Here is a 72,089-nt window from a genome sequence, read left to right as displayed (position 1 = left end):
GTCAGCTAGCAATGAGAGAAGACGTACCTTCATGGAGGCTCTCCTGTAAAGTTCACTTTAGGAGCCCAAAAATATGTTCTGAGTCTGACAAAATTGTTATTTTTGGACATGCGAGTACCCTAGGATGAAGGTAACAAGAATTCAGCGTTATCGGAGTCAGTTCCCAGTCTGAGATTGTGCAAATTGGAGACCAATGTACAGTGACTACAGCCTTTTTTCTTAGGGGCGCAAAAAATACCTTGTGCTATTACATAACGCCGGGAGGCTAGTGATGGGCATCGCATCTCTGGATGCAATCCATAGTGGCTATATCGGATGGAAGACTATCTGTGTTCCTGACAGGGCAGTAAAAGTGAGTTCCTGAGTGTGCAGAGGGGGGAGCCTGAGGCCATAATCACAGCGCTGCCATAAAAGACCAATAGCGCAGCTCCTATCTTACATATAACAAGTGCACTACGAAAGAAAATCTGCAGCAGTTATAAATAACTGTAAGGAGGGAATGCTTATTATGAGGACTTCCTTACGGGTTGCAAGCTGGTTTATTCCATATTTAAATGCCTTGTGATACTGTGGAGTATGCTTCTGTTTGCCTGAGGAGACTTTGTGCGATATTGATTTGCTGCCCCGCTATTCTTACTTCTTATATGTGGCATTTTGTGCATTGCAATAATCCTTCACTGCATTATATCTAAGCAAATATATTTTATTATGCTAACAGCCTAACAACTACCATACTGCATTTTGAAGCTGTTTGCGAAGCACAAGGATGGCTTTACAGGATATGAATGACTTCCTCTTGGAATTCGCTGCTATCTTGGAAGATCATAGACACCGATTTTTACTAGAGATTGAGGAGGCATTTGATACCCCCTCTCTTACATATCGTAATAAGTCGGTGGAGATTGCAAGAAGCATCAAAATTTTGTCAGTGACAATTGACTGTGTGACTGTGGGGACTAGAAGTGAAATAGTTACACAACATTCAGATCCCATAACTGGTCCACACGCTAGTAAATCAGAAAGATCAGTTAGGTCTCCCTCCTCACACACAGACCCTTATCTAGTAATGAGCCAAGTTCACTCTTCAGGTACTATGTTGCCCACTCACACAGAGAGCTGAACTCCCTGGACTTCTGTCTGATACTAACACAGGTGATCCCCAACTCTGGTGGGATCACTGCTTCTCTGGAGACATTGCTCACTATTTTGCCATGCATCCTATCTTACATAAAAGTGGATCGGTTTTGTATGAGAGATCATCACCCCAACCACCCAAGAACCCGTGTGATGTGGTTTTATTGAATTTGTGTTGGGACCCTGAAGGCAAAAATTGACAATTCCGCGGAGGTCGTCTCTCTGGCTAACTACCTACTAAGTTTTGGTCCCTTTGGCAATCCACACGTGGATCAACCATCATAGACTCTATGACAGAGAAGGAATTGGACAGAGACACAGAGCACTAGTCGGACTTCAGACATTAATAGTCTAAACTTATTTGATGAGCCACTCTGCGAGATTGCTTATTGCTTTTGCCTTTTAAATAGAGCAAATATTCTTTACTACTGTTCATTGGCAGGTTTGTTAGAGTTGAAACTACATTGAAATGATCAATACTGTTTTGCACTTAGACAATACACTGTCTGTATCCTTTAACAGCCCGTTACATAACTATAAGCTACCCTAAGGTATAAGCTAGCTCTCCCTTGGAACTAAGTGTTCAGCATAGATGCGTATTATGTTGTCACCTTGGGTCCAGCTAAACTGCCTATCAATTTATTTTTACTTTTTGGCATGTGCTTGTCTGTTATGCATATATATTTCAGATGATCTCCTCACATGGTGTTCCCTACTATACTGAATGTTACTAGGGGCTTGGATGGCCGCGGCCGAGATGTCTAAGCCTTCCCACTCTTAGAGTGCACGCAGATTGGGGACCCCATAGCCAGCTAGGAATACTACTATTCACTACTAGATATGTAATTATGCCTTTGCAGATAGTTCCAGATATCTTTTTACTATTAAAACTTAATGGGACCCAATAGATGTTTTGGGAGCATAGTAGCAGACCAGATAACATACATACATACCTACATATATATGCTGGATTCTCTATTCTTTCAATTTGGGACATTGTGTGCTGAACTCCTAACCTATACCTACAGCCATTCCTATACTATGACGTGCTGCGCTTCATTTAAGTATTTAACATGTTTTTTAGCGTGGGCTGGACCTGTGCTATTGCCATTAGGGAAAACCTCCCTCCTTAGAATATCATAATTGAGCTACATACTTTGCGCTAAATTTATTAATTTACATCTAGATTACGAGTCTTGCGTTAGCCTTAAAAGCAGCGTTGAGGGGTCCCAACGCTGCTTTTTAACGCCCGCTGGTATTACGAGTCAGACAGGAGAGGGTCTACCGCTCACTTTTTTTTCCGCGATTTTAGCTTACCGCAAATCCCCTTACGTCAATTGGGAATCCTATCTTTTTAATGGGATTTGCCTAACGCCGGTATTACGATCGCCTGAAAAAGTGAGCGGTAGACCCTCTCCTGGCAAGACTCCTACCGCATATAAAAGTCAGTAGTTAAGAGTTTTATGTGCTAACGCCGTAACATAAAACTCTTGACTAAAGTGCTAAAAAGTACACTAACACCCATAAACTACCTATTAACCCGTAAACCGAGGCCCCCCCACATCGGAAACACTTAACTAAAATGTTTAACCCCTAATCTACCGACCGGACATTGCCACCACTTTAATAAATGTATTAACTCCTAAACCGCTGCACTCCCACCTCGCAAACACTAGTTAAATTTTATTAACCCCTAATCTGCCGTCCCTAACATCGCCGACACCTACCTACATTTATTAACCCCTAATCTGCCAACCCCAACGTCGCTGCGACTATATTACATTTATTAACCCCTAAATCTAAATCTAGCCCTAACCCTAACCCCCCTAACTTAACTATAATTTAAATAAAACGAAATAAAATTGCTGCAATTAAATAAATTAATCCTATTTAAAACTAAATACTTACCTATAAAATAAACCATTAGATAGCTACAATATAATTAATATTTTTTTTAAACTAATTACACCTAATCTAATCCCCCTAATAAAATAAAAAAGCCCCCCAAAATAATAAAATTCCCTACCCTATACTAAATTACAAATAGCCCTTAAAAGGACCTTTTGCGGGGCATTGCCCCAAAGTACTCAGCTCTTTCACCTGTAAAAAAAATACAATACCCCCCCAACATTAAAACCCACCACCCACACACCCAACCCTACTCTAAAACCCACCCAATCCCCCCTTAAAAAACCTAACACTACCCCCTTGAAGATCACCCTACCTTGAGACGTCTTCACCCAGCCGGGCACAAGTGGTCCTCCAGAGGGTCCGAAATCTTCATCCTATCCCGCCAGAAGAGGACATTCAGACTGGTAGAAGGCTTCATCCAGGCGGCATCTTCTATCTTCATCCTTCCGGAGCGGAGAGGGTCCATCTTGAAGACATCCGACGCGGATAATCCTCTTCATCCGACGGCCGATGACTGAATGACTGGTCCTTTAAGTGACTTCATCCAAGATGGCGTCCATTGAATTCCGATTGGCTGATAGAATCCTATCAGCCAATCGGAATTAAGGTAGGAAAAATCCTATTGGCTGATGCAATCAGCCAATTGGATTGAAGTTTTCTGAGGCTAACGCCGGCTTGAAGAAAACTTGTAATACCAGCGTTGGCTTAAGTGAGCGGTAAGAAAAAAAGGCTTGTTAGCCCCGCACAGCCTTACCGACAAAAACTTGTAATCTAGGCGTTAGAGTTTTAGACTCTACTTACTAGGTATAACATTGATCCAACATGCAATTAGCTCATTTCTATATACTCACTATTAACCCATGTGCTCATGAGACTTTCCCCATAGATATGATACTTTGGTTTCTTTTGCTTACCATACTCAAAATACCACCTCCCGTCCCTCCCCCACATAATAAACCTCCTAAACTAGGAGGGCTAGCTACGCATTTTTTCTTGTTTATACCACACCCTAACTACTTTCTTTATAGGCAAATCTTGCAGTACATCATAATATTGATCTTATTTTCCCTTTCTAGCTTAGCAAGACAGCCTAACACCTTTTCTCTTCACATGTCAAATCTCACGCCACTCATACATAGGACATCGTTGGTCTGCATTTTTTATCAGTGTGATCTTCTCCACAGGAGTAGATCACACTGATAAATAATGCATACGAACGATCCTTGCTAAACGAACACTAAGCTGTCAGCCCTTAGTGATTCACATTAGCAGGATCAATGGTCATGAAAGGCAGAAATCATCTGCACAAACTTCACTCCGTTCCGTTATAGTTTCCCCCTCCCTCTCCCCCCTCCTGGAGCATGATGTCAGTAATTGACAATAACAGTGCCTGAACGCTCTGCTTAGAGCAGAAAACTTGTGAAGTTTGAAAAAGTAAAACTGTGGGGGGAAGTTAAAAAAAATAGGTAATGCACTTAGCATTTGCTGCATAATGTGTATTATATACAATAGACTGGCAAATGAAATCTATTTACACCCTAACTGAGAAATAAATGTGTCTCACTGCAGCTCACATGCTGCAGGCAAATGTTATATTCCTCTAAGTACTGTAACAGCCAATATGCTGTGTCATGTGACTAATGAGCCCTGTAACGCACGCTACAATATGGCAGCTTACATAGGAAATTTGGCACTGGCTCAACACTGTATTTCAAAACAATCCATTTGAAAAGTTTGGGGTAAGAGGAATAGATAAAATAAACTGCAGTGATTATTTTATTTTTATTTATAAGAAAAAGTAGGTTTTGGGGATTATTAGAAGACAAGTGTTAAGGGTCCCGAATGAACCATATGTGGCATTGAAGGACACTAAACTGGTTTAAAAGAGGTTCTCACCTTAATATGTACTATAACATTTCTTCTGTTCTAAAAGTTCTTTTTTATTGTTATAATATTCTCACATTGTAATAATTGACAATATGTCACTCCTAATACTTGATGTACATGAATATATTATTGTACTTGCTGAAAACCTCAATAAAAATATTGAAACATTAAAAAACAATATATTTCACATACCTTAGTCACTATTTTCTCAGTTTTTTTGCTTTCCTCCACCCTTTTCTTGCAGCTTTAGCATTTGGCTTATCTGACAATGCATTGAACAGCTAGAGCTCTGGCTGGTGAGGCAAACTGACTGATTAGTTACAGTTAAATCTTAGGGGTAGTTTTATTAAGCAGCGGATGCTGCTTTCTACCCGCAAAGTTTCAGGTCCGCCTGAAACTTAAGCTAAGAAGCAGCGGTCGTAAATCATCCTGAACCGATACGACACCCCCTGCTAGTGGGCAATGTGCAGGAGGCAGCATTGCACAAGCATTTCACAGGAAATGCTTGTGCAATGTTAAATGCCTACAGCGTATGCTGTTCAAATCAGCCAACAGGATTTAAGCAGCTCTCATCCTATTGACTGATTTGAACATTTCAGCCAATAGGAATGCAAGGTACCCCAATATAAAATGGGTGCCTTGCATTCAAACCTTTGTGTGGCGTATGATAGCATGAAAAGGAGGCTCCACGTCGGATGACCACACCGCTGCCGAAGACCACTCAAGGCATCGGAAGACCGATCCACGCATCGGAAGACTGCTCTGCACCTCCGGGAAGAAGATAGATGTCGTCCCCGCGCTGGTGAAAATGTCGCCGTCTGGATGAAGACTTGTCACTGCCTGGATAAAGATGGATGTCCGGACTTCAAGAACGGTGAGTACATTTTTTGGGGTTAGTGTTAGGTTTTTTATTTTATTTTTTAGGGTGGGATTTTTTTTAGATTAGGGATTTTTTTAATGGGCAGCAAAAGAGCTGATCTCCCTTTTAAGGGCAATGCCTATACAAATGCCCCTTTAGGGGCAAAGGGTATCTTAGGGTTTTTTAGACTTAGGTTTTTTTATTTTGGGGGGTTGGTTGGGTGGGGAGTTTTACTTTAGGGGTAATTTGTAAAAATTTTTTAGGTAAAAGAGCTGATTGTCTTAGGGCAATGCCCTACAAATGGCCCTTTTAAGGGCTATTGGTAGTTTAGTATTAGATTAGGGGGTGTTTTTATTTTGGGGTGGCTTTTTTGTTTTAATAGGGGAATTAGATTAGGTTTAAATTTTATCATTTTTGATAATTTTTTTTTTTTTTTTATGTAATCTTTTTTTATGTAATCTTAGATTTTTTTTATTTTTTGTGATTTTTAGATTTTTTTATTTTATGTTATTTAAGCTTTTGTATTGAAATTAAATCGTTGGTTTTATTTTTTACGTAATGTTAGGATTTTTGATTACAATTTTAGATTAGGATTTTTAATTTTGGTAGTTTAATTAATTTATTAGTTTAATACTCTTTTTATTTTATGTAATGGGGGTTAATTTGTGGGGTGTTTGGTTAGGGGGCTTAGTGATTAGATTAATACTTTGCGTAGTGGGGGGGTGTCAGTTTAGGAGTTAATAGGTTAAATAGGTATTGGTATTTTGCGTTGTTGGGGGATGACAGTTTAGGGGTTAATAGTTTAAATAGGTACTTTGTGTTGTGCGGGGATGGCGGTTTAGAGGTTAATAACTTTTATTGTTGAAAGGTATAAGGAACACACAGCGCCCACCGATTCAAGGTGGTATAAAAACAATTTTAATATCAGCGCAATTAAGCATACATTGCACTTACAAAATAAAAGTTGTCAACAGGCATATCACTCAGATAATGAAGACCTTCGTAGCTGACCAGACTAGGTGCTTGTTCTGTGTGGAGTGTAAGTTTCCAGCATTCTTAGTAAAGAGTCCCGTGCAATCTCCTGTCATATTCCTTGGAGTTGCAACACTGTTTAGAATCTTTTTAATCTCTCACTCAAGCGCCGTTACCCCACAGAAAAAGTTCCATATAGATCTGGATACATATCCAGATATATGCTAAACAACAACAAAAAATACCACTGAAGAAGTTTGCTCGTTGTGCAAACGAAACGCGTAGGGTGAATCCATTAGCAGATTTTTGCAAGTGTAACTGTATCCAGATCTATATGGAACTTTTTCTGTGGGGTAACGCCGCTTGAGTGAGAGATTAAAAAGATTCTAAACAGTGTTGCAACTCCAAGGAATACGGCAGGAGATTGCACGGGACTCTTTACTAAGAACGCTGGAAACGTACACTCCACACAGAACAAGCATCTAGTCTGGTCAGCTACGGAGGTCTTCATTATCTGAGTGATATGCCTGTTGACAACTTTTATCTTGTAAGTGCAATGTATGTTTAATTGCGCTGATATTAAAATTGTTTTTTATACTACCTTAATTGGTGGGCGCTGTGTGTTCCTTATATCTTTCAGCTGCTACTCTCTGTCGGGACCAGGATACACGGATTTCACACTAAGCTGCAACTGACGAAAAAGGGAAACACATTTTTTATGAACTCTTTACTAAGTATTTGTGTAAGCACAATTGGTGTGTATATATATTCTGCTAATATTTTGGGGGAAAATAACTCTCCAATATCTGTCGTTTATCTACTAAGATAATATATGAAAGTATTACTAAAATCAATTGAAAAAGGGCAGTATATGTTAAGAGATTCCAGGTCTTATTTATTTTTATTTTTTTATTTTTTTATCTGATTGATAGTTATTTAGCAGATATTGATTATCTACAGCCTATTAATTGCACATCTTGTACAACTGAGTATATGATTTGTATATTTTTTTTTTTTAATTACTTTTGTATTGATATTTGACTCTGACCAAGTGTGCGCTGATATTTCATTCTTCAAATATCTAACTTTTATTGTTAGTTGCGATATTGGGGGTTGGCGGTTTAGTGGTTAATACACTTATTATAAGTTGCAATGTGGGGGGATGGCGGTTTAGTGGTTAATACATTTATTATAAGTTGCAATGTGGGGGATGGCGGTTTAGAGGTTAATAATTTCTATTATTATTATTAGTTGCGATGAGGGGGGATTGCGGATAGAGGGGTTAAAGGGACAATAAATATGTTGAGATTTTTATATAAAATGTTTAGGCATAAGGAAACAACTTTAGTCAGGCCGGGAGGTCATGGAGCAGATAAGAGGACTGTGGGGGCAAATAAGTGGCCCCTTAGAAGAATTACATTGGCAAGGTAAGGGGGTGGAGGCTGGACTGGTAACGGGGTGGAGGCTAGTTCCGGGGCCAGTCTTATTTCCCAGTCAAGTCCTGTTTGCAGTATATTTTTCACTGTTTATTTTGCCCCCTTTTCATGTAACTCATAAATTGAAATGCATCTGCTGACTTTTCAAGGCCAACTTTGCTAGATAACTATTAACAACTGCAAATAAAGGCATTTTATTGTAACTTTATGGCTGTTGCTAGCCTTGTTGTCTGCTGACTAAAGCTGGGATTGGCTCCTCCAAATAAGGCAAAGGGGGGGAGGGGGGGGGTGGAGTTTGTCTATTGAAAAATAATTGCAGAAAAAGAAAGTTAATTTGTTTTAAAAGCACAACAGAAATGTCTTGTAATTGCGAAGTGTAGTTAAAAAAAAATTACATGCTCTAATCTGTTAGATGTTAGAGCATGTTATTTTAAGACTATTGACCTAGACTACTGTGTGCTTAACCCCCACACAGGAATACTGTTCAGGACTTGCAGAGCACTGCTGGTCCCAAGCCTTAAATGCAGCTGATCCAATTAGTAGAGCTAGTTCCACATTTGAGTCTAGTGACTAGTTTTCCGCTTGGGACGAGCAGTGCTCTGCAAGTCCTGAACTTTATTTCTACTGTGTGTTTAATCCCTTTGCGGGGGTTAAACACACAGAGCCAGATTACAAGTGGAGTGCTACATAACGCTCTCGCTAGAGCGTTAACTGTTCTCGCTCAAACCGTGCGCGATAACCTATTCCCTCATAGAAATAAATGGAGCAAAAAAATTGTGGAAAAAAGACCCTACTCGTTCGCAAATCTCAACATGAAAATATAAATATTTCACATTCCAGTGTTCTTTACATAGAAGAATATGTTATATTTATTCATAAATACACAATATATATATACATACACACATACACACACACACAGTCATGGCCAAAAATGTTGGTACCCCTGAATTTCTGTCAAATAATGCACCACTTTGCCCAGAAAATTGTTGCAATAACAAATGTTTAGGCATTCTCATATTTATTTCTTTTGTTTGTATTGGTATGACACAAAAAAGTGGAGAAAAAAAAGCCAAATCTGACACATTCCACGCAAAACTCCAAAAATGGACTGGACAAAATTATTCGCACCCTCAATTTAATATTTGGTAGCACACCCCTTGGAAAACATAACTGAAATCAATCGCTTCCTGTAACCATCAATGAGTTTCTTACTTCTATACTGGAATTTTGTACCACTCTTCTTTCACCAACTGCTTCAGGTCTCTCAGATTGGAAGGGTTCCTTTTCCCAACTGCTGTTTTTAGATCTCTCCACAGTCGCTCTATGTGATTGAGATCTGGACTCATTGCTGGCCAGTTCAGTACTCTCCAGCGCTTTGCCTTAAACCATTTCTGGGTGTTTTTTGACGTGTGCTTTGGGTCATTGTCCTGCTGTAAGACCCATGACCTCTGACGGAGACCCAACTTTCTGACACTAGGCCTTACATTGCACCTTTAAAGGGACAGTAAGCACCTCATAATTACAAGACATTTCTGTTGTGTTACTAAAGAATAACATATCAGCCAAGTCTTAATGTTTTTTAAAAAAATTAAAGGGATACTAAACCCAAATTTTTTTCCTTTCATGATTCAGACAGAGCATGCAATTTTAAGCAACATTCTAATTTACTCCTATTATCAATTTTTATTTGTTCTCACTTCTCTTGCTATCTTTATTTTTTGGCTTAGGACCTGGACAGCACTTGTTTATTGGTGGGTGCATTTAGTCACTGGTCATACATCAGCTCTTCTCTTAACAAGTTTAGAACACAAAACAAGCAAGCAAAAGCTTCCAGAGATTGTGGTTGCTCTGAGGAGCCCAAAACCACTAAGAAACAACAGGGGTGAGGTTGTAGGGGTTTAACCCTTGCAGCCCGGTATCCGTGACAACTCCCCCCTTCCAGTTTGGCAGACCCGGCTAGATCCTTAACAGGTCAGCCTGGGGCTGTCCGATGGTGGCCCTCCACTTCTCGAATGATGGAGAAGGTTATCCCATCTCCCCTGTGCTTGAGGCACCCTGGGGGGTTTCTGCTGGCATTTATCCCCTGCGCTCTGGGCGCAGGGATAGTCACACGATGCAAAGTAACAAACAAGTTTGCCAAGGCCGGCTCCCAAACAGTTGCTCTCCCACAAGTTCCAGTGTCTTTAAGTTCCATGGCCATATTGCCTCCCTCTGTGACAGTACCGGCTGACACACCCACAAACAAAGCCAGTGCCGGTTTCTCAGCTGTATTCCCACCCCAGACTGGAGGGTGAGGTTGCTCCTTGGTGAGGCAGGCAAAGCTCGGGTGCCCAAACATGTGGCACCAACTGCATAAGCTTTTATCCTCCTTGCCCAATGCAACGCCTGCCCCCGGTGAGAAATCCTCCTGGGCGCAAAAAGGGTAGAGATCATGCCCAGCTACTGGGGAGAGAGATGGGCTGTCTCTCCTCCTGGGAAGGGGATCTGCTGCTGGGGAGGGAGGCCAACTACCTCCACTCACTGAGAAACTGTGCTGCCACTGGGTAGGGAGACTGGCTGTCTCTGCTCCCTGTACAGGGTTCTGCTGATCGGGATCCAGCAGCCTTGGTTCCCCTTTTCTTTGTTGCCACTCCTCCACGGTCGATCTCCATGAATCCCAGAGGGCTGCACCCCAGATCTGTATACCCTTGGCACGCTGCTTAACGAGATCTAGCAGCCTCTTGTATTCCTTGACCAGCGCCTCTTCCCAGTCAATTATAAAATCCAGATCGTCTAGTAGCCAGGATTCCTCCAAGAGATCCAGCAGTTCCTCTTGAAGCCCAGAGATATCCTCCAGACCCTGGTCCATCTCGCTCCCAAACTGTGGGTCCTCTGTCCTTTTTGTAAATAGCAATCCAGGGCCGCCAAAGCCAAAGCTCTCTGTGGGGGAGCCATCCTCCATCCATGGCTGCGCTTGCATAGTGAGCCATTGGAGGGCCCGATAGTCGTCCTCCACAAACATCTCCTGCTGGACCAGTCTATGTAGAACAGATAGCCATTCCTTCTTTGGCTGTTTTCCCAGGAAAGGCACTCTCATGGTCCGCCGAACCCGGAACCTTGTGTCATTCGTGGGGAGGACCTTTCCATTGTCCCGCTCCTGTTGAAGAGCCTCCCACCAGAGGTCCCTCTGTTCCAGCACGTCCTGTTGGTAAATAGGACCATCCAGCTGGGCCAGCACCTCCTGTACTCTCCTTAGAAATTCGACTTCCATAGTTACCGGCTACTGTGGCCCTTCTCCTCTGTCAGCAGGAATCATGTGGAAGAAGCAGATCCCAGCACTGCCACCAATGTGATGGAAACCCCGGCTACCCAAAATGGGTAGCTCCACCAAACGGGTCCTGCTTCCTCCCTGTCAACTGCAGCTATGTAGCTGGCAAGTGACCACAGCCTGTAGCCACCCCTGATGCCTGACAGCACCAGTACTCAGGGTCCCACCCTGTGGCAGACTCTGGCTACCTAGACTAGGTAGCTCTGCAAGAGGATCCTTCCTCTGGCTAGAACAGGCTGCTATGCAGCCCAGGAAAGTGATTTTAGCAGGAGCCCACCCAAATAACTAGACATACTAGCATTCAGGTGAAACAGGAACTAATTTTATTGAAAACACACACTCCTTTTATACACAAAGCTCATCTTGATAAGATACTGGACAATCCCACAATTTTCCCGCCATTCCTGCCCCTCCAGACAGACCGGCACCTCCATAGCAGCCACAGTCCCACAGAATCCCAGGACACAAGGGTTTTGGTGGCACTTCCTGGGTGTCATTTTAAAGCTCTCTGTCCCCAGATGCCACAGTCCAAAAATCAGCATGATTTGTCACAGGGGACCAGAGATGCAGCCCGTTGAAGTTATGGGGGTAGGGGTGTCAAACACCCCCCGTTCCCAAAGGAGCTCCCCTTGTCCTCCGTAGGGGTTACTAATCCCCAAAAGAGTGGAGCTCTGGGGCACATGGCTGCTGGAGCAACCAGGGGTAAAGTTAGCGGGTGTCCTGCTGTTCTGTGGCCGACCGGGAGTTCCAGGAGCCCACCAGCCTGAGAGGGGTTAAGCGAGTGTCCATTGTGAGGTGGCCGAATGGGAGTTTCAGGAACCTGGCCAGCCTAGGAGGGTTTTCCCGGTCATACATTAGCTCTTCTCTTAACAAGTTTAGAACACAAAACAAGCAAACAAAAGCTTCCAGAGATTGTGGTTGCTCTGAGGAGCCCAAAACCACTGAGAAACAACAGGGGTGAGGTTGTAGGGGGGGTAGGGGTTTAACCCTTGCAGCCCGGTATCCGTGACAGTCAACAATCAGCAAGCACAACCCAGGTTGTGAACCAAAAATGGGTCGGCTTCTAAACTTACATTCTTGCTTTTCAAATAAAGGTAGCAAGAGAATGAAGAAAAATTGATAATAGGAGTGAATTATAAAGTTGCCTAAAATTGCATACTCTATCTGAATCATGAACAAAATTTGGGTTTAGTATCCCTTTAATTTGATTTAAAAACATTAAGACTTGGCTGATATGTTATTCTTTAGAAGCACAACAGAAATTACGAGGTGTTTACTGTCCCTTCAAAGGGCCATTGTAGTTTTAAAAAAACATGCTCTAGCTTTAACGGATTAGAGCATGTCATTTTTTTGACTATTAACCTAGTCTACTGTGTGCTTATATATATATACACACATATGTAACACCCTTTCCTGACCTTCCCTGAGGTAGGTGATAGTGTAATGCTGTCTACCTGTTTCGTGTAGGAGAACTAAGCCTCTGCAGAGTGGGAGTAGGAAGGGGGTTGAAATCAGGTATATAAGGGATGCCTGTATGACGCAGTGCCTCCACCTATAGGGGACACCCTAGAATAATAGGGTGTGGGGTCCTATAAGATTTTAGTACAACAAGATAACAAGTAATAACCACACTAGAAATCTTCAAATAAAATATTGCTTTGATTATTATAAAGTGTTTAACCAATAACATACAGTGCAACAAATACAAATAATAATATTAATCACAATATCTTCTTATGACATCAGTATACCTTGTTTTTAACTCAGAAGTCCTTCATGAGCTCATGAAATAATAAACATAACTGTTGTTGTAAAATACTTTGAGGTGGTGCTGTACAATGCAATTTCATATACTTAATATCATTTAGTTGAGGTAATTATCCCTTGCTGCTTGTGAACGAAGCTAGAGAGCGCTGCTTGTGATCGATGCAGTACTCAAAAAAACTTCTCCTCAGAAATACTGAATAACATAAGTCTCTACCTTATTACTGAATTTCTGCAATCCACTTGCTTTATACTGCAAAGTCAGTCACTCTTTTACTACAAACAGCTGCAGAAAAACTCACAGTTATGCCCTTAAGTAATGTAGCTTTATACATCCAGTCAGTGTATTTGTGCAAACTGTTCAGGCAGAATAAGTTCTAGAATATTCTCTGGGTTGTCTCTTTAATATACATCACACTCAGTTACTTCCTTATGTAATGCAGCTGTGCAATCCATTTAGTGTATTTATGCAAACTGTTCAGGCAGAATAACTTCTAGAATATTCTCTGGGTTATCTCTTTAATATACAACAAACTCTGCAGCATATCACACTCAGTTACTTCCTTATGTAATGCTGCTGTGCAATCCATTTAGTGTATTTATGCAAACTGTTCAGGGAGAATAACTTCTAAAATATTCTATGGGTTATCTCTAATATACAACAACTCTGCAGCACATCAGGTATGACTAATATATCTTTTCTCTTGCATTTAGTTAACATGAAGTTATGGAGATCTTAAAACAGCAGATAATGGCTGACACACTCACTGTACAAATAAAAGGTTCCAACTTCTGTCTGCAGCAGCCACATGTAGCAATGTCTGAACTGTCTCTGGAATCCATGCATTAGTCTGAATAACTTCTTTCAGCTTGGAAACAGCAACTTTCTTTCCCCATCTCCAAGTCTGTGCAAAACTCCACACTTCTCTTAACACCTCAGAAATCTCCTAAGAACTAACAACTCCTCCCCCTTCCCAGATGGCATTTCTCTTCCTCAATACAACTATTACAGCAGCCATCTGGGGTAAGGGCAAGGTCCTTACATATATATATATATATATATATATATATACACATATATACACATATATACAGTATATATATATATATATATATATATATATATATATATATATATATATATATATATATATATATATATATATATATATATATATATATACACTCACTGGCCACTTTATTAGGTATACCTTGCTAGTAACAATAACCAGAGATTTTGGTCCATATTGACATGATAGCATCACGCAGTTGCTTCCGATTTGTAGGCTGCATATCCATGATGCGAATCTCCTGTTCCACCCCAAAGGTGCTCTATTAGATTGAGATATGGTGACTGTGGGGGCCATTGGAGTACAGTGAACTCATTGTCAACAATACTCAGGTAGGCCGTGGAGTTTAAACGATGCTCAATTGGTACTAAGGGGCCCAAAGTGTGCCAAGAAATTATCCCCCACACCATTAAACCACCACCACCAGCCTGAACCATAGATACAAGGCAGGATGGATCCATGCTTTCCTGGTGTTTATGCCAAATCCTGACCCTACCATCTGAATGTCGCAGCTGAAATTGAGACACATTAGACCAGGCAATGTTTTTCCAATCTTCTGTTGTCCAATTTTGGTGAGCCTGTGCAAATTGTAGCCTCAGTTTCCTGTTCTTAGCTGACAGTAGTGGCGCCCGGTGTGGTCTTCTGCTGCTGTAGCACATCTGCATCAAGGTTCGATGTGTTGTGCGTTCAGAGATGGTATACTGTATACCTTGGTTGTAACAAGTTATTTGAGCTACTGTTGCCTTTCTATCCTCTCAAACCAGTCTGCCCATTCTCCTCTGACCTCTGACATCAACAAGGCATTTTCGTCCACACTACTGCCGCTCACTGGATATTTTCTCTTTTTCTGACCATTCTCTGTAAACCCTAGAGATGGTTGTGTGTGAAAATCCCAGTAGATCAGCAGTTTTTTAAATACTCAGAACAGCTCTTTTGGCACCAACAACCATGCCACGTTCAAAGTCACTTAAATCCCCTTTCCTCCCCATTCTGATGCTCAGTTTGAACTTCAGCAAGTCGTCTTCACCATGTCTAGATGCCTACATGCATTAAATTGCTGCCATGTGATTGTGATTAGCAATTTGTGTTACCTAGCAATTGAACAGGTGTACCAAATAAAGTGGCAGGTGAGTATGTATATATATATATATATATATATATATATATATATATATATATATATATATATATATATATATATATAAAAGAGAAAGAGAACAGCACTCCTGAGATAGAACATATAAGCTAGAATAACTTCCATGCCTGTTCATTTATATTTGCAACTCAGGGTGCAAGTTCTTTTAGCACACTATGCCCCTTCACAGAGAAAAAATATCCTGTAGCATATCAGTCTGATCCTGCCCAATGACAGTCCAGCGCCGAAATACCAGGCAATTCTTCTCTGAACAAGAGAAACAACCCCAGACGATCGTTTCAGCCTTCTGTGGGCCTCGTCAGTGAGGTTCAGTTGTATCTCTCTAAGGACATGTGTGCACGGGGTCCACGTCTGGATTACCCATTACTCTTAGGGAGACCCAAGAGTAATTTACATAAATGTGAAAAAAGAAAAAGAGAACAGCACTCCTGAGATAGAACAAAAACTAGAATAACTTCCATGCCTGTTCATTTATATTGCAACTCAGGGTGCGCGTTCTTTTAGCACACTATAGATTATTATATATACGTATAGATATATACAAATATATATAGGAATATCTATTTAAAAATACTTAGAACATATTCCATAAGTGCAGAAAATTGGAATTGGAAATATTTACAGTAAATACATAGGCCTAGATTTGGAGTTTGGCGTTAGCCGTGAAAACCAGCGTTAGAGGCTCCTAACGCTGGTTTTAGGCTACCTCCGGTATTTGGAGTCACTCAAAATAGGGTCTAACGCTCACTTTTCAGCCGCCACTTTTCCATACCGCAGATCCCCTTACGTAAATTGCGTATCCTATCTTTTCAATGGGATCTTTCTAACTCCGGTATTTAGAGTTGTGTCTGAAGTGAGCGTTAGACATCTAACGACAAAACTCCAGCCGCAGGAAAAAAGTCAGTAGTTAAGAGCTTTCTGGGCTAACGCCGGTTTATAAAGCTCTTAACTACTGTGCTCTTAAGTACACTAACACCCATAAACTACCTATGTACCCCTAAACCGAGGTCCCCCCACATCGCCGCCACTCGATTAAATTTTTTTTAACCCCTAATCTGCCGACCGCCACCTACGTTATACTTATGTACCCCTAATCTGCTGCCCCTAACACCGCCGACCCCTGTATTATATTTATTAACCCCTAACCTGCCCCCCACAACGTCGCAGCCAGCTACCTACAATAATTAACCCCTAATCTGCCGACCGCAAAGCGCCGCCACCTACGTTATCCTTATGTACCCCTAATCTGCTGCCCCTACACCGCCGACCCCTATATTATATTTATTAACCCCTAATCTGCCCCCCACAACGTCGCAGCCAGCTACCTACAATAATTAACCCCTAATCTGCCGACCGCAAAGCGCCGCCACCTACGTTATCCTTATGTACCCCTAATCTGCTGCCACTAACACCGCCGACCCCTATATTATATTTATTAACCCCTAATCTGCTCCCCTCAACGTCGCCTCCACCTGCCTACACTTATTAACCCCTAATCTGCCGACCGGAGCTCACCGCTATTCTAATAAATGTATTAACCCCTAAAGCTAAGTCTAACCCTAACACTAACACCCCCCTAAGTTAAATATAATTTACATCTAACGAAATTAATTAACTCTTATTAAATAAATTATTCCTATTTAAAGATAAATACTTACCTGTAAAATAAATCCTAATATAGCTACAATATAAATTATAATTACATTGTAGCTATTTTAGGATTAATATTTATTTGACAGGCAACTTTGTAATTATTTTAACCAGGTACAATAGCTATTAAATAGTTAAGAACTATTTAATAGCTACCTAGTTAAAATAATTACAAAATTACCTGTAAAATAAATCCTAACCTAAGTTACAATTAAACCTAACACTATACTATCAATAAATAAATTAAATAAAATACCTACAATTACCTACAATTAAACCTAACACTACACTATCAATAAATAAATTAAATACAATTCCTACAAATAACTACAATGAAATAAACTAACTAAAGTACAAAAAATAAAAAAGAACTAAGTTACAAAAAATAAAAAAATATTTACAAACATAAGAAAAATATTACAACAATTTTAAACTAAGTACACCTACTCTAAGCCCCCTAATAAAATAACAAAGACCCCCAAAATAAAAAATGCCCTACCCTATTCTAAATTACTAAAGTTCAAAGCTCTTTTACCTTACCAGCCCTGAACAGGGCCCTTTGCGGGGCATGCCCCAAGAAGTTCAGCTCTTTTGCCTGTTAAAAAAAAAAACATACAATACCCCCCCCAACATTACAACCCACCACCCACATACCCCTAATCTAACCCAAACCCCCCTTAAATAAACCTAACACTAAGCCCCTGAAGATCTTCCTACCTTATCTTCACCATACCAGGTTCACCGATCCGTCCTGAAGAGCTCCTCCGATGTCCTGATCCAAGCCCAAGCGGGGGGCTGAAGAGGTCCATGATCCGGCTGAAGTCTTCATCCAAGCGGGAGCTGAAGAGGTCCATGATCCGGATGAAGTCTTCATCCAAGCGGGAGCTGAAGAGGTCCATGATCCGGATGAAGTCTTCTATCAACGGCATCTTCAATCTTCTTTCTTCGTGAGCCATCATCTTCCATCCGACGCGGAACATCCTCTTCTCCCGACGCCTACTAGCCGAATGACGGTTCCTTTAAGGGACGTCATCCAAGATGGCGTCCCTCGAATTCCGATTGGCTGATAGAATTCTATCAACCAATCGGAATTAAGGTAGGAATATTCTGATTGGCTGATGGAATCAGCCAATCAGAATCAAGTTCAATCCGATTGGCTGATCCAATCAGCCAATCAGATTGAGCTTGCATTCTATTGGCTGATCGGAACAGCCAATAGAATGCGAGCTCAATCTGATTGGCTGATTGGATCAGCCAATCGGATTGAACTTGATTCTGATTGGCTGATTCCATCAGCCAATCAGAATATTCCTACCTTAATTCCGATTGGCTGATAGAATCCTATCAGCCAATCGGAATTCGAGGGACGCCATCTTGGATGACGTCCCTTAAAGGAACCGTCATTCGGCTAGTAGGCATCGGGAGAAGAGGATGTTCCGCGTCGGATGGAAGATGATGGCTCACGAAGAAAGAAGATTGAAGATGCCGTTGATAGAAGACTTCATCCGGATCATGGACCTCTTCAGCTCCTGCTTGGATGAAGACTTCATCCGGATCATGGACCTCTTCAGCTCCCGCTTGGATGAAGACTTCAGCCGGATCATGGACCTCTTCAGCCCCCCGCTTGGGCTTGGATCAAGACATCGGAGGAGCTCTTCAGGATGGATCGGTGAACCTGGTATGGTGAAGATAAGGTAGGAAGATCTTCAGGGGCTTAGTGTTAGGTTTATTTAAGGGGGGTTTGGGTTAGATTAGGGGTATGTGGGTGGTGGGTTGTAATGTTGGGGTGGGGGGTATTGTATGTTTTTTTTTTTTACAGGCAAAAGAGCTGAACTTCTTGGGGCATGCCCCGCAAAGGGCCCTGTTCAGGGCTGGTAAGGTAAAAGAGCTTTGAACTTTAATAATTTAGAATAGGGTAGGGCATTTTTTTATTTTGGGGGTCTTTGTTATTTTATTAGGGGGCTTAGAGTAGGTGTAATTAGTTTAAAATTGTTGTAATATTTTTCTTATGTTTGTAAATATTTTTTTATTTTTTGTAACTTAGTTCTTTTTTATTTTTTGTACTTTAGTTAGTTTATTTCATTGTAGTTATTTGTAGGAATTGTATTTAATTTATTTATTGATAGTGTAGTGTTAGGTTTAAGTGTAGGTAATTGTAGGTATTTTATTTAATTTATTTATTGATAGTATAGTGTTAGGTTTAATTGTAACTTAGGTTAGGATTTATTTTACAGGTAATTTTGTAATTATTTTAACTAGGTAGCTATTAAATAGTTCTTAACTATTTAATAGCTATTGTACCTGGTTAAAATAATTACAAAGTTGCCTGTCAAATAAATATTAATCCTAAAATAGCTATAATATAATTATAATTTATATTGTAGCTATATTAGGATTTATTTTACAGGTAAGTATTTAGCTTTAAATAGGAATAATTTATTTAATAAGAGATAATTTCGTTAGATGTAAATTATATTTAACTTAGGGGGGTGTTAGTGTTAGGGTTAGACTTAGCTTTAGGGGTTAATACATTTATTAGAATAGCGGTGAGCTCCAGTCGGCAGATTAGGGGTTAATAATTGAAGTTAGGTGTCGGCGATGTTAGGGAGGGCAGATTAGGGGTTAATACTACTTATTATAGGGTTAGTGAGGCGGATTAGGGGTTAATAACTTTATTATAGTAGCGCTCAGGTCAGGTCGGCAGATTAGGGGTTAATAAGTGTAGGCAGGTGAAGGCGACGTTGTGGGGGGCAGATTAGGGGTTAATAAATATAATATAGGGGTCGGCGATGTTAGGGCAGCAGATTAGGGGTACATAGGGATAATGTAAGTAGTGGCGGTTTACGGAGCGGCAGATTAGGGGTTAATAATAATATGCAGGGGTCAGCGATAGCGGAGGCGGCAGATTAGGGGTTAATAAGTGTAAGGTTAGGGGTGTTTAGACTCAGGGTACATGTTAGGGTGTTAGGTGCAGACGTAGGAAGTGTTTCCCCATAGCAAACAATGGGGCTGCGTTAGGAGCTGAACGCGGCTTTTTTGCAGGTGTTAGGTTTTTTTTCAGCTCAAACAGCCCCATTGTTTTCTATGGGAGAATCGTGCACGAGCACGTTTTTGAGGCTGGCCGCTTGCGTAAGCAACTCTGGTATCGAGAGTTGAAGCTGCGTTAAAAATGCTCTACGCTCCTTTTTTGGAGCCTAACGCAGCCTTTATGTGGACTCTCAATACCAGAGTTATTTTTATGGTGCGGCCAGAAAAAAGCCGGCGTTAGCTACGCGGGTCGTTACCGACAAAACTCCAAATCTAGGCCATAGTTACCTCATATATTTGAGCCTTTATAACTTTTTTGTGCAATGTTTTTTTTTTATTAGATGTTGTTATAATGAGTATTATGTATTTTTTTATGTGTTTTGTGACACTTTTTGTTTTGCAAAACAGTTAACCACAGCTCTGAGGTTGCGCTAACCCGACTTAACTTCAGTTGCACTCCAGTGGTTGCGTTTACTTTCAACTTGTAATACGAGTGAAAAACCAAACTTACAAACAGCTGCGATAAACCCTATTCACTCGCATGCAACGGTTAGTGGGCCACTCATAATCTACCTCACAGTTGACTAGGGTCGATAGCCTTAAAATGATATGCTCTAATGTATTAGAGCATGTAATATTTTGACTACAATGGCTCTTTAAAATAATACTTTAAAGGGATACTAAATCCAATTTTTTTCTTTCATTATGCAGATAAAGCATGCAATTTTTCTTCGTTCTCTTGCTATCTTTATTTAAAAAGCAGGGAAGTAACGCTTAGGAGCCGGCCCATTTTTGGTTCAGACCTGGGTTATGCTTGCTTATTGGTAGCTAAATGTAGCCACCAATAAGAAAGCGCTATCCAGGGTGCTGAACCTAAAATGGGCTGGCTCCTAAATTTTACATTCCTGCTTTTTAAATAAAGATAGCAAGAGAACTAAGAAAAATTGATAATAGGAGTAAATTAGAAAATTGCCTAATATTACATGCTCTGGCCCCTATTTATTAAAGGTCTTGCTGGTGCAATGCCGCCCCCTGCTGACTCGCGGCCAATCGGCTGCCAGCAGGGAGGTGTCAATCAACCCGATCGTATTCGATCGGGTTGATTTCCAGCGATGTCTGTTCGCCTGCTCAGAGCAGGAGGACAGGGTTATGGAGCAGCAGTTTTTAGACCGCTGCTTCATAACTTGTGTTTCTGGCGAGTCTGAAGACTCGCCAGAAACACGGCCCTTCAAGCTCCGTACGGAGCTTGATAAATATGGACTTCTATCTGAATCATGAAAGAAAAAATTGGGTTTAGTGTCCTTTTTTAATTCTAGGAAGGAAATATATTTTGTTAATAAATACTGTATTCTTGTTTTCTATTTGCAAGAGAAAGGAAAGCTTTTTTTTATAATAAGAGATGGAATTTATGAGATAACATTCTGAATGAAAGAGAGAAACCTGAGAGATTCAGCTGTTGAGAGAGAAGGGAACTTGTACAGCGCCTCATGTAGCAGGATCTCTATATACCCTGACTTCTGGTGTGGTGTAGATATAACCTTTTTGCACATTTGAATCTCAGTCACACCTGTGCTGGGATATAAATAGACAACTTCTGGGTATGTTTTGTGGCTGTTCTGGCAAGTATTCTCTAAGCTATACAAAGTTTACAACTGACAGCTAAAGGGAAAATATCATAGACTTTAAAAGGACATAATCATCAATAGGGACCTACTATTGTAATAGGAAAATATGTCTACTTTGTCTTTTTTTATTTAAACACTGATGTTGGAAAGTCCAAACCTCCCAGGTACAGTATATGAGAGCGTATTAAGTTACTGATTGGCATTTATCATTTGTGCACACTAAAGGGATTAAATACTTAAAGGGATAGGAAACCCCAAAACTTTCAGCTTCATTCTCTTGTTATCCTTTGTGGAAAGAAAAGCATTGCACTACTGGCAGCTAGCTGAACATTTAGTTAGCCAATCACAAGAGAAAAATGTGTGTAGGAACCAATCAGCAGCTACCTCCAGCTAGTGTAGGATATGTTATTATTATTATTATTATTATTATTATTATCAGGTATTTGTAGAGCGCCAACAGATTCTGTAGCGCTGTAAACATAGTCAATATACAGTATAGCTTTTCCAGGGATCAAATGGGTAGAGGGCCCTGCCGAGAGTTTCACTGTTGTAGTCGGCTCTTATGAAGGTGATCTGCAAACAGCTGGGCTCATAGGCTTACATTCTAAGGGGTTCAAAGGGAAAGCAATGGAGTTAGGAAAGGTTAGTGTTGGTTATAAGCATCCCTGAATAGTAGAGTTTTTAGGGAGCGCTTGAAGCTGTCAAAACTAGGGGAGAGTCTTGTGGAGCGAGGCAGGGAGTTCCACAAGATGGGGGCCAGTCTGGAGAAGTCCTGTAGATGGGAATGTGAGGAAGTAACAAGAGAGGAGGAGATCCTGAGCTGATCATAGGGGACGGGAGGGAGAGTATCTGGAGACAAGTTCTGAAATGTAGGGGGGAGCAGTGCAGTTGAGAGCTTTGCATGTCAGAGTGAGAACTTTGTGTTTAATCCTAGAGGCAAGAGGAAGCCAGTGAAGGTATTGGCAGAGAGGCGCAGCAGATGAAGATCGACGAGTAAGTAAGATGATGGATTGTAAAGGAGCTATGCGGCAGCTAGGTAGACCAGAGAGGACGGAGTTGCAGTAGTCGAGGCGGGAAAGGATGAGAGAGTGGATTAAAATCTTAGTTGTATCTTGTGTAAGGAAATTTCTAATTTTAGCGATGTTTTTAAGGTGGAAGCGGCAGGCTTTAGCCAAGGACTGAATGTGAGGAGTGAAGGAAAGATCTGAGTCAAGTGTGACCCCAAGACATCGGGCATGCGGGGTAGTAGTAATGATGGAATTATCAACAGTTATAGAAATTTTGGGGGTGGACATTGGAAGAAGGGGGAAAAATAAGGAGTACAGTTTTGGAGAGATTTAGCTTAAGGTAGTGAGAGGATATCCAAGATGAGATATGAGAAAGACAGTTAGTGACACGGGTTAGTAAGGAAGGAGGTAGGTCTGGTGCAGAGAGGTAGATTTGGGTGTCATTGGTATGCAAATGATATTGAAACCCATGGGACTTTATTAAGGAACCTAATGATGACGTGTAGATTGAAAAGAGAAGGGGACAGAGGACAGAGCCTTGACGTACCCCAACACAAAGTGGTAACGGGGCAGAGGATGCTCCGGAGAAGGCTACACTAAATGTATGGGTAGTTAGACAGGAAGAGTACCACGAAAGAGCTGTGTTGCAGATGCCGAAGGATTAGAGGGTTTGGAGCAGAAGAGGGTGGTCAACAGTGTCAAAGGCTGCAGACAGGTCAAGGAGGATAAGCAGAGAGAAGTGGCCTTTGGATTTTGCTGTAAGTAGGTCATTGTTAACCTTGACAATTGCTGTCTCTGTAGAGTGATGGGGACGAAATCCAGATTGCAGTGGGTCAAGAAGAGAGTTTAGTGTAAGGAAATAGGTTAGACGTGCGTATACTAGCTTTTCTAGGAGCTTTGAGGCAAGAGGGAGTAGGGAAATAGGGTGGTAGTTGGATGGGGAGGTTGGATGGAGGGAAGGTTTTTTGAGGATAGGTGTGACCAGTGCATGTTTTAGAAATGAGGGAAATATACCAGTGCTGAGGGAGAGGTTGAAAATGTGTGTGAGCATGGGGGTGAGGGTAGAAGAGAGGGAGGGGAGTAGCTGTGAGGGGATGGGGTCAAGGGGACAGGTAGTGAGGTGGGAGGACAGTATAAGGGCAGAAACTTGATCCTCGTTAACGGGGAAAAAGTGCTGCATTTTTTAATATTTGGGTTTTGGATGATTGTGAGCTTTTGAGGGGGTGTGAGATTCGTAGTATGTTCAGAGCTGATTTCACTTCTGATGGAGTCAATTTTGTTTTTGAAGTGGCTGGAAAAATCTTGAGCTGATAGAGAGGTTGTATTAGGAGGTGGGGGTGGGCGGAGAAGAGTATTGAACGTGGAGAACAGACGTTTTGGGTTAGAGGAAAGAGTAGAGATGAGATTAGAGAAGTATTGTTGCTTATAGAGATTAAGGGCAGAGTAGTAGGAGTTCAGGATGAACTTGTAGTGAAGAAATTCAGCTGAACTCCGAGATTTCCTCCAGTGTCGCTCAGCAGTACGGGAACATCTGCATAGGTACCGTGTCAGAGGAGTATGCCAGGGCTGAGGATGAGAGTGTGGTTGACCTAGGAGTGTGGCTGAAATGGAGACCCCCATGTAACAGTGCAGCAGTGGATGCTGTGTCTGAAGCAGAGAGCCAGATTTCTGTAAGAGCCAGAAGGTTAAGAGAGTGGGAGATAAAGAGATCATGGATAGAAGTGAGCTTGTTGCAAACAGAGCGAGAGTTCCAGAGTGCACAAGTGAAGGGGGAGGTGGTTTTAGATGTAAGAGGAATGTGGTTAAGGTTACCATAGTTATGTTTATGTCTATTGAAAGGCACACAGGGATGTGAAAGGCTAGGAGGTTGTGAGGGACCCGAATTAGGGAAGATGTCGCCAGCAGCTAGTATGAGCAAGAGGGAGAGAGACATGAGATGAGAAGCAGATTTGCAGTAGTGAGACTGTTTTTGGGCTGAAGTGCAGGGGGGAGAGAGATTGTTTAAGAATAGGTAAAGTTCATGAGTACAAAAGTAAGGTGAGTTTAAGAGAGATGGGCTAATGAACAGTGCAGGTGGAGAGGGAGAAGGAGTAATTGAGTAATGTAGTTTGTTATAGAGACAAGAGGTAGCAAAAAGGAGTATGAAGATATTGAGCATTATTATGAAAGTGGGAACCAAGTAAACACATATGACACAGTGTTACAGCAGCACTTGCAAAAGGAAACAATGAGATACATAAAACATAGTATTACAATAGTACTTGCCTAGTGTCTTGCCCCTTGCCCAATCCTTGTTCAATTCAGCGCTGCGGAATCTGTTGGCGCTCTACAAATACCTGATAATAATAATAATAATTCTTGTATAATTCTAAAAATATTGCCTCGCTTATAAAATGTTCACTTAATTCTTGTATAATTCTAAAATGATTGCCTCACTTAAAAAATGTTCACTTTGAAAATGTGAATATATGCTATTGTTAAAATGTACACTGCCCAGGCAATGCACCCACCCCTGTGCAATGCACCTCCCAAACTAGTGTGAAAAATATACAGGCAGGGCAGTCAGCTGAGTCCACTAAATTTAGTTGATTGCTAATCAAAGACAATTGGAAAGGCCAATTGGAATGTTAGATTTTGGTCTGGTCAGGGTGAGATGAGTTAAGTAAACAGACAATAAAATTTGGAGGAGGTTAAAACTATGGCATAAGACAGCTATAAATTTTAAAATAATAGCAAATATTGATAAGGATTGAACATCACATGGCAATTAGCTAAACATTAGAAGTAAGACATTGGGAAAAACATTACAATGAATGCAGCACGTAATTTTAACAACCTAAATTCATGTGTGTATTTTTAAGGGATACCAAGAGAACGAAGCATAATTACATGCTCTGGGGCCTATTTATTAATGTGCAAGCGGACATGATACAATGCAGCGTATCATGTCCGCCGCACATAGATAAATGCAGACAGCATACATTGTTGGCATTTATCATTGCACCAGCAGTTCTTGTGAAATGCTGGTGCAATGCCGCCCCCTGCAGATTTGCTGCCAATCAGCCGCTAGCAGGGGGTGTCAATCAACCCGATTGTATTCAATCGGGTTGATTTCTGTCCGTGACCTCAGAGAAGATGGACAAGTTATGGAGCAGCGGTTTTTAGACCACTGCTTCATAACTTCTGTTTCAGGCAACCCTGAAGGCTTGTGCGGAAACAGGGGCATCAAGCTCCAAAAGGAGCTTGATAAATCAGCCCCTCTATCTGAATTATGCAAGTTTAATTTTGTCCTTCCTACCCCTTTAAGAAAGTTACACTCAATGTAGTAGAATTGCATAATTAACACATGCAGAATAAAAAGACAATGCATTAACACTTAGGGGCCGAATTACCATTGTACAAGCGGACATGATCCGATATTGCGGATCATGTCCGCTGCACATCGATAAGTGCCGACAGCATACGCTCTCGGCATTTATCATTGCACCAGCAGTTCTTGTGAACTGCTGGTGCAATGCCGCCCCTGCAGATTTGGGGCCAATTGGCCGCTAGCAGGGGGTGTCAATCAACCCTATCGTGTTTGATCGGGTTGATTTCTGGCGATGTCTGTCTGTGGCCTCAGAGCAGGCAGACTGGTTATGGAGCAGCAGTCTTTAGAAGGCTCGCCGGAAACACGGGCATCAAGCTCCATATGGAGCTTGATAGATAAAAATGCCCCTTACTCTGAATTTCAAATAAGCAATACATTATAAATATGGAGCAGAAAGAAGTGAGAGGCAGTCAAGGGGGTCAAATCACTATGGTTTCCTTTTATTTCTCAGCCAAAGAGATAAAATTATTTATTTGAATAGTTCTGTCAGCCAAGGGGTAAAATGATTGCTCTGTTGCGAAACATATGCAGGATGTGGGGATTAAGAAATAACTTTTGGAGAAGCATTGAGTGACCCAATGGCCCGTCGTGCTCAGTCACCGACACATTTCTAGTTTGTTTGTGGAGGAGAGCTGGCAGCCCTGCACTTGGAAGGTGCAAGCATTACATCTCCTTAGCAGGGCAAGCAGCCAGTCAGCAGTGAGGATCCCATGAAACCCCTTATCACCAGCCATAAGGGAGAAATTACAATACTTGTGACTCCCAAGCAAAACTGTACAGGTTTAACCATATATCAAAAGAGGGTCAGTAATCAAACAATGGCATCCTCTAACAAATGAGAGCAAGACATTTGTTATTTAGATTGTCCCCTTTGAGAGTATTTTATTCATAGGTTGCAATATTATTTGGAGTTAAGCCTCGGAAGTAACTTATAGCTGCAGTTTTCTACCCAGAGGAACAATGAAATAGACACTGAGCCCTTGTTGTGAGTATTAACTATTGCTGCTATTCATTTGGAGTTCTAATATGTGTGGATGGCGTTACAAATTCTATTATTAGCCAGCAATCTACCAGGCAACACAAGGATATTTCTGGAAGAAGATACTGTAATTTTCTGCCTGCCAAGTCATTGGAGCTTATTCTTTCCTGTAAGTGCTTAACTAGGTTGATAACTTCATGGGCTTGGATCCAGCCTCAAAATATAATGTCAAATTGACCTCAATTATCAAAAAAGACAGAAGCAGTAAATAAAATGTGGAATACACCTCCCAGCAGAAAACAGGACAAAAAGAGACATAATTCAGTAAAAATTACCTTTGCCATGGTCAACAGCAATGATTACACAAAAAGACCATGGGGTAGATTTATCATACCCCGGGCGGACATGATTCACTATATCGGGGGATATTTATCAAAGCCTCAACTTTGTTGCATTCGCCAGCACCACTAAGCTCACCTAACACAGCGGCCGCGTATCTCAATACACTCTCCTTATTTATAAAAAAAAGCCAGCAAAAAGACGAGCACCAAGCACGGGGCGATGAGCATCGGACTGTTGTTAACTAACAGTCATCGCTCTCGCGTCTATTCAGCTTTTTTCCAACTTTATTTATAGCATGTCACTAAACGCCGCCACTATACTAAAATGTTTAACCTCTATCTCGCCGTTCCCCGACCCTGCCGCAACCTAAATAAAGTTATTAACCCCTATCCCACTGCTCCCCAAACCCCCGCTGCAACCTAAATAAAGTTATTAACCCCTATCCCGCTGCTCCCCGACCCCGCCACAACCTAAATAAACATATTAACCCCTAAACCTCTGGCCTCCCACATCACTATCAGTAACTATTAATTATTAACCCCTAAATCGTCAGCCCCCCACATCACCAAAAAAAAAATTAAGCTATTAACCCCTAAACCTAACAACCCGCTAACTTTAAATTAAAATTACAACATCATTATCTTCAAATAAATTTAAACTTACCTGTAGAATTAAAATAAACTATATTAAACTATTAATTAACCTATCCTAACTATTATACTACAATTAAATTAAACTACCAATTAAATTAACTAAATTACATATTAAAAACCCCTAACCCTACAAAAAAAGGATTTGAGCAGCTCTCATTCTATTGGCTGTTCCAATCAGCCAATAGGTTTATTTAAAGTTTTTTTGGGGTGGGTTTTATTTTTAGATTAGGGTCTGGGCAGGTAAAAGAGCTAAAATTCCTTTTTAAGGGCAATGCCCATAAAATTTCCTTTTTTCAGGGCAATGGGGAGCTTAGGTTATTTTAGATTTGGGGGGGTTGGTTGGTTGGGTGGTGGGTTTTACTGTTGGGGGGTGTTTGTATTTTTTTATACAGGTAAAAGAGCTGATTTCTTTGGGGCAATGCCCCACAAAAGGGCCATTGGTAGTTTATTGTAGGCTAGGTTTGTTTTTGTTTGTTTGTTTGTTTGTTTGTTTGTTTTTTTTGGGGGGGTATTTTGATAGGGCTATTAGATTAGATGTAATTCTTTTTTATTTTTGATAATGTGTTTTTTTATTTTTCGTAATTTAGTGTTTGTTTGTATTTGTAACTTAGTTTTTTTCTTTTGGTAATGTAGTACTTTTAATAAGGTTTAATAGTATACTTAAATAATTTGAGTAGGGTTAGGGTTTTTAAATATTTAATTTAGTTAATTTAATTGGTAGTTTAATTTAATTGTAGTATAATAGTTAGGGTAGGTTAATTAATAGTTTAATATAGTTTATTTTATTTATACAGGTAAGTTTAAATTTATTTGAAGATAGGGATGTTGTAATTTTAATTTAAAGTTAGCGGGTTGTTAGGTTTAGGGGTTAATGGCTCAATTTAGTTTATGGCGATGCGGGGGGGCTGACGGTTTAGGGGTTAATAGGTTTAGTTAGTGGTAGTTATGTGGGAGGCCAGATGTTTAGGGGTTAATACGTTTATTTAGTGGTGGCGGTGGCGGGGAGCGCGGTATAGGGGTTAATAACTTTATTTAGGTTGCGGCAATGTCGGGGCGTCAGATTAGGGGTGTTTAGACTTGGGGTTTATGTTAGGGTGTTAGGTGTAAACGTTACTTGTTTTCAACCATAGAAATCAATGGGATATCTGGCAGCATTGAACATAAGCTTTTAGTGCTTTCAGACTCCCATTGATTTCTATGGCATCCACGGCCTCCAGGGTGGCGGATTGAAAACCAGGTATGCTGGGCCGGAATAGCCGCGAGCGTACCTGTTAACTATTTGATATTTTGGAAAAAGTGTCAAATAGAGCCGAATATGTATTTGGAACATCTGTAATGACGTAAACATCGATCTGCGTCGGATTGAGACAGGCGGATCGTATGTTACGTCACAAATTTCAACATTTGCCGGTCTGTAGGCTTTGATAACTAGGTCAGATCAATCTCGCAACAATTACGCTTTGATGGTTGAGGCTTTGATAAATAGGCCCCATCGAATCATGTCCGCCCTGCATCGCTAAATGCCTACAGGATACTCTGTCAGCATTTAACATTGCACAAGCAGTTCTGGTGAACTGCTTGTGCAATGCTGCCCCCTTCAGATTCATGGCCGCTAGCATTGGGTGTCAATCAACCCTGAAGGCTCGCGCGGAAACAGAGGCATTACGGAGATTGTTAAATCTGCCCCCATGGGGCAGATTACAAGTGGTACGCAAAACCAATTATTTCACTCTCACACCAATTGCACTCAAATGAAAAATTTAAAGCGGCCAGGTTAGTGTGTGTATTTGTGCAATAAATTCAGGACTTCGGATACTGCAACTATGCTAACTTCTTCTCCCCATAGTAGTCTACTATGGGGTGGGTTGTTAAAAAACATCCTAACAGCTATTGCTTGCGTGCTAACCTGACATTTTTTTAGACCGACTGCGCAAACCCCAAAGTGAGTTATGAATATTTCACATTCCAGTGTTCTTCACATAGAAGAAAATGTATATATATATATATATATATATATATATATATATATATATATATATATATATATATATATATATATATATATATATAAATATTTTTTGTAAAATATATATTTATACATATATCTAAATGAATATATATTAAAATACACGTAAAAATATATATTTATAAATAAAAAGAACATTTTTTGAAGAACATTGGAATGTAAAGTATTTCTATTCCAAACACATTAAAACACATTAAAAATTGATAAAAATGATATTGCATGTTACAAGGTATTTGACTGGGAAGGGCTCAAAAGTATATACTGTATGTATATATATATATATATATATATATATGTTACGGGTAAAGCCCCACCGATCCTCTGGCATACACCCCAAGTGAACCTTGGGGAATGAGGTTTACAAGGGGGGCTTTGCCCCCCTTCAACCCGCCAGTCAGAAGCAAAAAAAAGATAGTGAAGATGTGTGAGTTACAGTGCATTGTATAAATGTTTGATGCAGGGACTCGATGCATTTTGAGAAGATTTATCATGTTACATCGGGCTTTACCAACAGCCGCTTAGGTAATGTCAAGTTTACCTGGGTAATGCTAGGATATACTGTATATACATTGGAGCCCTTTCTAGTCAAACACGTTGCCATATTCCATATCCCTTTTAAGCCCTTATTTTTTTAAATTAATATTATGATACATTTTTATTATACAGTGTATATATGTGTGCAATAGTTTTTAATGTTTCATTGATATGTTTGATGCAACCTTTGTTTTTAACACTTTACTTTAGGTCTCAAGCTGCACTAAATATTCTAGCACAGTTTGGGCTTGCACTTGAAAGCAAACTATAACTTGTAATACCAGCACTATTTAGCATGTAATACCAGCACTATTTAGCATGTAATACCAGCACTATTTAGCATGTAATACCAGCACTATTTAGCATGTAATACCAGCACTATTTAGCATGTAATACCAGCACTATTTAGCATGTAATACCAGCACTATTTAGCATGTAATACCAGCACTATTTAGCATGTAATACCAGCACTATTTAGCATGTAATACCAGCACTATTTAGCATGTAATACCAGCACTATTTAGCATGTAATACCAGCACTATTTAGCATGTAATACCAGCACTATTTAGCATGTGATACCAGCACTATTTAGCATGGTTGTGATGCCCCTTGAAAGTATAGGTTGCGTTTGAGCAAAGTCAGCTGCACTAACCCTTCTCTGGTTAGCGTGCTTTACAATGGACTTGTAATATCAAAGTTGAGAGCTAATAATAGCGTGGTCAAGCGATATTGGTTATTGCACACGCACTATCATTAGCGCACCACTTGTAATCTGGCCTCATATAGAACTAGTTTTACATTTAAATACTACATTAAAAAATACATAAACAGACACATTTCTGCAGTACACTTTTATACTGAGCACACCCCGGCACAAAAATGTGAAACAGAGGGTATTTAAAGGGACAGTCTACTTGAAAATGTTTATTGTTTAAAAAGATAGATAATCCCTTTATTACCCATTCCCCATTTTGCATAACCAACACAGCTATATTAATACACTTTTTACTTCTGTGATTACCATGTATCTAAGCCTCCCCTATTTCATTTCTTTTGCAAGACTTGCATTTTAGCCAATCAGTGCTGACTCCTAAGTAACTCCAGGGGCGTGAGCACAATGTTATCTATATGGCACACGTGAACTAATGTCATCTAGTTGTGAAAACTTGTCAAAATGCATTTAGATAAGAGGCGGCCTTCAAGAGCTAAGAAATTAGCATATGAGCCTACCTAGGTTTAGTTTTCAACTAAGAATACCAAGAGAACAAAGCAAAATTGATGATAAAAGTTGTTTAAAATGACATGCTCTATCTGAATCATGGAAGTTTATTTTTGACTAGACTGTCCCTTTAAATTAGTTTGTTTTCTATTTGGTACTTTGAAGAAGTTCCAGGAAGGGGCAGAAACGTTGGTTATAATTATGATTTTTTTATACAGTGTTTGATGTTTGGAAACAGTAGCAGACAACTCAACAGTAGACTCAAATTATTGTTGGGTCCCCCCAAAGGTAGCTCAGCAGTAGACTATAGTAATAATATAAATGCTGCCCTCCCTGTATAATGATTTTGAGGATAGATAGACCTGCACTAATGAAAGGCTCCCCTGCCTTAGGATTGTACACATTCTGTACACACTTATGTATAGACTGGCTGCTATGGCCCCCTCCCCTTGGGCCCTGGTGCCACCGCACCTGCTGCACCAATGGTAGTTCCGTGCCGGTATGAAAATGGAGATATACAATAAAGTAAGATATACAATAAATAATTTTTAACGAAGCCTCTTTTTGACAAAACAAAAATAAAAAAATGTTTTTGACACTTTAAAAGGATTTGAAACAAAATGTTATTTTGTGACCATTTACATTTTTTTTAAATTTCCTTTTATCGTCAAATTTGCTTTGTTCCCAAAATATTCTGTATTGAACAGATACCTAGGTAGGCGTCTGGAGAACTACATGGCAGGAAATAGTGCTGCCATATAGTGCTCTTGCAAATGGATAACATCCTTGCAAAACTGCTTCTATATAGTGCTCCAGAAACGGTCCGGTTCCTAAGTATAGATCCCTGCTTTTTAACAAAAGATACCAAGAGAACAAAGAAAAAATGATAATAGAAGTAAAGTAGAAAGTTGTTTAAAATTGCATTCTCTATCTGATCCATGAAAGAACAATTTGGGGTTTTATAACTTTAATGCAAATTGTAATTGTCACCTTCGTATCCCTCAATAACCTTTTGAACCAAGAACTTAGCTGAAGAAATATTGGAGAAGCAGATGTAGTCTAATTATAGTTGTCATTACGCGCATCATCTGTTTCACCTATTGAATGACATTGTCAATAATATTATAGTCCCAGAAATAGCAAGACATAGTCACCTGCCTGTCTGTAACCAAGGATAAATTACAGACTCGCTAGCATCTCTGTCATGATCACACACTGGCCCAGCCCCTATCTTTACCCCTGTTGGCTGCACAACACTATTTGGTAAATGACTGTTTGTTTTGTTATTGTATGTCATTTTTGGTTGATGAAATTATTAAATTAATATATATTTTTGTTGTCTGTATAATTAGATCTAACTTTTATATTATTTCCCCTTTTATTTGATCAGTAGAAAGTATTTGTGTTTAAATATTAATTGATTTTAAGTGAAAATACATGATAAATGTGTTGCTTTTAATTGTATCTGAAAGGAAAGTATCATATGAATAAATATTAACAAAAATAGCTGTAGCTTTGTGTGTTCAATAGAAAAATGTTTAAATCAGGGAGCTAGTGGAAGTAAAAACCACAACTTTTACTGGAACCATAGCTTGATTAAAGGGATATGAAACTCACATTTTTTTCTTTCATGATTTGGATAGAGCATGCCATTTTAAGAAACGTTCTAATTTACTCCTGCTTTTCAAATAAAGATAGCAAGAGAACAAAGAAAAATTGATAATTGGAGTAAATTAGAAAAATGCTTAAAATGGCATCCTCTATTCAAATCACGAAAGAAAAAATTTGAGTTTCATATCTGAACAATTGTTTGCATATAACTATGTGTTCAACCCTTGCAAATGGGTTAAAATATAGTTAAAATCAGCTACAGAGTAGAAATGCACTACTGCCAGCTAGCTGAACACATCTTCGGAGCCAATGACAAGGAACATATATATGTAGCTCCTGAGCCTACCTAGGTGTGTTTCCGTGAAGGATAGTAAATAAAATAATAGAAGTAAATTAAAATGTCTCTTAAAATTGCATGCTCTATATAAACCATGAAAGTTTAATTTTGAGTTCCATATCCCTTTAACTATGGGGAAAAAATACACAAAAATCCATCATATGTCATGCAAATTAGCCTAAGTGGCTTTTTAAGAGGTCAAAAAATACAAAAATACATAGGAAATCTGTTTGAAAAAAAAGCAGAAGCTTATATGGTGCAACGTCTTTAATAAAAAGGCTCTATAAGTATATTTTCTAGTGACACCCTTATAAACACTGAGGGGCATATTTATCAAAGGTCTTGCGGACCTGATCCGAGAGTGTGGATCAGATCCGCAAGACCTCGCTGAATGCAGAGAGCAATACGCTCTCCGTATTCAGCATTGCACCAGCAGCTCACAAGAGCTGCTGGTGCAACACCGCCCCCTGCAGACTCGCGGCCAATCGGCCACCAGCAGGGGGTGTCAATCAACCCGATCGTACTCGATCGGGTTGAATTCTGGCGATGTCTGTCCGCCTGCTCAGAGAAGACGGACAGGGTTATGGAGCAGCAGTCTTTAGACCGCTGCTTCATAACTGCTGACACGGCCCACAAGCTCTGTTTGGAGCTTGATAAATGTACCCCATAATCTCAAGCTGCAGAGGAAAGTCTAAACTTATACCCAACTGGGTGAATTAAAACACTTTGCTTCATCCTTTAAACCATTAATTTATGTAAACAATGCAAGTATATGAATTTCTCAGATAATTAAAGGGACATAATAACCATAATCTAAATCACTCGAAAGTGATGCAGCATAACTGTAAAAAGCTGTCTAGAAATTATCACCTGAACATCCCTATGTAAAAAGGAAGATATTTTGCCTCAAAATGGATTCAGCTCACAAAAATAAGTGCTCCATAAGCAGTTATCTTTAAGCTACTGTCAGCTGCATGTTGAAAAAGAATTAAAAAAGCAACAGCTAATCAGCTTCATATGACACTTTGCATTACTGTGATCTCATGAGATTTTATAGTAAACTTTCTTAAATCAAGGAAGGAAATAACATGACTGTGCCTGCACATGCCAGATACACGCTCCCTTGCAAGTCCCAGGACTAGCATACTGGTTGGCTGTTTAAAGTCCCTTTACAATGGGATATGGCTTCTGAGGAAATTATGAGGTAAAATATCTTCCTTTTTTACATAGAGATGTTCAGGTGATATTTTCTAATCAGCTTTTCACAGCTATTCTGCATCAATTTCAAGTGCTTCAACTATTTAGGTATCATGTCCCTTTAAATGGATATAAACCCCAACATTCATCTTTCATGTGCCAGACAGAGCATACAATTTTAAACAATATTCCAGTTTACTTCTATTTTAAAATATGCTTCATTCTCTTAGTATACTTTGTTGAAGGAGAAACAATACACTACTGGTAGCTAGCTGGACACATCGGGTGAGCCAATAATAAGAGGCATATAAGTGCAGTCACCAATCAGCAGCTAGCTCCCAGTAGTGCATTGTTGCTCCTGAGTCTACATTGTTATACTAAGAGAGTAAAGCAAACTAGATAATAGCAGTAAGAGAACGTTGTTTACAATTGCGAGTTCTATCCGAATCATAGAGTCACCTTTTATCTTCTCAGATACTTTGTCTTGCAAAATGATATTGTTTAGCTGCTTGAGTTATTTATTTAACAATGTAATGAATGATTTTCAGTTTTCAACCAGTTTATTTGGCTAATTTGTTACAAATTTACTGGATTATGTTTTGGTTTATTTAACAGTGTCTGTTTCGCACACTTTAATCTGAAAAACACACCCAAAATTAGTTCTGACTTGGGAAAATATTTAACAAACTGCAAAAAAAAAAAACAACTGGTACAGCATTCATCTGAAAACTACTGTGTCAACACCTAGGAATATATATATGTAAACATTATCTGTCTATTGATTACGCTATGGTCTTCTAAAGCTAATGAATGATCCCTGACCCTGAACTTTCATAGGGACATAAAAGGAAAAACAGAAAATACAGTATCTTATTGTAATATTGCTTCCATGTAATTATGTGTTTATATGGACATGAAACCCAAATTTTCTATTTCACGATTTAGATAGAGAATACAATTTTAAAAAGTTTCCAATTTACTTCTATTATCAAATTTGTTTAATTCTCATGTTATTCTTTGTTGAAGAGCTATCTAGATAGGTAGAGTGCACATAACTGGGACACTACATGACAGGAAATAGTGCTGTCACTAAAGCTCTTGTTAAAGTAAAAGTCAATTCTAGCGTTGTACAAACGCTAGGATTGACTATTGAAACAAATAAAGGGGACTTTCATTCATGAAGTATAAGATACTTCATGTAGAAAGCTTCTTTATTTGTTTCAATTGATCGCCGTCGGGCCACGGCTAAAAATTTTTTTGCTAAGAGGTGACGTTTTCACCTCTTAGCCAATAGCCGTGTGGTAAATCCATGGGAGCTGGATTTACCGCACGGCTATTGGCTAAGAGGTGAAAACGTCACCTCTTAGCAAAAATTTTTTTTAGCCGTGGGCTGCTGTAGCAGCTAAGAATGCTGATCGGTTGAAACAAATAAAGGAACTTTCTTCATGAAGTATCTTATACTTCATCAATGAAAGTGCGCTTTATTTGTTTCAATAGTCAATCCTACGCTAGGATTGACATATATGGTTATAAAATAAGTTTTATTTTATGACTATAAGATAAATTGCAAGTTGGAATTTCTCCTTTAAGGTTATATATGTATCACCGGACAACTAGTATTTTGATTGGTCCAAATAGACAACTCCTCTTGTAAACTAATTTATTACCTGCTGATACACCTGATTTTTAGCTCTGATGAAGCGCCCTTGAGGCAGTACATGTGTCAGCTGTTTGTCTACTTGCTGTGCCCTGTAAAAATATCGCAATAAAGTGTATGTTTTAAACACAATTTTCTCTCCTGATTCATTTGACTCTGGAGTGGCAACATTGTTGTTATCTTTTGGATTATTTGCTCTATCGGGGGCAGTGTGGAGAGCCCCAGCCGCTCCAGCATCAGGGTCTCTGCAGACATCACTGGAATCGGTACGAGAGTGAGGCTATGTGCCGTGGGTGTAATTGCTGCACAGCAGCTGGGAACATACTACCGCATTTAGAATAGCAGTGAGTAATTTCAGAACACAACTTTTTCTGAACTCCAGTTTTCAAAACCACACGGGTAAGCCTCATTTCTGCCGATATTGATTGTTTGGGATCTATGATATTTTACAAACGTCCTCACACTAGCCGCAACATCTGGGACTCAGAGTAAGTCGTTGGTGTGGGGGGTATTGTTTGAAACGCTTGATTGTTTGCCAAAGGACTGTGATCTTTTGAAGTGGCTTTTTAAATTTACCCCACAGAGTGCACTGCAACGCTGTAAACAGACCGAACTGAGCATAACAAAATGTTGCCAGTCTCCTTTCTTGCAATCTCACTATGAATACAATATTGTTGCAAAATCCTTGGAGGTTGAACTTCAGCCCCATATTAGCGCTGTATTAGTGAAGAGCTGTAAAGCAAGGTATTACCTTTATATGGAAGAAAAATTAACCAATATATATTTATTGTGTTATTCTTTAATATGCTCTGTGTTGAAAAGGCTCTATAATTAGACTACCTGCATAATGTACTTTTATATTGAGATTTAAATCACAAAGGAGTAGGGAGAACTCTTAGGTTACAAGGTCAGGATTTGGAATTTGCTGAGGGTCACAGAACACATTTTGATTTGTTGTATGACTAATACATACTGCTGTTGTATTGTTATGCTAAAGGAACAGTTTCAAGATGCAACTTCCCAAATTTTATGCAAGGAAAGCAGTTGTGTATTGTGTAAGCCAAGGTTCATTGGCTAAGCTAAATATTAATGATTTGTGCAGGGAACTTGCAGTATAAATGTGAGTGTAGCATTTACTGTTGCAGCAGATCCATGGGTTGTGTATGTATACTGAGGTTTATTTGCAAATCACACTGATATCCTAAAATGTGTCTTGTGAATATAAGGAGCTAGTTACGCTTATCATTAAACATAAAGGATATAAAACTCAACATTTTTTATATTGAATTTAAAAGATTGATGCATTTCATACAAATCAATAAATACCTACAATTAGCATCTCTGCATGACTTTGGTACAAATTTCATTGTAAAACCGATTATTTTCCAAACCCACGGTGGGGCTCATTGTGGTCTACCTAGGTAGGGACTGGCATGCACAATTGTACCCAATAGTGCAGTAGGCAACATCACACACAGACCCACGGCAGCTGCAGAGGAATAAAACAGTGTTATCAGTGCAAGCAGAGCTGCAGTACCGTAGGTAAGTATCTCGCACACATAACGACGTTGGTCCATGGAGTAACGAGCAATCAAATACTAAATGCAAATGTTTTATGTCTACTTTTCTTAAAATAAACATAATTCATTATTTACGAGTTCTGTCTCCCCTATGATAACAATCTGTAACACCAGATTTAGACTATGAGTAGTACCTGTGGAATTTTCCTAAGACTGTAACAAATATTTGAAAATTATATAGATGGTGTTTGAAAGCTTAAAAAATACAAAATACCTTAATTCAATTCAAGTCTGGTCAATAAGGATCACAAGTGAGATAGATAGTACTTTAAGAAGACTGATACTAATAATAAGCAAAAAGCAGGGTGTTTTCTTGGAAGATCTGTTTGTTTTGCACATATGATTTTCCTGTGGAGAACATATATGTATAATATAATTGATAGCCAGCCACAGTCGTCAGAAATGGGGCATCGCTGCACAAAATTACACTCTGCACCTGCGCTCATGCAGAACTAGTTTCTGGACTTGTCTACCTTTAAGGTGTGTGGTGCGCATGAGATTACGTCTTTCCCCTAATGTGCATGCGGAAGGTAGTGCGCACAAGTATAACTAATATGCGGTACTCGCGCATCAGGATTGGCGGATGTGATTTCAGCTTGAACAACCTACTATGAGCTAGAATTTGAGTGTTTTTCCAGCCCATTTGCGAGCACATTAAATTCCACCCACGTTGAAAGTAAATGTGAACCCGTTAGAGCAATCGCGATTTACCTTAGAATCATAACGGTGACTTCAGAGCTCTGATTAAATGTTTTGCAAAACAAAAAACATCAAAAATACATTTAAAAGTTCATTTACACTCATAATAGCACTATCCAATACAAATTATTTAAAACAAATTGGAATAAAAAGTTATAAAGGCTCAAAGATATGAGGTCTCAGGTATAGAAAAAAAAGCTGCAAAGTACTTTAACATAGAGATACATACATATACATGTCTAAATATGAATATATATATGTGTGTATATATGTCTATAGATATGTATTTATGTGTATATCTGTATTTACAGCCATATATACACATATAAACACATAATGACATATGTACACATATAAAGACATATTTAAAATTGTATTCTGTATACTGCAGCTGAAGCATGAAAGAAGAAATTGGGGTTTTATGTCCCTTTAAACATTTTGATCAATCACATTTGGCCTGATTAAATGGGTTTTTTAAAGGCTCCAACAGATCAAACTACATCATAAACCGGTTGTGTTTATTCAATGGACGGTAAATAACTGTGCAGTAATAAGATGGTAAATAACTGTACAGTGATAAGATGGTAAATAACTGTGCAGTGATAGGACGGTAAATAACTGTGCAGTGATAGGACGGTAAATAACTGTGCAGTGACAGGACAGTAAATAACTGTGCAGTGTTCGGATGGTAAATAACTGTGCAGTGTTCAGGTGGTAAATAACTGTGCAGTGACAGGATGGTAAATAACTGTGCAGTGATAGGACGGTAAATAACTGTGCAGTGTTCGGATGGTAAATAACTGTGCAGTGTTCGGATGGTAAATAACTGTGCAGTGATAGGACGGTAAATAACTGTGTAGTGACAGGACGGTAAATAACTGTGCAGTGTTCGGATGGTAAATAACTGTGCAGTGTTCAGATGGTAAATAACTGTGCAGTGACAGGATGGTAAATAACTGTGCAGTGATAGGACGGTAAATAACTGTGCAGTGTTCGGATGGTAAATAACTGTGCAGTGTTCAGATGGTAAATAACTGTGCAGTGACAGGATGGTAAATAACTGTGCAGTGATAGGACGGTAAATAACTGTGCAGTGTTCGGATGGTAAATAACTGTGCAGTGTTCGGATGGTAAATAACTGTGCAGTGATAGGACGGTAAATAACTGTGTAGTGACAGGACGGTAAATAACTGTGCAGTGTTCAGATGGTAAATAACTGTGCAGTGTTCGGATGGTAAATAACTGTGCAGTGATAGGTGTCTGAGGGACTTGTAAATGCTAAAGACGCATTCACAGTATTGCAAATGGGCTCAAATCCAAACCTCATTTGGACATTACTCATCGCTCACTGATTAGCATTAGGTTTGATCTCTGCACATGTAATTATTTTTCTTATTATACTTTTTAGTTTTAATGCATTTTATATTCAGTGATTCCAGGCATCTCTGTGAGGTGAACTGCACAACATTGTGATTAGCTTATTTATAAACCTATTAATCATACCAAGGCATATTAATAATGTAGATCAGTGCTCAGTATTTTCTTGGCAAAATTTTTTATTTTTTTATATTTCATGATTCAGAAACAGCATATCATTTTAAACAATTTATTTCCATTATCATATGTAATTAATTATCTTGGTATCCTTTGTTAAATGACAAGCCAATGACAAGAGGCATTTTTTGTGAAGCAACCAATAAACAGCTAGCTTCCATTATCAAAAGGCTTCTAGTAAAAGTTATTACTGTTTTTTTAGCGGAATTGGCACATATCCTGCTGAGAGAGCTACTGGTAGTGTATATTATACCTAATTTGTGTAATACAAGCTACCTCTGACCCTCTGATCAGGCATGGGGTTTGAATAATGGTGCACAGGCCCTCACGGGATATGTAAGTATGCACAGTAATAACTTTCATTAGAAGCCACTGTCCAGCCTAACCAGGAATCCTCCCCACCGATTTAACCCTGTAACTGCTCAAACCTTACCTAACCCCAAACAGTGCCCCCCCATTGCACTTAAAGGACCTCTCAATGCAGTAGAATTACATAATTAACAAGCACATAATAAAAAAGACAATGATTTAACACTAAGGGACCGATTTATTAAATGTCGGACGGACATGATCCGCTGTAGCGTATCATGTCCGCCCGATATCGCTAAATGCCGACAGCATAAGGCATTGCACAAGCAATTCACTAGAAATGCCTGTGCTATGTTAAATGCCAACAGTGTATGCTTTTGGCATTTAGCGATGTCGGGCAGACATGATCCGCTACAGCGCATAAAGTCAGCGCGCTTCAAAGTAAATTGGTCCCTAAGGGCTAGATTACAAGTGGTGCACTATTTAACGCTTCCACTCAATAGTTATCTATGCTAGAAGTAAGCTTTTTGCGTGCATCGGATTACGCTCGTATTATGAGTTGAAAGTAAACTGTTTTCGATTGTGCGCTAACCCTGACATGCCTAAAAAGCCAAACATGATATCGTGAGCGATACATATACACATATAAATACATATGTACACACACACACACATATAAATATATATATATATATATATATATATATATATATATATATATATATATATATACTGTATATATATATATATATATATATATATATACACACACACATCTTTAGACATGTATATGTATGTATTTCAATGTTAAAGTCCTTTGCCTTTTTTTTTTAACATCTGAGACCTCATATCTTTGAGCCTTTATAACTTTTGTGTGAAATTTTGTTTAGAACAATCTTTATTAGATGGTGTTATTATGAGTGTAAGTGTAATTTGTAATGTATTTTTGATGTGTTTTGTGACAATTTTTTGTTTCATGAAACAGTTAACCAGAGCTCTGAGGACACAGTAATCTTTCTAGTGTAAATCGTGATTGCGCTCAAGTGACCACATTTACTTTACAGCTTGTAATATGAGCGGAAAACCTGATTTGCACAAACAGCCGTGATAAACCCCTTATCGTAGGGTGACCAGACGTCCCCGATTTTCGGGGAGAGTCCCCGGACAAAGTATGTCCCCGATAGGAAGGGACACCATCAGGGGGTGAAATGGGTGATTCCAGTCAGACTGGGTGTTGGCAACTAGTTTGGGACCTCTACAGGGCCCTCCGTCTGACCGCCGCTTCAGAAATTTAGTCCGGTGCTTCTGGGCCTAGTCTCGGAACTGAAGGGCTGGAACTACATGTTCCAGAATGCCTTGGAGCAAGGGCCAGCAAATCGGAGTGTGAGGGAGTGGCTCCCGCCCGAGTGGAGGGGGAGGGTTCAGTGCAGAGCAGCTTCCAGTCTTTCAGTGCTGGGGAGGAAAGGACTAACAGAGCTGGCTATGAGAGAGGTAGGCACTGGCAGTACAGTACAGTGTATTTAGTGCCTGCATTTAGGAGACCTGTGTGTACATATTGTGCCAGTCAGAGAATCACATTGGAAGGATGGTGAGAGCAGTAAGGGCTCAGATCTTTGCATGGGGACAACACTGTGAGGCACTGATTGTTCACACTGAGCATGAATTCAGTTTGCTGTCAGCTAAGTTACATAGTTGTGTTTTGTCTCATCTGCTTGATAAACCACAGCTGTAATTAATCTTTATGATGGTGCTGGGCTCTTACAGGTAATGCCATGCAGTCCACCTGTTAAATAAACAATCTGACCCTCTCTTTCCTTTATTAATCCCCTCCTGAGCAGACAGAGGTCTCACACAGCTCACTAGTATTGTCCATCCCAGTGTCTTTATTGACTTGTCAAAGTGGGTGTTGAGGCTGTGGGGTCTATTTATGAAGCAGCAAATGCTGCTTCCGACCCTCTCCGCTTCAGTTCCGACTGAAGCGGAAGTTAAGAAGCAGCGGTCCTAAGAACGCTTCTCCTTAACTCGTCCGCCACCTCTGAGGTGGCGGACAGAAATCAGCCTGATCAATACGATCGGGTTGATTGATACCCCCTGCTAGCGGCCAATTGGTTGTGAATCTGCAGGGGACAATATTGCACCAGCAGTTCACCAGAACTGCTGGTGCAGTGATAAAATTTATCGATGTGCAAGCGCACGTGATCCGTTATAGCGTATCATGTCTGTCCGCACCTACATAAATAGACCCCTTAGAGGAGTATGTCATTTTTGTTCTGCTTGAGTGGATACAATTACTGATTTTGAAGCTTTCAATACTGCTAATAAATGCACAATGCTGCTCCTGAGAAAACTGAAGTTTCCATGTGTGGTTTATTATAGCCAAAACTTGGGATTATATACACTCAAGCAGAACAAAAATGTGTGTGTGACTGGCTATGTGTGTGTGATTGACAGTGTATGCATGTCTGGCTATGTGTGTGTGTGATTGACTGTGTATGCATGTCTGGCTATGTGTGTGTGTGATTGACTGTGTATACATGTGTGTGATTGACGGTGTATGCATGTCTGGGTATGTGTGTGACGTGATTAACTGTGTATGCATGTCTGAGTATGTGTGTGTGTGATTGACTGTGTATGCATGTCTGGCTGTGTGCGTGTATGAATAACTGTGTATGCATGTCTGGCTGTGTGTGTGTGATTGACTGTATGCATGTCTGGCTATGTGTCTGTGTGGAATGACTGTGTATGCATGTCTGAGTATGTATCTCTGTGTGTGTGATTGAATGTGTATGCATGTCTTGGTATGTGTGTGTGTGTGTGTGAGTGATTGACTGTGTAAGCATGTCTGGGTATGTGTGTGACGTGATTGACAATGTATGCATATCTGGGTATGTGTGTGATTGACTGTGTATGCATGTCTGGCTATGTGTGTGTGTGTGATTGACTGTGTATGCATGTCTGAGTATGAGTGTGACGTGATTAACTGTGTATGCATGTCTGGGTGTGTGTGTGTGATTGACTGTGTATGCATGTCTGGCTGTGTGCGTGTGTGAATAACTGTGTATGCATGTCTGGCTGTGTGTGTGTGATTGACTGTGTATGCATGTCTGGCTATGTGTCTGTGTGGAATGATTGTGTATGCATGTCTGGGTATGTGTCTGTGTGTGTGATTGAATGTGTATGCATGTCTAGCTATGTGTGTGATTGACTGTGTATGCATGTCTGTGTGTGTGTGTGTTTGACTGTGTATGCATGTCTGGCTATGTGTGTGTGTCATTGACTGTGTATGCATGTCTGGCTATGTGTGTGTGATTGACTGCGTATGCATGTCTGGCTGTGTGTGTGATTGACTGTGTATGCATGTGTGTGATTGACTGTGTATGCATGTCTGGGTATGTGTGTGACGTGATTGACAATGTATGCATGTCTGGCTGTGTGTGTGTGTGACTGACTGTGTATGCATGTCTGGCTATGTATGTGTGTGTGTGTGATTGACTGTGTATGCATGTCTGGGTATGTGTGTGATGTGATTGACTGTATATGCATGTCTGGCTGTGTGTGTGATTGACTGTGTATGCATGTCTGGGTATGTGTGTGATGTGATTGACTGTATATGCATGTCTGGCTGTGTGTGTGTGACTGTGTATGCATGTCTTGGTATGTGTGTGTGTGATTGACTGTGTATGCATGTCTGGGTATGTGTGTGTGTGCGTGACGTGATTGACTGTGTATGCATGTCTGGGTATGTGTGTGATTGACTGTGTATGCATGTCTGTCTGTGTGTGTGTGTGAATAACTGTGTATGCATGTGTGTGTATGTGTGTGTATGTGTGATTGACTATGTATGCATGTTTGGGTATGTGTGTGACGTGATTGACTGTGTATGCAAGTCTGGGTATGTGTGTGTGATTGACTGTGTATACATGTCTGGGTATGTGTGTATGTGTGTGATTGACTGTGTATGCATGTCTGGGTATGTGTGTATGTGTGATTGACTATGTATGCATGTCTGGGTATGTGTGTGACGTGATTGACTGGGTATGCATGTCTGGGTATGTGTGTGTCTGTGATTGACTGTGTATGCATGTCTGGATATGTGTGTGTCTGTGATTGACTGTGTATGCATGTCTGGGTATGTGTGTCTGTGATTGACTGTGTATGCATGTCTGGGTTAGTGTGTGTGTTATTGACTGTGTATGCATGTCTGTGTGTGGGTGTGTGTGTGTGATTGACTGTGTATGTGCGCATAATTTTGTGTGTGTTCTGTGGTAAGAATAAAATACAAAATATGCATTGAAACGTTTTTTCTCTATCTTATCTTATTAACATTTGGTAGTCATATCCCCAAAAATTCTAAGAAGCATTTTTTTTTTAAAATCTCATGGACAAAATGTGAGAAATAACATATATATCATACAGTCACTGCATAAACACATACCAAATACACTGCATATATAATTTGAGAAAAATATGCTAATAAAATATTTTTTTACCATTTGCCAATAATAAAAAAAATAAAATGTCCCCGGATTTCATTTTAAAAATCTGGTCACTTGAGGTGTTTAATTTCCCATTAAGGAAAACAATATCCACTGAGGCCGCCAGTATGAATGGGGCTTTTGTTAAAAATATTAACTTACATCAATTAAACTGTTGTTCATTATTACTATTTTTAAAGTTACTTTTACTTGACTTATAAAATACAAATATAGTAAAAAAGTGAATAAAAATGTGTTTTTCAGAATTACTAAGAGAACTCAAGAACTTCGGCACAGTCTGAAAAAATGTAGGCGCTCCTGTTCTATGGGTGTGCTTGTGTGTATTTTAATAACAATATACATTAATAGAGTATAGATATTTTACAGATCATCAGTGTATGTAATTGTTATTGACATTATTTGCTTGTTTAATTTGCTTAGTTAGATGTATTTGCTTCTTAGCAAACGGGCGCGATCCGATATACGGCGTAGTTTTCGGCGCAAGCATGGGTACCCGCGCCGCCTGTAATTTCACCTCGCACATCGGTGTATTACATATACTGCGCCGTTAGATGCCAAACTAACATAATTAGGACAAACTGGCGAACTTCTGAAAAGTGCGCAAATACACATTTTAGTCGTCGCAAGTAATTTACGCCTGTATTTTGTCCACGTAAAGTCTCAATAAAGAGTAGTTTTATGCAAATTAGGCTAACACTCGTAAAAATGAACCACGACTCTATCTAAAAATGCGACACGTAATTAGGCTATTCAAAAGTCATTTTCTTCAGTGTGTTTGGATGGTTCGTTGAGCTACAGCACACTACAGTGGAGTGGAGGATTAGTCAGAGTAGAGAGAGAGGCGCAAACAGAGGAGTTAGTTAGGTCGCATTGTTGGTTGATTAAGCTTGTACACTTACACATATTTCTCCTGTTAAGTGTAGTCAGTCCACGGGTCATCCATTACTTATGGGATATTAACTCCTCCCTAACAGGAAGTGCAAGAGGATCACCCAAGCAGAGCTGCTATATAGCTCCTCCCCTCTACGTCACACCCAGTCATTCTCTTGCACCTAACTAATAGATAGGATGTGTGAGAGGAGTGTGGTTATTAAATTTAGTTTTTTATTACTTCAATCAAAAGTTTGTTGTTTTAAACAGCACCGGAGTGTGTTGTTTCTTCTCAGGCAGTATTAGAAGAAGAATCTACCTGAGTTTGTGTATGATCTTAGCGGACGTAACTAAGATCCATTTGCTGTTCTCGGCCATTCTGAGGAGCGAGGTAACTTCAGAACAGGGGACAGCGGGCAGGGTTCACCTGCAAAGAGGTATGTTGCAGTATATTATTTTCTAAGGAATGGAATTGACTGAGAAAATACTGCTAATACCAATATAATGTAAGTACAGCCTTAAATGCAGTAGTAGCAACTGGTATCAGGCTGTTATGTATGTATGTTGGCACTAAAGTATTTCTGGGGAATGGCACTTCACTAAGAAAATACGGTATACATATAACTTATAGCCTTTCTGCAGTGATAGCGACTAGCAACAGGCTTTTATTATTATTTCATATATTTAAAACGTTTACTGGCAGGTTAATCTTTTTTCTCTCTGAGGTACTTGGTGAAAATTTATGGGCATTTTTTTCCACTTGGCTGTCGTTTATTTTGAATAAAATCAGTTTACTGAGCTTCCCCACTGCTGTATTATGAGTGGGAGGGGCCTATTTTGGCGCTTTTACTACGCATTAAAAATTCAGTCACAGTCTTCCTTATTCTCCCTGCATGATCCAGGACGTCTCTACAGAGCTCAGGGGTCTCCAAAACTAGTTTGAGGGAGGTAATCACTCACAGCAGACCTGTGAGACTGTGCTTTGACTGTGATAAAAACGTTTTTATTTGATTTGTCAATCGTTTTTTGGTATTAAGGGGTTAATAATCCATTTGCTGATGGGTGCTATCCTTTGCTAAATTAATGCATTTCATATGAAAAATTGATTGCTATAACTAAACCGGTTCATTGTTATATCAAAGTGACAGTTTTTTTGTGTGCTTCTTAAAGGCACAGTAACGTTTTTTTCTATTGCTTGTAAATTCATTTGAAAAGTATTTTCCAAGCTTGCTAGTCTAATTGCTAGTTTGTTTAAACATGTCTGACACAGAGGAATCTCTTTGTGCAATATGTTCAAAGGCCAAGGTGGAGCCCAATAGAAATTTATGTACTAATTGCATTGATGCTACTTTAAATAAAAGCCAATCTGTACAAGTTAAGCAAAATTCACCAGAGAACGAGGGGAAGTTATGCCGACTAACTTGCCTCACGTGTCAGTACCTGCATCTCCCGCTCAGGAGGTGCGTGATATTGTAACGCCAAGTACATCAGGGCGGCCATTACAAATCACTTTACAAGACATGGCTAATGTTATGACTGAAGTTTTATCTAAATTGCCAGAACTTAGGGGTAAACGAGACCACTCTGGGGTGAGAACAGAGTGCGCTGATAATACTAGGGCCATGTCTGATACTGCGTCACAAATTGCAGAACATGAAGACGGAGAGCTTCATTCTGTGGGTGACGGATCTGATCCAAATAAACTGGATTCAGACATTTCAAATTTTAAATTTAAGCTGGAAAACCTCCGTGTATTACTAGGGGAGGTGTTAGCGGCTCTGAATGATTGTAACACGGTTGCAATCCCAGAGAAAATATGTAGGTTGGATAAATATTTTGCGGTACCAACGTGTACTGACGTTTTTCCTATGCCTAAGAGACTTACTGAAATTGTTACTAAGGAGTGGAATAGACCCGGTGTGCCTTTCTCACCCCCTCCTATATTCAGAAAAATGTTTCCAATAGACGCCACCACACGGGACTTATGGCAAACGGTCCCTAAGGTGGAGGGAGCAGTTTCTACTTTAGCTAAGCGTACCACTATCCCGGTGGAGGATAGCTGTGCCTTTTCAGATCCAATGGATAAAATGTTAGAGGGTTACCTTAAGAAAATGTTTGTTCAACAAGGTTTTATATTGCAACCTCTTGCATGCATTGCGCCTGTCACGGCTTCGGCGGCATTTTGGTTTGAGTCTCTGGAAGAGACCCTTGACACAGCTCCATTGGATGAGATTACACACAAGCTTAAAGCCCTTAAGCTAGCTAATTAATTTATTTCTGATGCCGTAGTACACTTAACTAAACTTACGGCTAAGAATTCCCGATTCGCCATTCAGGCGCGCAGAGCGCTGTGGCTAAAATCCTGGTCAGCTGATGTGACTTCTAAATCTAAATTGCTTAACATACCTTTCAAGGGGCAGTCATTATTCGGGCCCGGTTTGAAAGAAATTATCGCTGACATTACGGGAAGTAAGGGCCATGCCCTGCCTCAAGACAGAGCCAAACCAAGGGCTAGACAGTCTAATTTTCGTGCCTTTCGTAACTTCAAGGCAGGAGCAGCATCAACTTCCTCTGCTCCAAAACAGGAAGGAACTGTTGCTCGCTACAGACAAGGCTGGAAACCTAACCAGACCTGGAACAAGGGCAAGCAGGCCAGAAAACCTGCTGCTGCCCCTAAGACAGCATGAAGTGAGGGCCCCCGATCCGGAAACGGATCTAGTGGGGGGCAGACTTTCTCTCTTCACCCAGGCTTGGGCAAGAGATGTCCAGGATCCCTGGGCATTGGAGATCATATCTCAGGGATATCTTCTGGACTTCAAAGCTTCTCCTCCACAAGGGAGATTTCATCTTTCAAGGTTGTCAACAAACCAGATAAAGAAAGAGGCGTTTCTACGCTGTGTACAAGATCTTTTACTAATGGGAGTGATCCATCCGGTTCCGCGGTCGGAACACGGACAAGGGTTTTACTCAAATCTGTTTGTGGTTCCCAAGAAAGAAGGAACCTTCAGACCAATATTGGATTTAAAGATCCTAAACAAATTCCTAAGAGTTCCATCATTCAAAATGGAAACTATTCAGACAATCTTACCCATGATCCAAATGGGTCAGTACATGACCACAGTGGATTTAAAGGATGCCTACCTTCACATACCGATTCACAAGGATCATTACCGGTATCTAAAGTTTGCCTTCCTAGACAGGCATTACCAGTTTGTAGCTCTTCCCTTCGGGTTAGCTACGGCTCCAAGAATCTTTACAAAGGTTCTGGGTTCTCTTCTGGCGGTACTAAGACCGCGAGGAATATCGGTAGCTCCGTACCTAGACGACATTCTGATACAAGCATCAAGTTTCCAAACTGCCAAGTCTCATACAGAGTTAGTACTGGCGTTTCTAAGGTCACATGGGTGGAAAGTGAACAAAGAAAAGAGTTCTCTATTGCCACTCACAAGAGTTCCCTTCTTAGGGACTCTCATAGATTCTGTAGAAATGAAGATTTACCTGACAGAGGACAGGTTAACAAAACTTCTAAATGCTTGCCGGATCCTTCATTCCATTCCACATCCGTCAGTGGCTCAATGCATGGAGGTAATCGGCTTAATGGTAGCGGCAATGGACATAGTACCTTTTGCACGCCTGCATCTCAGACCGCTGCAATTGTGCATGCTAAGTCAGTGGAATGGGGATTACTCAGATTTGTCCCCTATGCTGAATCTGGATCAAGAGACCAGAGATTCTCTTCTGTGGTGGCTTTCTCGGCCACATCTGTCCAGGGGAATGCCCTTCAGCAGGCCAGACTGGACAATTGTAACAACAGACGCCAGCCTACGAGGTTGGGGCGCTGTCTGGAATTCCCTGAAGGCTCAGGGATCATGGACTCAGGAGGAGAGTCTCCTTCCAATAAACATTCTGGAATTGAGAGCAGTTCTCAATGCCCTTCTGACTTGGCCTCAGTTAGCAACTCTGAGGTTCATCAGGTTTCAGTCGGACAACATCACGACTGTGGCTTACATCAACCATCAGGGAGGGACAAGGAGTTCCCTAGCGATGATGGAAGTTTCAAAGATAATTCGCTGGGCAGAGTCTCACTCTTGCCACCTGTCAGCGATCCACATCCCAGGCGTGGAGAACTGGGAGGCGGATTTCCTAAGTCGCCAGACTTTTCATCCGGGGGAGTGGGAACTTCATCTGGAGGTCTTTGCCCAAATACTTCGACGTTGGGGCAAACCAGATATGGATCTCATGGCGTCTCGCCAGAACGCCAAGCTTCATTGTTACGGGTCCAGATCCAGGGACCCGGGAGCGGTCCTGATAGATGCTCTGACAGCACCTTGGACCTTCAAGATGGCTTATGTGTTTCCACCCTTCCCGATGCTTCCTCGATTGATTGCTAGGATCAAACAGGAGAAAGCATCGGTGATTCTAATAGCGCCTGCGTGGCCACGCAGGACCTGGTATGCAGATCTAGTGGACATGTCATCCTGTCCACCTTGGTCGCTGCCTCTGAGACAGGACCTTCTAATTCAGGGTCCTTTCAAACATCAAAATCTAATTTCTCTGAAGCTGACTGCATGGAGATTGAACGCTTGATTTTATCAAAGCGTGGATTTTCGGAGTCAGTAATTGATACCTTAATACAGGCTAGGAAACCTGTTACCAGGAAAATCTACCATAAGATATGGCGTAAATATTTACACTGGTGCGAATCCAAGAGTTACTCATGGAGTAAGGTCAGGATTCCTAGGATATTGTCTTTTCTACAAGAAGGTCTAGAAAAGGGTCTATCTGCAAGTTCTTTAAAGGGACAGATCTCAGCTCTGTCCATCCTTTTACACAAACGTCTGTCAGAAGTTCCAGACGTTCAGGCTTTTTGTCAGGCTTTGGCCAGGATTAAGCCTGTGTTTAAGACTGTTGCTCCACCGTGGAGCTTAAACTTAGTTCTTAACGTTTTACAGGGTGTTCCGTTTGAACCCCTTCATTCCATTGATATCAAGCTGTTATCTTGGAAAGTTCTGTTTTTAATGGCTATTTCCTCGGCTCGTAGAGTCTCTGAGTTATCGGCCTTACATTGTGATTCTCCTTATCTGATTTTTCATTCAGACAAGGTAGTTCTGCGTACTAAACCTGGGTTCTTACTTAAGGTAGTCACTAACAAGAATATCAATCAAGAGATTGTTGTTCCATCATTGTGCCCTAACCCTTCTTCAAAGAAGGAACGACTTCTGCACAATCTAGATGTAGTCCGTGCCCTGAAATTTTATTTACAGGCAACTAAAGATTTTCGCCAAACTTCTTCCCTGTTTGTAGTTTATTCTGGACAGAGGAGAGGTCAAAAAGCATCTGCTACCTCTCTCTCTTTTTGGCTTCGTAGCATAATACGTTTAGCCTATGAGACTGCTGGACAGCAGCCTCCTGAAAGAATTACAGCTCATTCTACGAGAGCTGTGGCTTCCACGTGGGCCTTTAAGAATGAGGCCTCTGTTGAACAGATTTGCAAGGCTGCAACTTGGTCTTCTCTTCATACTTTTTCCAAATTTTACAAATTTGACACTTTTGCTTCTTCTGAGGCTGTTTTTGGGAGAAAGGTTCTTCAGGCAGTGGTTCCTTCAGTGTAAAGATCCTGCCTGTCCCTCCCATCATCCGTGTACTTTAGCTTTGGTATTGGTATCCCATAAGTAATGGATGACCCGTGGACTGACTACACTTAACAGGAGAAAACATAATTTATGCTTACCTGATAAATTCCTTTCTCCTGTAGTGTAGTCAGTCCACGGCCCGCCCTGTTTTTTATGGCAGGTCTAAATTTTAAATTATACTCCAGTCACCACTGCACACTATAGTTTCTCCTTTCTCGTTTGGTTTTCGGTCGAATGACTGGGTGTGACGTAGAGGGGAGGAGCTATATAGCAGCTCTGCTTGGGTGATCCTCTTGCACTTCCTGTTAGGGAGGAGTTAATATCCCATAAGTAATGGATGACCCGTGGACTGACTACACTACAGGAGAAAGGAATTTATCAGGTAAGCATAAATTATGTTTTTTACATATTGCACACATATTGCATACATATTGCATACATACATATACAAATACACCACACTTTTTTTCAAACACCTCACACATTTTATTTAAATTTTACAGTGTGATAGGCTGAGTGTTTGGTTGTGATTGTGTGTGATTGAACTGGGAGTGAGTGTGAGAGTGTGTGTACTGTGAGGATGGCAAGGAGAGGTAGGGCGGAGGGGAGGAGGGGAGAGGAGTGGCAGGGAGAGGAGTATTGTAGAGGACAGGAGGAGCAGTGGGGTCCCTGTCAGGGAGTAAGTGGAGTGGGGAGAGGGAGAACTAGAAGGGATGATGGGAGGGGAGATGCCTGAGAGCCCCAGAGACCAGGCACATCTAGAAGAGGGACAGAGGGTGCACATGGGGACAGAAGGGGGAGGAGGGAGAGGATAGGGAGGAACCCACACCAGGGACATCACAGGGAGCAAGCCAGGTGTCCACGGAGGATGAGAGGATGAGATGTCCAAACTTCTCATTCAATGAGAATGTTGCCCTAGTCCAGGCCATCATGGACAATCACAGTGCCCTCTTTGGCCAGGAGAAGGGCAAAGGTAGTGCCAAAAGGCATAAAACAGCATGGTTGGCGGTAGAGGATGCCATCAACAGTGTGGCCCCGCAGAGGAGGACTGTTGAGGGCCTTAAAAAGCGGTGGAATTACTTCAAGAGGCGGATGAAAGAAAAGATGGGGCAGGAAGCTATGCACCAGAGGGGAACAGGCGGTGGTCCACCCCTGGACATAGAATACAACACCTGGCAGGAGATGATACGCAGGTCCCTGAGTATCACAGCAGTCCGTGGACTTCCAGGGGCTCGAGACTCAGGGGCTGCAACCACAGCACATCATGCTGATGAGTAACATCCCACACACCAGTATTATATGTATTTGAGATATAACATCCTTTAATGTCACACATTCATGTACACAATGAGGAGCATGGTATTTGGCCTACTAACAAAAACATCTACAATTATATTTGACATTAATGCTACTTAACACAATGCAATTCATGATATGAGGTGTAATAGTGCAATACTAACATGTCTCAGAGTAACACAGGCCACAAGCCACATGTAGAGTTTTCAGTAAATGGACACTATAGCCATCACAATACTTTTAGCTCAAGAAAGCAGGTTCAGTGCCTACATCAGGCTAAAGTAAATTGTGTGACCATAGTGTCACTTAAAGAATACATTTTCTCCATCATTGACATGTACACATAACTATTGTATGAAACACATACCTGTATACTGCGCATATTAAAATCCCTCATATCACAAATCACAATGTGCACATGCATGTTATAGAGTTTGACATGAGAATCAGTATAGGCCCTAGCATGTATCAATGTACATTGTATGCCCACATGGACATATATCTGACTGTACTAATCCCTTTCATCATTTGACTCCTCCACAGAACCTCCCGTCACGAGGATGCAAACAGGCATGCCGCCACGTCCACCACCACCACCACCAGTCACAGGCATGCCGCCACCTCCATCACCACCACCAGTCACAGGCATGCAGCCACCACCACCAGTCTTCAGGCAACCACATGAACATTATGCTCCCAGGCATGAGCAGGGTTGGATGGCTTCAGTTGAGGACCCGGAAGTGATGCCACCACCATTGACATATGACCCCTGGCAAGATTCCTGGCCAGAGGAATATTCTTCTTTTGGCTTTGAGGGGGAGCCAAGATAGCCACAAAGGGTCCATGTATTTACTCCCCCCCCCTCCCCAACACAATCTCAGAGCAGTCATGACTTTTACACACAGGCTATGTCACAAGAAGTGCCAACTGGACAGGCTGAGTGGTCCCACACTGGTCATCAGTGGGACTATCAATCCACCCTGAGAGCTCCACCATCCTCTTCACTTGGGAGAGCTCCACCATCCTCTTCACTTGAGAGAGCTCCACCATCCTCTTCACTTGGGAGAGCTCCACCATCCTCTTCACTTGGGAGAGCTCCACCATCCTCTTCACTTGGGAGAGCTCCACCATCTGCAGAAGAACATATAGCTGAAAGTACTCAAGCAGCAGCAGATGCAGCTGAAAATGTCCCACAAGCAGCAGCAGATGCAGCTGAAAATGTCCCACAAGCACCAGCAGATGCAGCTGAACCTGCACATCAAGCACCAGCAGATGCAGCTGAAAATGTCCCACAAGAAACAGCAGATGCAGCTGAACCTGCACCTCAAGCAACTAGAAGCCCTGCTGCTCAAGAGCCTGTGGATGCATTGTATTCTCCCCTGGGTGAGGAATACATTGCACTCCAGAGGAGGCTCATAACAAGCTGTGAGAGCAGACAAAGAGGCCAAGAGAGGTTTCACAGGAGCCAAGAGAGGTTACACAAACATAGCATAGAGCTGCAGAGGGACATGGCAGCATCATTAAGTGGAATTGTTCAAAACCAGTCACAGATGATGCAAATTCTGTCTGATATGCAGATGGACAATAGATGGCGGGAACAAAATCAACTCTTGGGTGTGTTGGTTGAGCACTTTACACACCAGCAGCACACTGCCTCCAGCCTATCATCTGTGGCCAGCACTCCAGCAGAAACATCTGAATCTTCTCAAACCAGGAGAACAAGGAAATCCACTACAGTCACCTCAGCCCCCTCATCCAAAAAGCCTAAAAAGAAATAAATATTCTTATAGTTCACCATAAATCTTTTCCTCTGTTATTTACCATATAATTGTCATCCACATCCATGTGAGGTGTGTTTTAGTACACTAATATTGTTAAAACATATAATAAGGCCTGTGTGGAAATGGCCCAAAAAAGGTAATATTATCCTGTTTATGACATATTCTTGTACTATAACTCACATCCACAATAGTTGTTTCTGAAGGGTACATATAGTAATATTCACTTCTAAGATGTAAATCAATGTATCTCACATCCAATATAAATTGACACATTGGTATATATAGTAGTGATGTTACTGATAGGGTGGGCATTATCAAGGGCCCAATACGATATGCAGCGTCGCCCGCAAATGCCGGCGACGCTGAATTTTGCACTCGTTTGGTATCCTATATACGGCGTAACCTAGAAGTTACGCTCGTATATTTCTGCCATCGCCCGTAGTTTTTTGGGCCATAGGCAGGTATACCAAACCAGCGCAGTTTGGTATCCAATATACAGCGTAAGGACTTACGTGGTGAAAATGGAGAAATTCTACTCCATTTTCACCTCGCTACAAAAAGCAGCCGTAGTAAGCCTTACGCTGTCTATTGGAGCCCCGTAACTCCCTAAACTAGCTACAAAATAAACCTAACACCTAACATATGCACAATGTCTATCTACCTGTCAACCGCGATCCCCCGCCGCAATCCCTAATAAAGTTATTAACCCCTAAAACACCGCTCCCGGACCCCGCCGCCACCTACAATAAAAGTATAACCCCCTAATGTGAGCTCCTACCCCGCCGCCAATTACATTAAACTACCCCCTAAAGTGAGACCCTTACACCGCTGCCATCTATTTTAAAATTATTAACCCCTAATTTAATCCCCCTACACCGCCGCCAGCTATATTAAATTAATTAACCCCTAATCTAATCCCCCTACACCGCCGCCAGCTATATTAAATTAATTAACCCCTAATCTAATCCCCCTACACTGCCGCCAGCTATATTAAATTAATTAACCCCTAATCTAATCCCCCTACCCCACCGCCACCTATATTAAATTAATTAACCCCTAATCTAATCCCCCTACCCCGCCGCCACCTATATTAAATTAATTAACCCCTAATCTAATCCCCCTACCCTGCCGCCACCTATATTAAATTATTTAACCCCTAAATTACTAAACTATCCCTACCACTAAACCTAAGTATAACCCTACAAATAGCCCTGAAAAGGGCTTTTTGCGTGGCACTACCCCAAAGTAAACTGCTCTTTTGCCAGCCCTTAAAAGGGCTTTTTGCGGGGCATGCCCCAAAGAATTCAGCTCTTTTACCAGCCCTTAAAAGGGCTTTTGGTGGGGCTTTGTCACAAAGTAAACTGCTCTTTTGCCTACAATCTAAATCCCCCTACACCGCCGCCACCTATAATAAATATATTAACCCCTAATCTAATCCCCCTACACCGCCGCCACCTATATTAAACACATTAACCCCTAATCTAATCCCCCTACACCGCCGCCACCTATATTAAACACATTAACCCCTAATCTAATCCCCCTACACCGCCGCCAGCTATATTAACTATATTAACCCTAATTATATTAGGGTTAATATAGTTATTATATTATATATATTACCTATATTAACCCTAATTATATTAAGGTTAATATAGTTAATATCGTTATTATATTATATATATATATTAAGTATAATAACCCTTTCTAACTCTAACATCCCTAACTAAATTCTTATTAAAATAAATCTAATTAATATTAATATTATTAATTAAAATATTCCTATTTAAATCTAAATACTTACCTATAAAATAAACCCTAAGATAGCTACAATGTAATTAATAATTACATTGTAGCTATTTTAGGGTTTATATTTATTTTACAGGTAACTTTGTATTTATTTATTTATTTATTTATTTATTTATTTTTTTAACAACAAAATTTGAAACTTTATTGCAACAGTTTAAGTGCTCGTGGACTGACAACAATACAAGGGTTTTTCTATACTAAACATGTTGAAATTTCTAGAAATTTCAAGTGCTACGTTTTGGTTAGATAGACTCACACATAAATGTTTCCTTTATAACAAATGGAAAAAGTGTGTAGTTTACAAGCATAATGTGCTGACATTTGGTATCACAGATAACATTACTACCCAGAACTGGACTGCCACTGTAGATACAAGAATGAATGAAGAGCTTTATTCTAAAAAGCTCATGTGTATTAACGTGAAAAACAGAATTACAGGAAGCAGAGCTTAACCCATTCTACATCCAGAGAAATCTAAAAGGGCTAATAATCACAGTTATTACATTTTTATGAACATCCAATCAATCTTTTCTTTTAGATAAGAGGTGGTTATACTTTCACATACTTAAGAATTCTTCTGAGGAACTTTTATTGTGACAGTTTTGACCTCTGTGTACGCTTCTAGGCCATATTCTCCAAGCTCTCTGCCTGTTCCTGAGGCCTTGTACCCTCCAAAGGGAGCTTGAGCTCCGAAAACATCATAGCAGTTAACCCAGACAGTGCCAGCTCTCAATGCCTGTGACACGTAGTTAGCCTTATCAATATCTTTGGTGAAAACAGCTGCAGCCAGCCCATACATAGAACTATTTGCTCTGTCAATAACCTCGTCGATTGACTTGAATTTGAGAATTTGCATCACAGGTCCAAAAATCTCCTCTTTAGCGATGGTCATGTTTTCAGTTACATCTCCAAAAATAGTGGGTTGGATGAAGTACCCTCGATCAGCAGCAGGGCCTCCACCACATAGCAGTTTGGCACCTTCCTGTTTCCCAGATTTAATGTAGCCCAATATCTTGTTAAATTGATCCTCATCCACCTGAGGTCCCTGCTCCGTTTTAAAGTCAAAGGGGTTACCAACGACTCTGGTCTTGGCTCTCTGGATACTCCTCTCCAAAAATTCATTATAGATGTTCTCTTGGACATAGGTGCGAGAACCAGCACAGCAGCATTGGCCTTGGTTAAAGAACAAGGCAAAGTGGGCTTGCTCAACAGCCCAGTCCAAATCTGCATCAGAACAGATTATGTTTGGACTCTTTCCACCAAGTTCCAGAGTCACTTTCTTCAGATTACTTTTACCAGCAGCCTGCTGGATTAAACGTCCCACCTCTGTGGAACCAGTGAAAGCAACTTTATCAACATCCATATGGGAGGATATGGCAGAACCTGCAGTTGGACCCATCCCTGTAATTATATTCACAACACCAGGTGGAAATCCAGCCTCTTTCACCAGGCTAGCAACATGCAGAGCTGTCAGTGGTGTTTGCTCTGCAACCTTCATTACAATCACATTTCCAGTGGCCAACGCTGGCCCAAATTTCCAAGCCAACATCAGCAAAGGGAAGTTCCACGGAATGATCTGTCCACAAACACCAACTGGCTCATGTCTAGTGTAGGTAAAATAATCTCCATCAATTGGAATGGTTTTTCCATGATACTTATCAGCCCATCCTGCATAATACCTCAAACACTTCAATACCAGATCTAGGTCCACTGCATATGATATGGCATAGGGTTTCCCGTTGTCCAAAGTCTCCAGTGACGCCAGGTGAGCTCTGTCCCTTTCAATGAGATCTGCCAGCCGATTCAGCAGAACACCCCTTTGAGAAGCATCCATTGTTCTCCATGGTGAGCCGAGTTTAAATGCTTCACGTGCAGCTTTCACTGCTCTGTCCACATCAGCTTTATCTCCCTCAGCTACGTGGCAGATTACTTCTCCTGTGGACGGGTTGACTGAAGGAAAGGTCTTCTTGCTCACTGCATCATGCCATTCATTGTTTATAAAAAGCTTATTAAAATGCACTTCTGCCTTTGGGTTAGGTGCGGGGATGGCAGCAGCAGAAAACCTGCTGATTTGGATCCCTAAGGGCACATGGGAGACCCTGGAAAAGACGTTACCACAGACAGCACGGAGCATTGTGCAGCACCTAACTTCCAGCGGGAGAGACAACTGCAGAGAAGGCAGAACTGTCAACTGCTTCTGCTTATTGACTCTAACTTTGTATTTATTTTAACTAGGTACAATAGCTATTAAATAGTTAATAACTATTTAATATCTACCTAGTTAAAATAATTACCAATTTACCTGTAAAATAAATCCTAACCTAAGTTACAAATACACCTACACTATCAATAAATTAAATAAACTACAAATATCTAAACTAATATTCAATAAAATAAACTAAACTAAATTACAAAAAAACAAACACTAAATTACAAAAAATAAAAAAAAGATTACAAGATTTTTAAGCTAATTACACCTATTCTAAGTCCCCTAATAAAATAATAAAGCCCCCCCAAATAAAAAAACTTCCCTACCCTATTCTAAATTAAAAAAGTTAGCTCTTTTACCTTACCAGCCCTTAAAAGGGCCTTTTGCGGGGCATGCCCCAAAGAAAACTGCTCTTTTGCCTGAAAAAAAACCCACAATACCACCCCCCAACATTACAACCCACCACCCACATACCCCTAATCTAACCCAAACCCCCCTTAAATAAAGCTAACACTACCCCCCTGAAGATCTCCCTATCTTGTATTCACCCAGCCGGGCAGAACTCTTCATCCGATCCGGGCGATGTCTTCAATCAAGCGGCAAAGAAGTCTTCTTCCATCCGGGCGATGTCTTCAAGCAAGCGGCAGAGAGTCTTCTTCCATCCGGCGATGTCTTCAAGCAAGCGACAGAGAGTCTTCTTCCATCCGGTGATGTCTTCAAGCAAAGCGGCATCAGCCAATCAGAATTAAGGTAGAAAAATCTGATTGGCTGATTGAATCAGATTCAAGTTCAATCCGATTGGCTGAACCAATCAGCCAATCGAATTGAACTTGAATCTGATTGGCTGATAGATTTTTCTACCTTAATTCCGATTGGCTGATAGAATCCTATCAGCCAATTGGAATTCGACGGACGCCATCTTGGATGACGTCATTTAAAGGACCAGTCAACACAGTAGATTTGCATAATCAACAAATGCAAGATAACAAGACAATGCAGATTTTTTTTCTGACAATTTTAAAAGTTATGTCTTTTTCCACTCCCCCTGTACCATGTGACAGCCATCAGCCAATCACAAATGCATACACGTACCATGTGACAGCCATCAGCCATTCACAAATGCATACACACTTATTCTTGCACATGCTCAGTAGGAGCTGGTGACTCAAAAAGTTTAAATATAAAAAGACTGGGCACGTTTAGTTAATGGAAGTAAATTGGAAAGTTGTTTAAAATGGCATGCTCTATCTGAATAATGAAAGTTTAATTTTGATTGAGTGTCCCTTTAAAGGAACATCATTCGTCGGGAAGTCGTCGTGCCGGATGGATGCTCCGCGGCGGAGGAGCGAAGAAAGAAGATTGAAGATGCCGCTTTGCTTGAAGACATCACCGGATGGAAGAAGACTCTCTAACTAACTTTTTTAATTTAGAATAGGGTAGGGAAATTTTTTTATTTTGGGGGGCTTTATTATTTTATTAGGGGGCTTAGAATAGGTGTAATTACCCTAAAAATCTTGTAATCTTTTTTTATTTTTTGTAATTTAGTGTTTGTTTTTTTTTGTAATTTATTTTATTTTATTTTATTGAATATTAGTTTAGATATTTGTAGTTTATTTAATTTATTGATAGTGTAGGTGTATTTGTAACTTAGGTTAGGATTTATTTTACAGGTAAATTGGTAATTATTTTAACTAGGTAGCTATTAAATAGTTATTAACTATTTAATAGCTATTGTACCTAGTTAAAATAAATACCAAGTTACCTGTAAAATAAATATAAACCCTAAAATAGCTACAATGTAATTATTAATTATATTGTAGCTATCTTAGGGTTTATTTTATAGGTAAGTATTTAGATTTAAATAGGAATATTTTAATTAATAATATTAATATTAGATTTATTTTAATAAGAGTTTAGTTAGGGATGTTAGAGTTAGATAGGGTTATTATACTTAATATATATATAATATAATAACGATATTAACTATATTAACCCTAATATAATTATGGTTAATATAGTTAATATAGCTGGCGGCGGTGTAGGGGGATTAGATTAGGGGTTAATGTGTTTAATATAGCTGGCGGCGGTGTAGGGGGATTAGATTAGGGGTTAATACATTTATTATAGGTGGCGGCGGTGTAGGGAAATTAGATTAGGGGTTAATACATTTATTATAGGTGGCGGCGGTGTAGGGGGATTTAGATTAGATGCAAAAGAGCTGTTTACTTTGTGACAAAGCCCCACCAAAAGCCCTTTTAAGGGCTGGTAAAAGAGCAGTTTTCTTTGGGGCATGCCTCGCAAAAAGCCCTTTTAAGGGCTGGCACTAGAGCAGTTTACTTTGGGGTAATGCCACGCAAAAAGCCCTTTTCAGGGCTATTTGTAGGGTTATACTTAGGTTTAGTGGTAGGGATAGTTTAGTATTTTAGGGGTTAAATAGTTTAATATAGCTGCGGCGGGGTAGGGGGATTAGATTAGGGGTTAATTAATTTAATATAGCTGGCGGCGGGGTAGGGGGATTAGATTAGGGGTTAAATAATTTAATATAGGTGGCGGCGGTGTAGGGGGATTAAATTAGGGGTTAATAATTTTAAAATAGATGGCGGCTGGGTAGGGGCTCACTTTAGGGGGTAGGTAAGGTAGATGGCGGCGGAGTAGGGGCTCACATTAGGGGGTTATAGATTTAATATAGCTGGCGGCGGTGTCCGGGAGCGGCGGTTTAGGGGTTAATAACTTTATTAGCTGGCGGCGGGGTCCGGGAGCGGCGGTTTAGTGGTTAATACATTTTTTTATTGTTAGGATAGTGAGGGGGGATAGCGGATAGAGGGTTAGACGTGTCGGGCTATGTTAGGAAGGCGTGTTAGACAGTACGGGTGATTTCATACTTTAGTCAGGTTTTGTAGGCGCCGGCAGTTTCTAAAGTGCCGTAAGTCACTGTCGACTCCTGAAATTTGTACTTACGCAGATTTCTGGGCATCGCTGGTTTGTGAGACTTACGGCACTTTAGCATCTGACAGCGCCGTATATAGGATAGCTCGAGTTGCGAGCTGAAACTGCGGGCGGCGGGGGTTCCCTCGCTTGCGCCGCAAACTACGCTGCATATTGGATCGCGCCCCATGTGTTTTAAGTCTGCAGGTGAGAGGTTGTGGTGTCTGTGATTGGTTTGACACAATTGCAAAGAGGCAGCCTTCAAGAAGGTCTTAGAAATTATCATATGAGCTATCCTAGGTTTTGCTTTCAACTAAGAATACCAAGAGAACAAAGCAAGTGTTATAATTAAATCTGAAAGTAGTTTAAAATAACATGCCCTATTTAAAAGAAGAAGGTTTTCTTTGGACTTGACTGTCCCTTTATATATTTTGGCATCAGTGCCAAGCTGTGTTAGCATTAGAATAAATTAAACTCCAGTGGGTTCTAAAGAGATGAAGGTAATACAATTTAAAGTAAATAAGCAAGTATATGTCCACAATGTGATAAAGTACCTACAAGCTCAATCCATTTGATTATGTTGTGGCTTCAAACTATTTCAAATACACAAATAAACCTTAAAAAAGCAATATCATAGTATAATGTCCCTTTAACCTTGAGATGCTGCTTAAATGTATGTGTTTGTTAAGGCTTCCAGGGAGTTACGTTGCTTTTTTTAGTCAGTGCAAGGGTTTCTGCTCCTGCAATTTGTGGCAAGATCAGAATAGAGTAGATTTTCTAAATTCTGCGCGTGTAAGTCCTTACACTGTATATTGGATACCAAATTGCACGTCTGTTCTATGTGAGTCTATGGCTAAAAAAATATGGCCGAAGGGTGAAATATACGCGCGTAACTTGTATGCTACGCCATATATGTAATACCAAAATCGCGCAAAATCTGACGTCGCCGGCTTTTGCGGGCGACGCTGCATATCGGATCGGGCCCCAGATGTGAACTTTTTATTTTCTGCCAGTTATGTTGATGTTTCTATAACAGCTACATTAGCAGGTATTATACTAATTACTGCTACCACGCTTCTTGTAGTTATTATAGGCTTTAATTAGCAAAACCCAGATGGTTTTTATCAACTTGAATTGTTGGACTCCTGATATGATTTGTTCCTCTGAAGTCTCCAATATGGATTTAAATCAATACATAAGGAAATAAATTACATCTTATTGACATAGCAGCCTTAAAGGGATAGTAATTTCCTAGTGTTTGTGTAGGATTTACCAATGCAACAAATAAAGGGGACTTTCAGTCATGAAGAATAAAATACTTAATGCTGAAAGTTCCTTTATTTGCCACGCTGAGCGCCTCAGGCAGCCCACGGCAGAACACTATTTTATCACTGAGGTGATTTTAGACAATAGCGTGCTAGCTATCCAGCATAATCTCAGTTTGCCCGCACGGCTATTGGCTAAGAGGTGGAAACGTCACCTCACTGAAAAACAGCATTCTGGGGCTGCCTGAGGAGCTCGGCCTGGCGAACGCTTCAGACAAATAAAGGAACTTTCAGCATGATGTATTTTATACTTCATGACTGAAAGTCCCCTTTATTTGTTCCACTGGTAAGTTCTAGTGTTTCACAAACGCTAGGATTTACTATCACTTTAATGTGAACTTACCCTGTCTTAATGCACATAAATGAGCAATAAAAAAAAGTTCTACAACGTTTTATGAATATAGTATTGCATTGCATTACTAGAATGATGTGCTTAACCTCTGCAAAGGTTTAAAAACATAATCAAAGTGAGCTGTGGATTAGCAATGAAGATGGCTGGTGATTGGCAGCTATACACATGTGCAAGCCCTGATTGGTTCAGTGGCCGTGCTCACCTCAAGACAAGTGGTACATTGCGAACATGACTATAAAAATGACTGAAAAAGAACTGCATTCAAAATAATTGTTTTAAAAAACATTTACAACTGTCATTGCAGGCCCCTTTAAAGTTATTTATCCTACTCTCTCTGTTATGGCCGATTAGACACAAATATAAACAAGTGCCCATCAACCAATAACTGTACAGCACATAAAATGGTCAGGGTTCTGCTCTCCTCAGAAAGCACTCCCGCCTCCTGGGGGAGGGGCAAGACTTCAACTTTCAGAAAAAGACTTCAACTTTTCAGGAAAAGCAGGCAAAATTAATAATGAAAGTGCACTGCAAAGTTTTTATAATTATGCATGATTAATAGGCCTGTGCATTCAAATGCCTCCGAATAAGGAAAAAGGTGGTCACTTACGGTGCTCTGCTCTTTTCGGAGCCAGATGTCTGCTTGTTAAAGGGACAGTAAAGTCAAAACTAAATTTTCATGATTCAGATAGGGCATGCAATTTTAAACAACTTTCCAATTTACTTTTATCATCAAATTTGCTTTGTTCCCATTTTTGAAAAGCTAAACCTAGCTAGGCTCAAACTGATTTCTAAACCGTTGAAAACCGCCTCTTAGCTCAGAGCATTTTGAAAGTTTTTCACAGTTAGACAGTGTTAGTTCATGTGTGTCATATAGATAACATTGTGCTCACTCCCGTGAAGTAATTTAGGAGTCTTCACTGATTGACTACACTGCATGTCTGTCAAAAGCACTTAGATAAGAAAGCTGTCTGTAGAGGCTTAGATACAAGGTAATCACAGAGGTAAAAAGCATATTCATATAACTGTGTTGGTTATGCAAAAACAGGGAATGGGTAATAAAGGGATTATCTATCTTTTTAAATAAGAAAAAAATTGGTGTAGACTGTCCCTTTAAAGTGCAAAACACTAAGATCTGGATTTGCACAGATCTTAGCGTATTGCACTTTCAAAAGAATAAATCCGGCTCCCTACATTTAGCCACCAATCAGCAAGTGCTACCCAGGTCTGAACCAAAAAATGGGCCAGCTCCAAAGCTTACATGCGTGCATTTTCAAATAAAGATACCAAGAGAACAAAGAAAAATTGATAATATGAGTAAATTAGAAAGTTGCTTAAAATTGAATGCTCTATCTGAAATCACACAAAAAAGGTGAGTTTCATATCCCTTTAACACACATCTGATTAAAAATGATCACCACTGATCTAGCCATGCTTAGACTTGAAAAACAATATGGCGCTGCCCATGTCAACACTAATTTCAATTACGATCAAACCATGTCAAATATCAAACAATGCTGAATATGCCCTCATTAAAAAATACATGTAAAACTAACAAAACATCTACACGAAGAATTGACACAGATATCAATACAAATGAATACCTGTCAGGGATTAACTTTAAAAATGAACTTTATTACAAAAACACCACTCTCTCCAAGTGCAACGTACACATACATGACCCCATGAATAAAAGGAAGCACTCGCTGATCTTGGTCATGTGACTTATGAGCAGGCTTGACCAGCAGAATGAGGATGAGTGGCCTGAGCTGCGCAGCCTGGAGAGAAGTTGTTTTTTTGTTGTTATTGTTTTGGCAATCAAAAGCCTTAATTGGTTGTTAATGATAATAATGTGGGGAAATGGAAACTGAATATTGTTGAAATGATCAACCTCGGCTCGGTAAGATTGTGGTCATTTCAATAAAATCTTGTTTTCCATCATCAAACAAGAATTTCAGAAACTTTGGAACCTTTTGAGTTTACTGTCCCTGTAACAAATGAGTTAAATACATATCTATGGTCAAGCAATAGTCCATTAATAAAATGCTATAGCATATTAGAATATTTAATTATTGTTTTTCATGTCCCTTTAATGTCTGGGCTTTGTGGAGGAAAAACTGAAGCTATTGCCAGCTATTTCTACTGGGGGACTATAAATGTTATCTTCAGTGATCCATAGTGACAATGATCCCCAGGACACATATTCACATTCTTTAACAAGTTAGTTTTTCATTTTAAACAACTATGAATATCATCCAACTAAAAGTATAAATTTTGTGCATTTCTAAACATAATTTATTTTTCAGCTGGAAAGCTCTGTTGTGCCTAACCATATGATAATATCATTAAAAACTTAACAGCGCATGTAAGCTAAATATGCGCGTTCGCCATAACAATTTCAAATAGGACAAAACAGTTGGGAGAGTGTTGCAGATTGTAAATCAGAAGTGTTTATTCCAAGTATGTTTAAAATCCAGTCTAAGCACAAGTAAAGGACAGCTATGGAAAAATACAGAAAAGTCAGTTTGTTCCACTTCCTTCCAGAGATCCTGGAGTGTCTTCATCATTACAAGATTTTTCTGCAGTCTTTCAGTTTATATAGCAGAGTAAACGATACAGAAGAATTCTTATTGTGCAGACTCCTAGACCTATAAAAAGCTGAAACTCTCAAAAAAAACTATGACTCAACCAGGGTTAAAAATCGAATCCTAAAACACACAGGAGTAGCGCTAAAAAAGCAGTCAAGGGGGGCGATTTATCAAGCTCCGTATGGAGCTTGATGCCCCTTGTTTCCGGCAAGCCTTCAGGCTCGCCGGAAACATAACTTGTCCGCCTGCTCTGAGGCCACGGACAGAAATCAACCCTATCAAATACAATCGGGTTGATTGACACCCCCTGCTAGTGGCTGATTATCCGTGGAATCTGCAGGGTGCGGCATTGCACAAGCAGTTCACAAGAACTGCTTGTGCAATGATAAATGCAGACAGCGTATCATGTCCGCTCGCACTATGATAAATCTACACGTTGGTCTTTAATATTTATAAAATACACAATATACACAATGAATATTAAAGGGACACTGAACCCAAATTTTTTCTTTTGTGATTCAGATAGAGCATGCAATTTTAAACAACTTTCTAATTTACTCCTATTATCAATTTTTCTTTGTTCTCTTACTTTCTTTATTTGAAAAATAAGGCATCTAAGCTATTTTATGGTTCAGGACCATGGAAAGCACTTGTTTATTGGTAGGTGAATTTACCCACCAATCAGCAAGAACAACACAGTGTGTTCACCAAAAATGGGCTGGCATCTAAACTTACATTCTTGCATTTCAAATAAAGATACCAAGAGAATGAAAAGAATTTGATAATAGGAGTAAATTAGAAAGTTGCTTAAAATTGCATGCTCTATCTGAATCATGATAGAAAAAAATTGGGTTCAGTGTCCCTTTAAAGACAAATAAAATAATATATATATATATATATATATATATATATATATATATATATATATATATATATATATATATATATATATATATTATATTTTATTTATATATATATATATATATATATATGTATATATATATATATATATATATATATATATATATATATATATATATATATATATATATATACAGGGAGTGCAGAATTATTAGGCAAGTTGTATTTTTGAGGATTAATTTTATTATTGAACAACAACCATGTTCTCAATGAACCCAAAAAACTCATTAATATCAAAGCTGAATAGTTTTGGAAGTAGTTTTTAGTTTGTTTTAGTTATAGCTATTTTAGGGGGATATCTGTGTGTGCAGGTGACTATTACTGTGCATAATTATTAGGCAACTTAACAAAAAACAAATATATACCCATTTCAATTATTTATTTTTACCAGTGAAACCAATATAACATCTCAACATTCACAAATATACATTTCTGACATTCAAAAACAAAACAAAAACAAATCAGTGACCAATATAGCCACCTTTCTTTGCAAGGACACTCAAAAGCCTGCCATCCATGGATTCTGTCAGTGTTTTGATCTGTTCACCATCAACATTGCGTGCAGCAGCAACCACAGCCTCCCAGACACTGTTCAGAGAGGTGTACTGTTTTCCCTCCTTGTAAATCTCACATTTGATGATGGACCACAGGTTCTCAATGAGGTTCAGATCAGGTGAACAAGGAGGCCATGTCATTAGATTTTCTTATTTTATACCCTTTCTTGCCAGCCACGCTGTGGAGTACTTGGACACGTGTGATGGAGCATTGTCCTGCATGAAAATCATGTTTTTCTTGAAGGATGCAGACTTCTTCCTGTACCACTGCTTGAAGAAGGTGTCTTCCAGAAACTGGCAGTAGGACTGGGAGTTGAGCTTGACTCCATCCTCAACCCGAAAAGGCCCCACAAGCTCATCTTTGATGATACCAGCCCAAACCAGTACTCCACCTCCACCTTGCTGGCGTCTGAGTCGGACTGGAGCTCTCTGCCCTTTACCAATCCAGCCACGGGCCCATCCATCTGGCCCATCAAGACTCACTCTCATTTCATCAGTCCATAAAACCTTAGAAAAATCAGTCTTGAGATATTTCTTGGCCCAGTCTTGACGTTTCAGCTTGTGTGTCTTGTTCAGTGGTGGTCGTCTTTCAGCCTTTCTTACCTTGGCCATGTCTCTGAGTATTGCACACCTTGTGCTTTTGGGCACTCCAGTGATGTTGCAGCTCTGAAATATGGCCAAACTGGTGGCAAGTGGCATCTTGGCAGCTGCACGCTTGACTTTTCTCAGTTCATGGGCAGTTATTTTGCGCCTTGGTTTTTCCACACGCTTCTTGCGACCCTGTTGACTATTTTGAATGAAACGCTTGATTGTTCGATGATCACGCTTAAGAAGCTTTGCAATTTTAAGAGTGCTGCATCCCTCTGCAAGATATCTCACTATTTTTTACTTTTCTGAGCCTGTCAAGTCCTTCTTTTGACCCATTTTGCCAAAGGAAAGGAAGTTGCCTAATAATTATGCACACCTGATAGGGTGTTGATGTCATTAGGCCACACCCCTTCTCATTACAGAGATGCACATCACCTAATATGCTTAATTGGTAGTAGGCTTTCGAGCCTATACAGCTTGGAGTAAGACAACATGCATAAAGAGGATGATGTGGTCAAAATACTTATTTGCCTAATAATTCTGCACTCCCTGTATATATATATATATATTTATATATCCCACAAAAGTGAGTACACCCCTCAAATTTTTGTAAATATTTTATTATATCTTTTCATGTGACAACACTGAAGAAGTGACACTTTGCTACAATGTAAAATAGGGAGTGTGCAGCTTGTATAACAGTGTAAATTTGCTGTCCCCTCAAAATAACTCAACACACATCCATTAATGTCTAAACCGTTGGCAGAAAAAGTGAGTACACCCCTAAGTGGAAATGGAAATTGGGCCCAATTAGCCATTTTCCCTTCCCGGCATCATGTGACTCGTTAATTTTACAAGGTCCCAGCTGTGAATGGGGAGCAGGTGTGTGTCTCTCATACTGGTAACTGGAAGTTCAACATGGCACCTCATGGTAAAGAACTCTCTGAGAATCTGAAAAAAAGAATTGTTGCTCTACATAAAGATGGCATAGGCTATAAGAAGATTGCCAAGACCCCGAAACTGAGCTGCAGCACAGTGGGCAACACCATACAATGGTTTCACAGGAAGCCTCTTCTAAAGATGATGCACAAGAAAGCCCGCAAACAGTTTGCTGAAGACAAGCAGACTAAGGACATGGATTACTGAAACCATGTCCTGTGGTCCGATGAGACCAAGATAAACTTATTTGGTTCAGATAGTGTCAAGCGTGTGTGGCGGAAACCAGGTGAGGAGTACAAAAACAAGTGTGTCTTGCCTATAGTCAAGCATAGTGGTGGGAGTGTCATGGTCTGGGCCTGCATGAGTGCTGTCGGCACTGGGGAGCTACAGTTCATTGAGGGAACCATGAATGCCAACACGTACTGTGATATACTGAAGCAGAACATGATCCTCTCCCTTCGGAGACTGGGCCGCAGGGTAGTATTCCAACATGATAACGACCCCAAACACACCTCCAAGATGACCACTGCCTTGCTAAAGAAGCTGAGGGTAAAGGTGATGGACTGGCCAAGCATGTCTCCAGACCTAAACCCTATTGAGCATCTGTGCGGCATCCTCAAACGGAAGGTGGGGGAGAGCAAGGTCTCTAACATCCACCAGCTCTATGATGTCGTCATGGAGGAGTGGAAGAGGACTCCAGTGGCAACTTGTGAAGCTCTGGTGAACTCCATGCCCAAGAGGGTTAAGGCAGTGCTGGAAAATCAATAGTGGCCACACAAAATATTGACACTTTGGGCCCAATTTGGACATTTCAACTTAGGGGTGTACTCACTTTTGTTGGCATCGGTTTAGACATTAATGGCTGTGTGTTGAGTTATTTTGAGGGGACAAATTTACACTGTTATACAGGCTGTACACTCACTACTTTACATTGTAGCAAAGTGTCATTTCTTCAGTGTTGTCACATGAAAAGATATAATGGGATACTGTGTGTATGTGTGTATATATATATATATATATATATATATATATATATATATATATAGTGTATATTGTGTATTTTATAAACAATTTATATACCAGGCAAGGTGAGTGAGAATGGTTTTAATATAAAAAATATATAACAATTTATAACAATAAAACAAACCATCTACAATATACTTTACAAAATTTCCTGGGAACTTTACTCAAGCTGAAATTACACAAGAAAGCTTTTAGTATCACAAATTCTATTACTGAAAGATCTAAAAAATAATCAAGGACATTCAATGACAAAAAAAGTTTATATTTTTTAAATAATATTGACTAGGTACAATTGTTATATACTGTTCCACTTGTAATCTGGCCTAAATTGTTTACAGATTGTAAGAATTTGGACATTTTAGCAAGATGTGAGTTGCCTTCCAAAGCTCTCTTGAATAGTACTATGGAAAAAAAAAATTAAAGTTCATTACAATCACAGATAAAGGTAAAACTATGTTACAAGTAATATCAAGCACAAATAAAATTAAAATAGTCTAAATTATGATAAATTAATGGTTGTTAAAGTTAAAATACCATACAAACTATTCAATATTCAGCAAATATACCAACCTAATATTTCAAGGTCTGGTGCATCTAAAATCCCAGTAAGAAACTTCATCTGGCTAAATTGAATCCAACTAAAACAACAAAAATGTGACAAACACATCTAGGACACATGTAGTTATTTAATAAACAACTAAAATGCAGCAGAAAATATGCTTCCATGCTTTAAAACTTAGTAGGTTTGAAGTTAACTTTTCTGAATTTATAATGAAGTTATCCACTGGCAAAGGTTAACTATGGTAACTGAAAAGGGACAAATCATTTACAAAACCGCCATCTCAGCACATCCAACAACACCCGACACTGATATACGTTCTCAGTTTACAGCAACTACCAATTTAATTTAAATGATATATTTGCTTCCAGTTTTGTATGCATTCATTTTCATAAGTCCCATATTTGCACAAATTAAATTACAATAGAATGTGTAACTGCAAAAAAATCCAAATTTTTCTTTCTTGATTCAGATGGAACATACCATTTTAAACAACTTTCCTTGTTATCCTTTGTTGAAAAGCAGGAAGGTAATCTCAGGAGTGTGCATGTGCCTGCAGCACTATATGAAAGCAGTTTTGCAAGAATGTTATGCATTAGCAAGAACACTTTTTCCTGCAATGTTGTTCTCCAGGCATGTGCACACTCCCTATCTAGATATCTCAGCAACAAAGAATAACATGAGAAATTTGATCATAGAAATAAATTGGAAACTTTTTTAAAATTGTTTTCTTTGTATGAATCATGAAAGAAAAATGTTTGGTTTCATGTCCCTTTAAGAATCAGGTCCTTTGTTTTTTTCTCTATAAGTTAAATATTCTAGTACCTTTCTTTCCCTATTTGTATCCACCACCTCCCTCAGCCATTACTCTATTATCCTCTTTACTTCCTATTATTATACATGTTGTCTTTATTACCTTTGTACCTCTGCAGCTCGTGATTTTTCTCTTGCTGTTACTCTTTGCTATTCTTATTTATCTTCGTTCACCCAAAATCATGGTTTCATCTTTTTCTTTGAACTTCCATTCTTTCCTTTCTATCCTACTCTACATATTAAAGGGACAGTCTACTCCAGAATTGTTATTGTTTAAAAAGATAGCTAATCCTTTTATTACCCATTCCCCAGTTTTGCATAACCAGCACTGTTATATTAATACACTTTTTACCTCTGTGATTACCTTGTTGTATCTAAGCTTCTGCAGGCTGCCTCCTTATTTCAGTTCTTTTGACAGACTTGATTTTTAGCCAATCAGTGCTGACTCCTAGGTGGCTGTGAGCACAATGTTATCTATTTGGCACACATGAACTGGCACTGTCTAGTTGTGAAAAATCTAATAAAATGCACAGAGGTA

General features: G+C 40.0%; 2 protein-coding genes across 4 annotated transcripts; one reads left to right on the top strand and one right to left on the bottom strand.

Annotated features, from left to right (window-relative positions):
• The first annotated feature begins 33,129 nt into the window (after nt 1-33,129).
• Nucleotides 33,130-54,972, top strand: LOC128659273 (translation initiation factor IF-2-like). Of its 3 annotated transcripts, none has more exons than XM_053712948.1 (2): nt 33,130-33,195; nt 53,715-54,972. In XM_053712948.1, the coding sequence occupies exon 2, from the start codon at nt 54,080-54,082 to the stop codon at nt 54,947-54,949; it is 870 nt and encodes a 289-aa protein (XP_053568923.1). In that variant the 5' UTR covers nt 33,130-33,195; nt 53,715-54,079; the 3' UTR covers nt 54,950-54,972. The 3 variants fall into 3 exon arrangements, with proteins under 3 accessions (XP_053568923.1, XP_053568922.1, XP_053568924.1); XM_053712947.1 differs by lacking the exon at nt 33,130-33,195 and adding an exon at nt 42,289-42,367; XM_053712949.1 differs by lacking the exon at nt 33,130-33,195 and adding an exon at nt 45,641-45,659.
• A 1,889-nt stretch (nt 54,973-56,861) lies between these two features.
• Nucleotides 56,862-58,934, bottom strand: LOC128660148 (aldehyde dehydrogenase, mitochondrial). The gene has a single exon (XM_053713803.1). The coding sequence runs from the start codon at nt 58,890-58,892 to the stop codon at nt 57,324-57,326; it is 1,569 nt and encodes a 522-aa protein (XP_053569778.1). The 5' UTR covers nt 58,893-58,934; the 3' UTR covers nt 56,862-57,323.
• Between the last annotated feature and the right edge of the window lie 13,155 nt (nt 58,935-72,089).

The sequence above is a fragment of the Bombina bombina genome, chromosome 5, assembly GCF_027579735.1.
Source record: "Bombina bombina isolate aBomBom1 chromosome 5, aBomBom1.pri, whole genome shotgun sequence".
Classification (NCBI taxonomy): Eukaryota; Metazoa; Chordata; class Amphibia; order Anura; family Bombinatoridae; genus Bombina; species Bombina bombina.
This window is presented reverse-complemented; position numbering and strand designations above follow the sequence as displayed.

Excerpts from the sequence above, each read along its gene's own strand:
- LOC128659273 (XM_053712948.1), top strand. The coding sequence starts at position 54,080 with ATGTCACAAGAAGTGCCAACTGGACAGGCTGAGTGGTCCCACACTGGT.
- LOC128660148 (XM_053713803.1), bottom strand. The coding sequence starts at position 58,892 with ATGCTCCGTGCTGTCTGTGGTAACGTCTTTTCCAGGGTCTCCCATGTG.